Below are 66,561 nucleotides of genomic sequence, written 5' to 3'. Positions count from 1 at the left end.
CGATTCAGTCTTCTTTTTGACGTTGAGCTGTTCAAAGGATTCCTTCCTCGATGAGCTTTAGTGATTACTTTCTTTCAGGATTGAGCTTCATCTAAGTGTTTAATTTATTGGCCTACTATTTTAAAAAATTATTTTAATATCTGTATAATCTTTAGTATTGCCACTTCCTTCCTGACAGTGTTAATTGTATGTTTTTGTTTTCAACTAATGGGCTTAGCTAGAGATTTATCAATTTCATTTTTCTTCTCAAAAAAAGCTATTTGGTCAACAGAGACAAGATGGCCAAATAGACGCAGCCAGGAAGCACCACTCCGGTGACAGAAGGGAGGACTGGGAACCCTGTTCAGGTTCTGGAACACCAGGACCAGTTCCTGGCCCTGAACAACCCTGGCAAGGCAGCCCACCTCTTGCTGTGGACCTCAGGATCCCACCACAAGAGATCCTACACTCCCCATAAACATTTGAACTGGCTAGAGATACGCCCTACAAGCAGAGCAGAGGCAGAACTCCAGCCTGCATAGAGCCCGGTGTTTTGTTGTTTGTTGTTTTGCGGTGGGGACAGTTCCAGTGGAACGTGGCCATAACACCATCCCCCAAGGCTCCCCGTCTTCTTCCGAATAACTCTAACCCCACTGACTGCTGTGCAAAGAGAAAATCAGGGTCAACTTTCCCTTGGGACTGGGGGACTTCTGTTCCCAGGACCTCCTGCCCTCAGCCCCTCTCAAGTCCTCTGCCTGGCCGCTCTAGGGCGTGTGAACGGTGCAGCCTCCACTGCCCATCCTGGGTGCTTTGCAGGCCGACATGCTGAGGAATTCTTTCCCAGCGGCTTGGGAGCACTTCTAATCCCCGTCGCAGCCCGTGCTCGAACCTGGGGTGGCAGGATTGCCGATGTGCTGGCAGGGGCCAAAGCCCTGGGCTGCGGCCTGCAGCTCCGCGTGCAGAACCCAGATTCATGGCCTGCACTCCAGCGGGCGCGAGTCTCAGAAACCGGAGGAAGTGATACGCCAGGTTAGGGACAGGCGCGGGACGGAAGAAAGGTCTGCCAGCCATAGGTCTCCGCCTGAGGGAGCTGCCCAGCCCAGACAACCTAAAAAAGGAATGCAGGCACGACGATAGTGATGGAAGGGACTCTCCCAGGCTTAAGAGCTGACCTGGTGGGGTCAGACTCCCCTTGCTGGGCCACACCACGGGACATGCTGCGAACTCGCTGAAACGTAAAAGACCGCGCACGCTGGCCGTGACTTTATGCTCATCTGCTGGATGATAGCCCAAATTACACCAAAAATATTCTGGCAATATATTAATATTGGCCTGGAAACCAAGGGCAAGAATCCAGCCCAAAGATTTTGTACAGAGCCTTGGCCCTCTGACAGCACTCATAAATGAAGTAAATGGCTAGATTCAACTTGCACCACAGTTAAAGGAATACCCGCCCTCTCGATGGAAAGAATTTTACCAATTAAAAAGTAAGAGTGTCCCCTTACCTCCAAATGAGCACATTAGCTCCCCAGCAATGGCTCTTAACCCCAGTGAAATGAACTGAAGACACAGAAATTAGAATCGGGTGTGTAAGGAAGCTCACTGAGACTCAGGAGGCTGTTGAAACCCAATCCAAGTCCGTAAATGATCCAAGAGCTGAAGATAAAAAAAACTTTTTTTTTTTTTTTTTTTTTTTGAGCTGGAGTCTCACTCTGTCACTCAGGCTGGAGTACAGTGGCATGATCTCAGCTCACTACGACCTAACCTTCCAGTTAAGAGATTCTCTGCCCTCAGCCTCCCAAGTAGCTAGGATTAACAGGCGAACGTCACCATGCCTGGTTAATTGCTTGTATTTTTTTGGTAGAGACGAGTTTCGCCATTGGCCAGGCTGGTCTTGAACTCCTGACCTCAAGCAATCCACCTGCCTTGACCTTCCAAGTGCTGGAATTACAGGCGTGAACCACTACACCCAGCCTGAAAAAAAAAAAAAAAAAAACTTTTTTAGAAAGAACCATACTGAACTTCTGGAATTAACAAATTTACTACAAGAATTTCATATACATTTGGAAGCATTAATAGCAGAATAGACCAAGCTGTGAAAAATTTGAAGACTGGTTCTTTGATTACCTCCGTCAGACAAAAATGAAGAATTTTTACAAATGGACAATAGAAATATGGAATTATATAAAGAGACCAAATCTATAACTCATTGTATTCTTAAGAGAGGAGAGAGAGTAAGCTATTGGAAAATGATTTGAGGATATGATCCATGACAATCTCTCCACTCTCACTAGAGATGTTAACACAAACATTTAGAAACACAGGGCCTGGCATGGTGGCTCATGCCTGAATCCCAGCACCTTGGAAGTCAAGGCGGGAGGATCACTTGAGGTTAGGAGCTCAAGACCAGCCTGGCCCACATGGCAACCCCATCTCTACTAAAAATATAAAATTAGCTGGGCGTGGTGGTGCATGCCTGTAATCCCAGCTACTTGGGAGGCTGGGTAGGAGAACTGCCTTGAACCTAGGAAGCAGGTGTTGCAGTGAGCCCAAGATCCTGCCATTGCACTCCAGCCCAGGCAACAAGAGGAAACTCCATCTCAAAAAAAAAAGTGCAGATATCCCCCATGAGATACTAGATGCAACAGGCATTCCCAAGGCACATAGTTATCAGATTCATCAAGGTCAATGCAAAAGAAAAAATGTAAAGGCATTAGAGAGAAGGGTCAGGTCACTTACGAAAGGAACCATCAGGCTAGGAGCAGACCTCTAAGCAAAAACTTTACAAGCCAGGAGAGATTGGGGCCTATTTTCAGTGCTCTTAAAGAAAAAGCAATTCCAACCCAAAAATTTATGTCCTGATAAACTAAGCTTGACAGGTGAAGGGGAAATAAAAATCTCAGACAAGCAAATGCTGAGGGAATTTGTTACCACTAGACTAGCTTTACAAGACGTCTTTATGGAGTGCTAAAGATGGAAATGAAAGAATGATACCTGTATCACACAAATAAATTTAACCACATACCACCAATAACATAAAGCAACTATGCAATAGAAACTACAAAGTCATCAGCTGAGAACATGATGACAGGATCAATGTCACAACTATCAACACTAACTCTGGCCGGCGCACTGGCTCATGCCTACAATCACAGCACTTGGGAGGTCAAGGTGGGTGGATCACTTCAGGTCAGGAGTTTACACCAGCCTAGCCAATATGTGTGAAACCCTGTCTCTACTAAAAAATACAAAATTAGCGAGTGTGTGTGCTGTGTGCCTGTGGTCCCAGCTAGTCAGGAGGCTGAGGGCAGGAGAATCATTGAACCCAGGAGGTAGAGGTTGCAGTGAGCCGAGATCGTTGCCACTGCACTCCAGCCGGGCAACAGAACGAGATTCTGTCTCAAAAAAAAAAAAAAAAAAAAAAAAAAAAATCATTCTGGTTTGGTGATGCGTGCCTGTAATCCCAGCTACTTGGGAGGCTGAAGCATTAGAATCTCTTGAACCCAGGAGGTGGAGTTGCAGTGAGCTGAGATCGTGCCACTGCACTCCAGCCTGGGTGACACAGTGGGACTCTGTCTCAAAAATGAAATAAAATAAAATACAGGCCGGGCGCGGTGGCTCACAGCCTGTAATCCCCGCACTTTGGGAGGCCGAGACGGGCGGATCACGAGGTCAGGAGTCGAGACCATCCTGGCTAAACACGTGTGAAACCGTTCTACTAAAAAATACAAAAAGCTAGCCGGGCGAGGTGGCAGGCGCCTGTAGTCCCACTACTCGGGAGGGGCTGAGGCAGGAAATGGCGTGAACCTGGGAGGCAGAGTTTGCAGTGAGCGGAGATCCGGCCACTGCACTCCAGCCCGGGCGACAGAGCGAGACTCCGTCTCAAAAAAATAAAAATAAAAAAAAAATAAAAATAAAATACAATAAAAGAGGAAAACTGAATGATAATTGAGTTGCAAAACACCTATGAAAGACCAATGAAACCAGGAGCTGGTTCTTTGAACGAATAATAATGATTGATAGGCCATAAGGTAGGTTGTAAAAAAAAGAAAAGAGAAGATCTGAATAGCACAATCAGAAATTGCAAAGATGACATTACAACAATTCCTCAGAAATACAAAGGATCCTAAGAGACCATTATGAAAACCTCTAAGCCAATTAAAAATCTAGAGGAAATGGAAAATTCCTGGAAACATGTACCTTCCCAAATTGAACCAGGAAGAAAGCAAAAACCTGAACAGACCAGTAACAAATTCCAAAATTGAAACACTAATAAAAATCCACCAACCAATAACACTCTCAACCAGATGGCTTCACAGCTGAGTTATAGCAGATGGACCAAGAAGAAGTAGTATCAATTCTACTGAAATTATACAAAAAAATTGAAGGGGCTCCTCCCTAATTCATTCTATGAAGATTCGGACACAACAGAAAAAGAAAACTTGAGGCCACATCCTCAACAAACGTAGATGCAAAAATCCTCAGCAAAAAACCAGCAAACCAATCCAGAGTAGCACATCAAAAAGTTAATTCACCACAATCAGTTGGGTGCAGGGGTCATGCCTGTAATTCCAGCACTCTCGGAGTCTGAAGCAGGGGTGTTGTTGAGCTCAGGAGCTCGGACCAGCCTGGGCAACATAGCCAGACAGGTCTCTAAAAAGAATAAATTAATATACAAAAAAAAGTTATTAACCAAATGAAGTAGGCTATATCTAGGATTCAAGGTTGGTTTGACATATGCAAATCAATATATGTGACTCACCACATAAACAGAATTTAAAATAAAAATCATATGATCTCTCAATAGACATGGAAAAACCTTTCAATAAAAACCAACCTCTTCTTATGTGTAAAGAAGAAAAACCTCAAAAAACTAGGCATTGAAGAAAGATAACCTCAAATAATAAGCATCGTCTATGACAATCCACAGACAACATTATATTGAATGGGCGAAAGCTGGAAAAATTTCCTTGAAACTTAAACAGATAAGGATGTCCACTTTCACCACTCCTATTCAACGTAGTACCAAAAATCCTAGCCAGAGCAATCAGGCAAGAGAAAGCATAAAAGGTACCCATAGGAAAGAGTCAGACTATCTCCCTTCACTAACAACATGATTCTATACCTAGAAAACTCTAAAGACTTCACCAACATGCTCCTAAAACTATAAATGATGTTAGCAAATTTTAGGATACAATCAGTGTACACAAATTAGTAGCCTTTCTAAACACCAGTACATTCTAGCTGATGGCCAAATTAAGAACATAATCGCAGTTACAATAACCACAAATAAAATGATTATTGGGAGTACAACTTGGGAGTACAACTAAAGAGGAGGTGAAAGATTCTTGCAAGGAGAACCATAAAACACTGCTGGAAGAAATCAGAGACAGCACAAATAAATGGGAAAACATGCTATGCCCATGGATTGGAAGATCAACATATTAAAATGGCACACTGCCCAAGCAATGTACAGATTCAACGTTATTACCATCAAATTACAACCATCATTTTTCACAGAATTAGAAAAAACAAACTCTAAGATTCATATAGAACCAAAAAAGAGCCTGAATAGTCAAAACAATCCAAAGCAAAAAGAAACAAAAACGGAGGCATCATGTTACCCAACTTCAGACTATATTTTAAGGCTACAATAACCCAAAGAGCATGATAGTAGTACAAAAACAGACACATAGGCTGAGGGAAAAGAATAGAGAACCCAGAAATAAAGTTGCACACCTACAGTTATCTGATCTTTGACAAAATTGACAAAAACAACCAATAGGAAAGGACTCTCTGTTCAATAAAAGGGCTGGCTGGATATACTGGCTAGCCATATGCAGAAGATTGAAACTGGTGTGAAACCCTACCTTTCATCATCAAAAATTGATTCAAGATGGATTAAAGATTTAAGATCTCAAACTTAAAATTCTAGAAATAAATCGGGAAAAATACCCTATCACATCAGCTATGGCAAATAATTTATGGCTAAATCCTTAAAACCAACTGCAACAAAACAAAAAATCAACAAGGACCTAATTAAAAAAAAAGTTTCTTTGCATAGCAAAAGAAAACTATCAACAGAGAAATTAGTCTACAGAATAGGAGAAAATGTTAGTAAAGTATGCATCTGACAAAGGTGTAATAATCCAGAATCTTAACGAAATTTGTTCGGGTTTGGCTTAACCTATAATCCCGTCATTGGGAGGCCAAGTGGATGGATACCTGAGGTCAGGAGTTCGAGACCAACCTGGCTAACATGATGAAAACCCCATCTCTACTAAAAATACAAAAATTAGCCAGTGTGACGGCACGTGCCTGTAGTCCCAAGTACTCGGAGACTGAGGCGAGAAATCACTTAACCTGGGAGGTAGAGACTGCAGTGAGCCGCGATTATACACCATTGCACTCCAGCCTGGGAACAAGAGCGAAACTCCATCTCAAAAAAAAAAAAAAAAAAAGAAGAAGTTTAAAAAATCAGCAAGCAAGAAACCAATAATCCCATTAAAGAAGCAAAGGACATGAACAGACACTTCATGAAAGAGGACAAACAAAGCGGCCTTTAAACGTACGAGAAATGATCATCATCACTATCATTAGAGAAGTGCAAATTAAAACCACAATGAGACACCATCTCTACCAGTCAGAATGGCTATTATTAAATAGTCATAAACAGCAGATGGTGGCAAGGCTGCTGAGAAAAGAGAATGCTTATTCCCTGTTGGTGGGGATGTAAATTAGTTCAGCCACTATAAGAGCAGTTTGGAGATTTCTGAAAGAACTTAGAACTATGATTCCATCCCGCAATCTCATTACTGGGTGGTATATCCAAAGGAAATAAATCATTCTACCAAAAAGCACATGCACTCATATACTCATCACACCACTATTCACAATAGCAAAGACATGGATCAACCTAGGTGTCCATTGACAGTGGATTGTGTAAGGAAAATGTGGTACATATACACAATGGAATACTACACAGCCATAAAAAAGAATGAAATCATGTCTTTGTAACAACATGGAGGCGCTGTGGCCCTTATCCTAAGTGAATTATCATGGAACAGTGAACCAAATACTGCATGTACTCACTTATAAGTGGGAGCTAAGCACTGAGTATGCATGGACATAATAATGAGAAACAATAGATACTGGGGACTCTTAGAAGGGAGGGAGGGAGGAAGGGAAACTCAGCTGAAAAACTACCTATTGGGTACTATGCTCACTTCCTAGGTGACAGGATTCCTGAACTCCAAACCTCAGCATCATGAAATTTACCCATGTAACAAACCTGCACATGTACCACCTGAATCTAGAATAAAAGTTGAAATTGCTTTTTAAAAAAGTTCTGTTTCATTGACTTTATCTATACATTTTTGTTTCCTATTTCATTAATTTCTACTTTGATTGCTATTGTTTCTTTTTTCTACTTGTTGGGTTTTATTTCCTCTTCTTTTTCTTGTTTCTTAATATGAGCTGAGTTCATTGTTTGAGGCATTTCTTCTTTTTTATTAGTCATGCAGTGCTTGAAACTTTCCCTTAAATATTGCTTGGTGTTATACAACAAATTCTGATATGGTGATTTTTCATATTATCATTTCAAAACACTTTCTATTTCCTTCAAATTTCCTCTTTGATTCATTGATTATTTAGAATGTGTTGATTTCCAAATACTTGGCATTTTCCAGAAATCATTATACTATTAGTTTCACGTGGAAGAAACATATTTTTATGACTTAAATCCTTAAATTTTTTGAGACATTTTATGACCAAAAATATGATCTATCTGGCAAATTTTCCATGTACACTTACAAAGATAATAAATCTGTTGTTGTTGGATGGAATGTTGTTAAAATGTACATCAAATAAATGCAGACAATAATTTGATCCAAGTCTTTTTCTTTTCTTTACTTTTTTTTTTTTTTTTTGAGAAGGAGTCTTGGTCTCTGTCGGCCAGGCTGGAGTATAGTGGCCGGGGTGCAACCTCCGCCTCCCGGGTTCAAGCGTTCTCCTGTCTCAGCTCCTGCGAAGCTGGGATTACAGGCGTGTGCCACCATGCCTGGCTACATGTATGTTGTGTGTGTATATATATATGTGTGTGTGTATAGTTTTTTGAGACAGAGTTTCGCTTTTGTCCCCCAGGCTGGAGTGCAATGGCGCGATCTTGGTTCACTGCAACCTCCACCTCCCGGGTTCAAGTGATTCTCCTGCCTCAGCCTCCCAAGTAGCTGGGATTACAGTACACGCATGCAACACCACGCCCCTCTAATTTTTGTATTCTTGGTTTCGTCAGGTTGGCCAGGCTGGTCATGAACTCCAGACCTCTGGTGATCCACCCAACTCGCCTCCCAAAGTGCTCGAATGACAGATGTGCGACATCACCCCGGTCTGGTTCAAGTCTGTTATATCCTTGCTGATATGTTTTGTCTATTATCATATCAATTATTGAAAAGGAGTATCTACCTTTGATGATATTATGATTTTGTTACTTCTCCTGTAGTTCTATCAGTTTTTGCTTTGTATATTTTAAAGCTCTGGTAATCAGAATAAATACTATTGATTTTCATTTTTTCTTGATGAATTGACTTCTAATCAAGTATCTTTTATTCCTGTTGTAATGTTTGTTCTGAATTTATTAGTCTGAAAATGTACAGCAACTCCTGCTTTTCTTTGATAATATTGGCATGATGTTTTTTTTATCCTTTTACTTTTAACCTTTTTTTTGTCTTTAAACAGAGTATTTTTTTTTTAGCTGACATACATTTGGGCTTGCTATTTTACATCATTTAACAATTTCTTTGGGTGTGTAAAACATTTACATTTAATGCAATTTTGATATAATTATACTTAAGTCTGTCATCTTGATACTTGTTTTCAATTTGTCTCAACTCTCCTTTGATCTTTTTCCTGTTTTTTTTCTGCATTCTTTTGGATTAATTGAATTTTGTTTACTATCCTTTTATCCCCTGTTGGCTTACTAGCTATTACTCTGTTTTTTTTTCGTTGCACTCATGATTATATAAATATCAAACTTACTGCACTCTACATTAAAGTGGTATATACACCTTTAAGTTTAGGATAAGAATCTCACATTGGTAGACTTCTATTTCTCTTCTTCCAGTCTTCATGCTAATGTTGTTATATAATTTATTTTTATGTGTATTATAACACCAGAACTCTTTTATTATTTTTAAGTAGTAAATTGTTTTTAAGGCATTTAAATAATAAGAACAAAATCATATGTATTTACTTATGTAGTTACTATTTCCAAAGTAATCATTTCTTTTTCTAGTCCTGCTTTATCCTCATTTGACTTGTCATTTTCCTGAAGAATTTTTTTTTTTGAGACTGAGTCTCTGTCGCAAAAGCTGGAGTGTAGTGGTGCCATCTCCGCTCACTGCAGCTCCGCCTCCCGGGTTCACGCCATTCTCCTGCCTCCGCCTCCCGAGTAGCTGGGACTACAGCCGCCTGCCACCACACCCGGCTAATTTTTTGTGTTTTTGGTAGAGTCGGGGTTTCACTGTTTTAGCCAGGATGGTCTCGATCTCCTGACCTTGTGATCTTCCCACCTCGGCCTCCCAAAGTGCTGAAATTACAGGCGTGAGCCACCGCCCGGCCTCCTGAAGAATTTTTAAAATGTCTTCTGTGCTGAAATCTGTTTGTGATTAGTTCTAATTTAAGTGTCTGAAACTATTATTTCATCTGTACTTTTAAATGCTATTTCACTGGGTATAGAAAGCTAGGTTGACAGATTTTTTTGTATACTTCAAAAATGTTGTTCCAACAGTCTTCTTACTTACATTATTTTTGAGACAAATATTCTATCATTTTCTTTTTCTCATATTAATATATATAATGGTGATATTATATTAATAGCTTCCAAATCGTTAACATTTTAATCCACTATCAATTTTTACGAGTTTATTGTGATCTTAATATCGATTATTAGTATTAATATTTATTATATTTATAATATTAATATTAATAGACTTGCTTCTGTTATCCACCGGGGAGACGATGATATTACTTTAAACATCACACAAAGGTGTCACGCACCCAGTGATATTGCTTCATATTTCTGCCCGAGAGGGGAGGATGAGACAGGCAATATCGCTGGGAGGAGACACACACCTGGGATAATGTAATTATATTCAGGGGGAAGAGTTGATATGACTCCCAATACAGGCGTGGCGTGGCGGCGGCTGGCGGCCCCGGATCGCGGGCGGGGTGGGTCCCCCACCCTCCAGCGATGCGGGCGGCCAGCCGCCGGGGGCCGTGGCGTTAAGGGATATTGCCTGTCTCATCCTCCCCTCTCGGGCAGAAATTTGAAGCAATATCACTGGGTGCGTGCACACCTTTTGTGATGTTTAAAGTAATATCATCGTCTCCCCGGTGGATAACAGAAACAAGTCTATTAATTATTAATATTAGTAAATATGATAAATATTAATACTAATAATCGATATTAATGATCACAATAAACTTCGTAAAAATTGATAATGGATTAAAATGTTAACATTTGGAATGGTAATTAACATTAATATCACCATTAGTAATTAAATAATGATATCCGCAATGAATGTTACTTAAATCAATACAAAGTGATGCTGGTAAGAAAATAATGATTAGTATTAGGGAATAATAATATTGTTCAATGACATTAATACTAATAATTAATACTAAGCGTGCACAGTCAGGTACTTAAAATAATTCTCCAAAATTAACAATGGTATCCTATTATTAGTACCATTGATTATTATTAAAATCGATCATTGATGTGCAATAACCATATTATTACTCCTAATACCACAGGCAGTGTACACCTACCTGTGGGCCCCCAGCAGCAGCCACGCCACGCCCCCCGGTGGCTGACGGCCCCGGATCGCCGGGGGGCGAGGGACCCACCCCCTCCCGCGATCCGGGCCGCCCAGCCGCCGCCACGCCACGCCCCCCGGCGGCTGGCGGCCCCCGATCGCCGGGGTGTGGGGGACCCACCCCCCCGCGATCCGGGGCCGCCAGCCGCCTTCACGCCACGGCCCCCGGCGGCTGGCCGCCCCCGATCGCTGGGGGCTGGGGGACCCACCCCGCCCGCGATCCGGGGCCGCCAGCCGCCGCCACGCCACGCCTGTATTGGGAGTCATATCATACTCTTCCCCCTGAATATTAATTACATTATCCCAGGTGTGTGTCTCCTCCCAGCGATATTGCCTGTCTCATCCTCCCCTCTCGGGCAGAAATATGAAGCAATATCACTGGGTGCGTGTACACCTTTTGTGATGTTTAAAGTAATATCATCGTCTCCCCGGTGGATAACAGAAGCAAGTCTATTAATTATTAATATTAATAAATATAATAAATATTAATACTAATAATCGATATTAATGATCACAATAAACTTCGTAAAAATTGATAGTGGATTAAAATGTTAACGATTTGGAATGCTAATTAATATTAATATCACCATTATATATATATAATATAGAGAAAGAAAGAATGATAGAATATTTGTCATCAAAAATAATGTAAGTAAGAAGACTGTGGAACAACATTTTTGAAGTATACAAAAAAATCTGTCAACCTAGCTTTCTATACCCAGTGAAAATAGCATTTAAAAGTACAGATGAAATAATAATGTTTTCAGACATCTTAAATTAGAACTAATCACAAACAGACTTTCAGCACAGAAGACATTTTAAAAATTCTTCAGGAGGCCGGGCGCGGTGGCTCACGCCTGTAATTTCAGCACTTTGGGAGGCCGAGGTGGGAAGATCACAAGGTCAGGAGATCGAGACCATCCTGGCTAAAACAGTGAAACCCCGACTCTACCAAAAACACAAAAAATTAGCCGGGTGTGGTGGCAGGCGGCTGTAGTCCCAGCTACTCGGGAGGCTGAGGCAGGAGAATGGCGTGAACCCGGGAGGCGGAGCTTGCAGTGAGCGGAGATGGCACCACTACACTCCAGCTTTTGCGACAGAGACTCAGTCTCAAAAAAAAAAAATTCTTCAGGAAAATGACAATGTCAAATGATGATAAAGCAGGACTAGAAAAAGAAATGATTATCTTTGGAAATAGTAACTACATAAGTAAATACATATGATTTTGTTCTTATTATTTAAATGCCTTTAAACAATTTACTACTTAAAAATAATAAAAAGAGTTCTGGTGTTTATAATACACATAAAAATAAATTATATAACAACATTAGCATGAAGACTGGAAGAAGAGAAATAGAAGTCTACCAATGTGAGATTCTTATCCTAAACTTAAAGGTGTATTATACCACTTTAATGTAGAGTGCAGTAAGTTTGATATTTTATAAATCATGATGCAACGAAAAATAAAACAGAGTAATAGCTAGTAAGCCAACAGGGGATAAATAGGATAGTAAACAAAATTCAATTAATCCAAAAGAATGCAGAAAAAAAACAGGAAAAAGATCAAAGGAGAGTTGAGACAAATTGAAAACAAGTATCAAGATGACAGACTTAAGTATAATTATATCAAAATTGCATTAAATGTAAATGTTTTACACACCCAAAAGAAATTGTTAAATGATGTAAAATAGCAAGCCCAAATGTATGTCAGCTAAAAAAAAAATACTCTGTTTAAAGACAAAAAAAAGGTTAAAAGTAAAAGGATTAAAAAAATACATCATGCCAATATTAATCAAAGAAAAGCAGGAGTTGCTGTACTAATTTCAGACTAATAAATTTCAGAACAAACATTACTAACAGGAATAAAAGATTACTTGATTAGAAGTCAATTCATCAAGAAAAAATGAAAATCCATAGTATTTATGCCTTGATTACCAGAGCTTTAAAATATACAAAGCAAAAACTGATAGAACTACAGGAGAAGTAGACAAAATCATAATTATCATCAAAGGTTAGATACTCCTTTTTCAATAATTGATATGATAATAGACAAAACATATCAGCAAGGATATAACAGACTTGAACCAGACCGGGGATGATGACTCACATCTGTCATTCGAGCACTTTGGGAGGCGAGTTGGGTGGATCACCAGAGGTCTGGAGTTCATGACCAGCCTGGCCAACCTGACGAAACCAAGAATACAAAAATTAGAGGGGCGTGGTGTTGCATGCGTGTACTGTAATCCCAGCTACTTGGGAGGCTGAGGCAGGAGAATCACTTGAACCCGGGAGGTGGAGGTTGCAGTGAACCAAGATCGCGCCATTGCACTCCAGCCTGGGGGACAAAAGCGAAACTCTGTCTCAAAAAACTATACACACACACATATATATATACACACACATACATACATGTAGCCAGGCATGGTGGCACACGCCTGTAATCCCAGCTTCGCAGGAGGCTGAGACAGGAGAATCGCTTGAACCCGGGAGGCGGAGGTTGCACCCCGGCCACTATACTCCAGGCTGGCCGACAGAGACCAAGACTCCTTCTCAAAAAAAAAAAAAAAAAAGTAAAGAAAAGAAAAAAGACTTGGATCAAATTATTGTCTGCATTTATTTGATGTACATTTTAACAACATTCCATCCAACAACAACAGATTATATATTCTTTGTAAGTGTACATGGAAAATTTGCCAAGATAGATCATATTTTTGGTCATAAAATGTCTCAAAAAATTTAAGGATTTAAGTCATAAAAATATGTTTCTTCTCACTTGGAAACTAATAGTATAATGATTTCTGGAAAAATGCCAAGTATTTGGAAATCAACACATTCTAAATAATCAATGAATCAAAGAGGAAATTTGAAGGGAAATTAGAAAGTGTTTTGAAATAGATAAATATGAAAAATCACCATATCAGAATTTGTTGTATAACACCAAAGCAATATTTAAGGGAAAGTTTCAAGCACTGCATGACTATATAAAAAAGAAGAAATGCCTCAAATCAATGAACTCAGCTTCCATATTAAGAAACAAGAAAAAGAAGAGGAAATTAAAACCCAACTAAGTAGAAAAAAGAAACAATAGCAATCAAAGTAGAAATTAATGAAATAGGAAACAAAAATGTATAGATAAAGTCAATGAAACAGAACTTTTTTAAAAAGCAATTTCAACTTTTATTCTAGATTCAGTGGGTACATGTGCAGGTTTGTTACATGGGTAAATTTCATGATGCTGAGGTTTGGAGTTCAGAGGATCCTGTCACCTAGGAAGTGAGCATAGTACCCAATAGGTAGTTTTTCAGCTGACGTTTCCCTTCCTCCCTCCCTCCCCCTTCTAAGAGTCCCCAGTATCTATTGTTCTCATTATTATGTCCATGCATACTCAGTGCTTAGCTCCCACTTATAAGTGAGTACATGCAGTATTTGGTTCACTGTTCCTATGATAATTCACTTAGGATAATGGCCACCAGCTGCCTCCATGTTGTTACAAAAGACATGATTTCATTCTTTTTTATGGCTGTGTAGTATTCCATTGTGTATATGTACCACATTTTCCTTACACAATCCACTGTCAATGGACACCTAGGTTGATTCCATGTCTTTGCTATTGTGAATAGTGGTGTGATGAGTATATGAGTGCATGTGCTTTTTGGTAGAATGATTTATTTTCCTTTGGATATACACCCAGTAATGAGATTGCTGGATTGAATCATAGTTCTAAGTTCTTTCAGAAATCTCCAAACTGCTCTTTATAGTGGCTGAACTAATTTACATCCCCACCAACAGGGTATAAGCATTCTCTTTTCTCAGCAGCCTTGCCACCATCTGCTGTTTTATGACTATTTAATAATAGCCATTCTGACTGGTAGAGATGGTGTCTCATTGTGGTTTTAATTTGCACTTCTCTAATGATTAGTGATGATGATCATTTCTTCGTACGTTTAAAGGCCGCTTTGTTTGTCCTCTTTCATGAAGTGTCTGTTCATGTCCTTTGCTTCTTTTTAATGGGATTATTGGTTTCTTGCTTGCTGATTTTTTTAAACTTCTTCTTTTTTTTTTTTTTTTTTTTTGAGATGGAGTTTCGCTCTTGTTGCCCAGGCTGGAGTGCAATGGTGTATAATCGCGGCTCACTGCAGTCTCTACCTCCCAGGTTTAAGTGATTCTCCTGCCTCAGTCTCCCGAGTACTTGGGACTACAGGCACGTGCCGTCACACCTGGCTAATTTTTGTATTTTTAGTAGAGATGGGGTTTCATCATGTTAGCCAGGTTGGTCTCGAACTCCTGACCTCAGGTGATCCATCCACCTTGGCCTCCCAAAGTGACGGGATTATAGGTGTAAGCCACCAAGCCCAGACTAAATTTCGTATAGATTCTGGATTATTACACCTTTGTCAGATGCATACTTTACTAACATTTTCTCCTATTCTGTAGACTAATTTCTCTGTTGATAGTTTCTTTTGCTATGCAAAAGAAACTTTTTTTTTAATTAGGTCCTATTGTTGATTTTTGTTTTTGTTGCAGTTGGTTTTAAGGATTTAGCCATAAATTATTTGCCATAGCTGATGTTGAGTAGGGTATTTCCTCGATTTATTTCTAGAATTTTATAGTTTGAGATCTTAAATCTTTAATCCATCTTGAATCAATTTTTATGTATGATGAAAGGTAGGGTTTCACCAGTTTCAATCTTCTGCATATGGCTAGCCAGTATATTCCAGCACCTTTTATTGAACAGAGAGTCCTTTCCTATTGGTTGTTTTTGTCAATTTTGTCAAAGATCAGATAACTGTAGGTGTGCAACTTTATTTCTGGGTTCTCTATTCTGTTCCCTCAGTCTATGTGTCTGTTTTTGTACTACTATCATGCTCTTTGGGTTATTGTAGCCTTATAATATAGTCTGAAGTTGGGTAACATGATGCCTCCAGTTTTGTTCTTTTTGCTTTGGATTGTTTTGACTATTCAGGCTCTTTTTTGGTTCTATATGAATCTTAGGATTGTTTTTTCTAATTCTGTGAAAAATGATGGTTGTAATTTGATGGTAATAACGTTGAATCTGTACATTGCTTTGGGCAGTGTGCCATTTTAATAATGTTGATTCTTCCAATCCATGGGCATAGCATGTTTTCCCATTTATTTGTGCTGTCTCTGATTTCTTCCAGCAGTGTTTTATGGTTCTCCTTGCAGAGATCTTTCACCTCCTTCTTTAGTTGTACTCCCAAGTTGTACTCCCAATAATCATTTTATTTGTGGTTATTGTAACTGCGATTATGTTCTTAATTTGGCCATCAGCTAGAATGTTACTGGTGTTTAGAAATGCTACTAATTTGTGTACACTGATTTTGTATCCTAAAACTTTGCTAACATCATTTATCAGTTTTAGGAGCATGTTGGTGAAGTCTTTAGAGTTTTCTAGGTATAGAATCATGTTGTTAGTGAAGGGAGATAGTCTGACTTCTTTTCCTATTTGGGTACCTTTTATGTCTTTCTCTTGCCTGATTGCTCTGGCTAGGATTTTTGGTACTACGTTGAATAGGAGTGGTGAAAGTGGACATCCTTATCTTGTTTCAGTTTTCAAGGGAAATTTTTCCAGCTTTCGCCCATTCAATATAATGTTGTCTGTGGGATTGTCATAGACGATGCTTATTATTTTGAGGTTATCTTTCTTCAATGCCTAGTTTTTTGAGGTTTTTCTTCTTTAACCATAAGAAGAGGTTGGATTTTATTGAAAGGTTTTTCCATGTCTATTGAGATGATCATATGATTTTTATTTTAAATTCTGTTTATGTGGTGAGTCACATATATTGATTTGCATATGTCAAACCAACCTTGAATCCTAGATATAGCCTACTTCATTGTGGTTAATTAACTTTTTTTTGTATTATTAATTTTTATTCTTTTTAGAGACCTGTCTGGCTATGTTGCCCAGGCTGGTCTCGAGCTCCTGAGCTCAAGCAACACTCCTGCTTCAGACTCCGAGAGTGCTGGAATTACAGGCATGAGCCACTGCACCCAACTGATTGTGGTGAATTAACTTTTTGATGTGCTACTGGATTTGGTTTGCTGGTGTTTTGCTGAGGATTTTTGCATCTACGTTTGTTGAGGATGTTGGCCTCAAGTTTTCTTTTTCTGTTGTGTCCGAATCTTCATAGAATGAATTAGGGAGGAGCCCCTTCCTCAATTTTTTTGTAATAATTTCAGTAGAATTGATACTACTTCTTCTTTGTCCATCTGCTATAACTCAGCTGTGAAGCCATCTGGTTGAGGAGTGTTATTGGTTGGTGGATTTTTTATTATTGTTTCAATTTTGGAATTTGTTACTGGTCTGTTCAGGTTTTTGCTTTCTTCCTGGTTCAATCTTGGGAAGGTACATGTTTCCAGGAATTTATCCATTTCCTCTAGATTTTTAATTGGCTTAGAGGTTTTCATAATGGTCTCTTAGGATCCTTTGTATTTCTGAGGAATTTGTTGTAATGTCATCTTTGCAATTTCTGATTGTGCTTATTCAGATCTTCTCTTTTCTTTTTTTTATCAACCTACCTTATGGCCTATCAATCATTATTATTCGTTCAAAGAACCAGCTCCTGGTTTCATTGGTCTTTCATATGGTGTTTTGCAACTCAATTTCATTCAGTTCCTCTTTTATTGTATTTTTATTTTTATTTTTTTTATTTTTTATTTTTTTGAGACGGAGTCTCGCTCTGTCGCCCGGGCTGGAGTGCAGTGGCCGGATCTCCGCTCACTGCAAACTCTGCCTCCCAGGTTCACGCCATTCTCCTGCCTCAGCCTCCCGAGTAGCTGGGACTACAGGCGCCTGCCACCTCGCCCGGCTAGCTTTTTGTATTTTTTAGTAGAGACGGGGTTTCACCGTGTTAGCCAGGATGGTCTCGATCTCCTGACCTCGTGATCCGCCCGTCTCGGCCTCCCAAAGTGCTGGGATTACAGGCTTGAGCCACCGCGCCCGGCCTGTATTTTTATTTTATTTCATTTTTTGAGACAGAGTCCCACTGTGTCACCCAGGCTGGAGTGCAGTGGCACGATCTCAGCTCACTGCAACCTCCACCTCCTGGGTTCAAGAGATTCTAATGCTTCAGCCTCCCAAGTAGCTGGGATTACAGGCACGCATCACCAAACCAGAATGATTTTTTTTTTTTTTTTTTTTTTTTTTTGAGACAGAATCTCGTTCTGTTGCCCAGGCTGGAGTGCAGTGGCAACGATCTCGGCTCACTGCAACCTCTACCTCCTGGGTTCAAGTGATTCTCCTGCCTCAGCCTCCTGACTAGCTGGGACCACAGGCACACAGCACCACACTCAGCTAATTTTTGTATTTTTTAGTAGAGACAGGGTTTCACCATATTGGCTAGGCTGGTTGTAAACTCCTGACCTGAAGTGATCCACCCACCTTGACCTCCCAAAGTGCTGTGATTGTAGGCATGAGCCAGTGCGCCTGGCCTAGAGTTAGTGTTGATATGTGACATTGATCCTGTCATCATGTTCTCAGCTGATGACTTTGTAGTTTCTATTGCATAGTTGCTTTATGTTATTGGTGGGCTATGTGGTTAAATGTATTTTTGTGATAGCAGGTATCATTCTTTCATTTCCATCTTTAGCACTCCTATAAAGACGTCTTGTAAAGCTAGTCTAGTGGTAACAAATTCCCTCAGCATTTGCTTGTCTGAGATTTTTATTTCCCCTTCACCTGTCAAGCTTAGTTTATCAGGACATAAATTTTTTGGTTGGAATTGCTTTTCTTTAAGAGCACTGAAAATAGGCCCCAATCTCTCCTGGCTTGTAAAGTTTTTGCTTAGAGGTCTGCTCCTAGCCTGATGGTTCTCCTTTCGTAAGTGACCTGACCCTTCTCTCTAGATGCCTTTACATTTTTTCTTTTGCATTGACCTTGATGAATCTGATAACTATGTGCCTTGGGAATGCCTGTTGCATCTAGTATCTCATGGGGGATATCTGCACTTTTTTTTTTTGAGATGGAGTTTCGCTCTTGTTGCCTGGGCTGGAGTGCAATGGCAGGATCTTGGCTCACTGCAACCTCTGCTTCCTAGGTTCAAGCAGTTCTCCTACCTCAGCCTCCCAAGTAGCTGGGATTACAGGCATGCACCACCACGCCCAGCTAATTTTTATATTTTTAGTAGAGATGGGGTTTGCCATGTTGGCCAGGCTGGTCTTGAGCTCCTAACCTCAAGTGATCCTCCCGCCTTGACTTCCAAGGTGCTGGGATTCAGGCATGAGCCACCATGCCAGGCCCTGTGTTTCTTAAATGTTTGTGTTAACATCTCTAGTGAGAGTGGAGAGATTGTCATGGATCATATCCTCAAATTCATTTTCCAAATAGCTTACTCTCTCTCCTCTCTTAAGAATACCAATGAGTTATAGATTTGGTCTCTTTATATAATTCCATATTTCTATTGTCCATTTGTAAAAATTCTTCATTTTTGTCTGACTGAGGTAATTCAAAGAACCAGTCTTCAAATTTCTTCACAGCTTGGTCTATTCTGCTATTAATGCTTCCAAATGTATTATGAAATTCTTGTAGTAAATTTGTTAATTCCAGAAGTTCAGTATGGTTCTTTCTTAAAAAGTTTTTTTTTTTTTTTTTTTTTCAGGCTGGGTGTAGTGGTTCACGCCTGTAATTCCAGCACTTTGGAAGGTCAAGGCAGGTGGATTGCTTGAGGTCAGGAGTTCAAGACCAGCCTGGCCAACATGGCGAAACTCTGTCTCTACCAAAAAATACAAGCAATTAACCAGGCATGGTGACGTTCGCCTGTAATCCTAGCTACTTGGGAGGCTGAGGCAGGAGAATCTCTTTAACCTGGAAGGTGTAGGTCGTAGTGAGCTGAGATCATGCCACTGTACTCCAGCCTGAGTGACAGAGTGAGACTCCAGCTCAAAAAAAAAAAAAAAAAAAAAAAGTTTTTTTTATCTTTCAGCTCTTGGATCATTTTACTGGATTCCTTGGATTGGGTTTCAACAGCCTCCTGAGTCTCAGTGAGCTTCCTTACCAACCCGATTCTAATTTCTGTGTCTGTCATTTCACTGGGGTTAAGAGCCATTGCTGGGGAGCTAATGTGCTCATTTGGAGGTAAGGGGACACTCTTACTTTTTAATTGGTAAAATTCTTTCTCATCTGAGAGGGCTGGTATTCCTTTAACTGTGGTGCAAGTTGAATCTAGCCATTTACTTCATTTATGAGTGCTGTCAGAGGGCCAAGGCTCTGTACAAAATCTTTGGGCTGGATTCTTGCCCTTGGTTTCCCAGGCCAATATTTAATATATTGCCAGAATATTTTTGGTGTAATTTGGGCTATCATCCAGCAGATGGAGCATAAAGTCACGGCCAGCGTTGCGGGTCTTTTTTACGTTTCAGCGAGTTCGCAGCAATGTCCCGTGGTGTGGCCCAGCAAGGGGAGCTGACCCCACCAGGTCAGCTCTTAAGCCTTGGGAGAGTCCCTTCCAGTCACTATCGTCGTGCCTGCATTTCCTTTGTTAGGTTGTCTGGGCTGGGCAGCTCCCTCAGGCGGAGACCTATGGCTGGCAGACCTTTCTTCCGCGCCTGTCCCTAACCTGGGCGTATCACTTCCTCGGTTTTCTGAGACTCGCGCCCGCTGGAGTGCAGGCCATGAATCTGGGTTCTGCACTGCGGAGCTGCAGGCCGCAGCCCAGGGCTTTGGCCCCTGCCAGCACATCGGCCATCCTGCCACCCCAGGTTCGAGCACGGGCTGCGACGGGGGATTAGAAGTGCTCCCAAGCCGCTGGGAAAGAATTCCTCAAGCATGTCGGCCTGCAAAGCACCCAGGATGGGCAGTGGAGGCTGCACCGTTCACACGCTCCTAGAGCGGCCAGGCAGAGGACTTGAGAGGGGCTGGAGGGCAGGAGGTCCTGGGGAACAGAAGTGCCCCAGTCCCAAGGGAAAGTTGACCCTGATTTTCTCTTTGCACAGCAGTCAGTGGGGTTAGAGTTATTCGGAAGAAGACGGGGAGCCTTGGGGGATGGGTGTGTATGGCCACGTTCCACTGGAACTGTCCCCACCGCAAAACAAACAAACAACAAAACACCGGGCTCTATGCAGGCTGGAGTTCTGCCTCTGCCTGCTTGTAGGGCGTATCTCTATGCCAGTTCAAATGTTTATGGGGAGTGTAGGATCTCTTGTGGCTGGGATCCTAGAGGTCCACAGCAAGAGTGGGCTGCCTTGCCAAGGGTTGTTCAGGGCCAGGAACTGGTCCTGGTGTTCCAGAACCTGAACAGGGTTCCCAGTCTCCCTTTCTGTCACCGGGAGTGGTGCTTCCTGGCTGCGTCTATTTGGCCATCTTGTCTCTGTTGACCAAATAGCTTTTTTGAGAAGAAAAATGAAATTGATAAATCTCTAGCTAAGCCCATTAGTTGAAAACAAAAAACATACAATTAACACTGTCAGGAAGGAAGTGGCAATACTAAAGATTATACAGATATTAAAATAATTTTTTAAAATAGTAGGCCAATAAATTAAACAACTTAGATGAAGCTCATAAATTCCTTGAAAGAAAGTAATCACTAAAGCTCATCGAGGAAGGAATCCTTTGAACAGCTCAACGTCTAAAGAGACTGAATCTGGCCAGGTGCGGTGGTTCACGCCTGTAATCCCAGCACTTTGGGAGGCTGAGGCGGGCGGATCACAAGGTCAGGAGTTCGAGACCAGCCTGGCCAGCATGGTGAAACCCCATCTTTACTAAAATACAAAAATTAGACGGACATGGTGGCTCACGCCTGTAATCCCAGCTAGTCGGGGGGCTGAGGCAGGAAAATCGCTTGAACTCAGGAGGCGGAGGTTGCAGTGAGCTGAGATGGTGCCACTGCACTGCAGCCTGGGCAACAAAGCAAATCTTGGTCTCGAAAAAAAAAAAGAAAAAAAGAAACTGAATCTGTAGTTAAAAACCTTACAACAAAGAAAACCGTATGCCCAGATGACTTCAGGGGTAAATTGTATCAAACATTTAATGAAGAAATAGTACTAACTCTAAACCAAATCTTCCAGAAAAATTGACATTGAGAAATATCTATCTGATATTCAAACAAGGCAAAGCCATAAAAAGAAAAGAAAACTACGTTTAAAAATACTAGCCACAGCTGGGCACGGTGGCTCACACCTGTAATCCCAGCACTTTGGGGGCCTAGGCGGGCAGATCACCTGAGGTCAGGAGTTCGAGACCAGCCTGGCCAACATGGTGAAACCCCATCTCTACTAAAAATGCAAAAATTTGCTGGGTGTAGTGGCAGGCACCTGTAATCCCAGCTACTCGGGAGGCTGAGGTAGGAGAATCGTTTGAACCTGGGAGGCAGAGGTTGCAATGAGCCAAGATTGTGCCATTGCACTCCAGCCTGGGTGACAGAGCAAGACTCCACCCCCCCAAAAAAAAATAAATAAATAACTGGCCAGGCAAAGTGGGTCACACTTGTAATCCCAGCACTTTGAGAGGCTGAGGAGGATCACTTGAACCCAGGATTTCAAGGCCAGCCAGGGCAACATAGGAAGAGCCTGTCTCTCTCTCTCTAATTAAAATAATTAACTGGGGATGATGGTGCATGCCTGTGGTCACTGTTGTCCCAGCTACTTTGGAGGCTGAGGCAGGAGGATCACTTCAGCCTGGGAGGTCAAAGCTTCAGTGACCTATGGTCATGCCACTGCAGTCCAGCCTGGGCAACAGAGTAAGACTCTACCTCTAAAAGACCAAAACAAAATGAACCAAAACAAAAAACCCATAAATATAGTTGCAAACATTCTAAGCCAAATTTTAACAGAAATAACCGATAATATAATGCACATAACAGATATAATCCATTAATATAATGCAATCCTAAATTGTTTTAACCTTATATAATTAATGAGTGTAATTCACATTAAAAGACTAGAAATTTTTAACAAAAAAAGACTAGAATTTTTTTAAATAAAAATGTATATATAATCCTCTCAATAGATGTAGAAAAATATTAGACAAAATTAACACCTATTCCTGATCAATCCTCTAAGAATGCAAGGAATAAAAGGGAACTTCCTAAAACTGATTAAGGACGTCTATGAAACATATACAGTTTACACCGTACTTAGTGGTGCAATACTGAATGATCTCTTCTCAGGATCAAGTTCAAAATAAGGATATTGTTCTGACTACTTTTATTTCGCATTGAACGGGAGGTTCAGGCAAGGAAAAGAAATAAAAGCATTGGAAAGGAAAAATAAAAGTGCTTCTGCTGGCACACAGCATGATTATTTACATAGAAAATCTGATGAAGTCTACAAAAAAAGTTACTAGAAGAAAGAAATAAGTTTATCAAGGTTTCGGAATATAAGGTTAATATTTAAAAGTCTATTATATTTCTCCATACTAGCAACAAACATTTGGAAATTAAAATTACCAATGATAATTTCCATGTACAGTAGCATCAAAACTATGAAATATATATGGTAAGCTAACAAAATATGTATAATCTGTAAGAGAAAACTGCAAAACATTGCTCAGGGAAATTTTAAAATACCTAAATAAATGGAGAGACATACTCTATTCAAGAGTCAGAAAAATCAATATTTTTAAGGTTTCAATTCAGCCCAAATTGACTTGTAGCTTCAATGTAATCACAATCAGAATTCCAAAAGAGTATTTGTAGAAATGAATAAGCCAATTCAAAAATCAATACGGAAAAGATAGTGACATAGCTCAGCCAAAGTAACTTTGAAAAACAAAATTAAATTTGAAGGACTGTCACTGCATGATTTTAAGATTTACTATAGGCCAGGCGTGGTGGCTCAAGCCTGTAATCCCAGCGCTTTGGGAGAACAAGACGGGCGGATCACGAGATCAGGATATCAAGACCATCCTGGCTAACACGGTGAAACCCCGTCTCTATTAAAAAATACGAAAACTTAGCCGGGCGTGGTGGCGGGCGCCTGTAGTCCCAGCTACTCGGGAGGCTGAGGCAAGAGAATGGCATGAACCCGGAAGGCAGAGCTTGCAGTGAGCCGAGATCGCTCCACTGCACTCTAGCCTGGGCGACAGAGCGAGATTCCGTCTCCGTCTCAAAAAAAAAAAAAAAAAAAAAAAAGATCTATTATAAAACTATAGTGTTCAAAATAATGTGGTGGTGGTGTAAAAATACACAAATATAAAAATACAACAATGAACTAAAATAGAGAGTTTAGAAATAATCCCACGCATATACAGACAAGTGATTGGTGAGAAAGTGCAAAAGCAATTCAGTAAAGAAAAAGTCTTTTCAACAAACGTAACTCACAGTTAACCCCAAAGAAATCATAGACCTCAATGTAAAACCTGAAACTATAAAATGTCTAGAAAAAAAAAAAAAGGAGAAAATGTTTGTGACCTTGAGTTGGGGAATGAGTTCTTACAAATGGCAGCAGAAATATAAAAATGGACTTCATTAAAATAAAAAAAAACTTCCGTTTTATGAGTATATCATTCAAAGAATGAAAAGACAGGTTGGGCAGTGGCTCACGCCTGTAATCCTAGCACTTTGGGAGGCCAAGACGGGCAAATCACTCTTGAGGTCAGGAGTTCAAAACCAGCCTGGCCAACATGGTGAAACCCCATCTCTACTAAAAATACAAAAAAATTAGCCAGGCATGGTGGCGGGCACCTGTAATCCCAGCTACTTGGGAGGCTGAGGCAGGAGACTCACTTGAATCGGAGGTGGAGGTTGCAGTGAGCTGGGATTGCGCCACTCCAGCCTGGGCAACAGTGAGACTCCATCTCAAAAAAAAAAGAAAGAAAAGAAAAGACAGGAAAAACATTTCAAGATGCATGTCTGATAAAAAGGTTTTTATCCCGAATATATAGAACTCTCAAACTCAACAGTAAGTAAGAAAAATAAACTAAGTAAAAATTCTCAAAAGATTTGTAGAGTTGCTTTACCAAAGTTACCTAATACAGATGGTAAATAAGTTTCTAAAAATTTGCCTGGGCCGGTGGCTCACACCTGTAATCCCAGCACTTTGAGAGGCTGAGGTGGGAGGATCACTTGAGGTCAGGAGTTTGAGACCAGCCTGGCCAACATGGTAAAACCCCATCTCTGCTAAAAATACAAAAATTAGCTGGGAGTGATAGTGGGCGCCTGTAATCCCAGCTACTTGGGAGGCTGAGGCAGGAGAATTGCTTGAACCCAGGAGGCGGAGGTTGCAATGAGCTGAGATTGCACCACTGAACTCCAGCCCGGGCAACAAGATCGAAACTCTGTTTCAAAAACAAACAAACAAACAGAAATTTGTAGGACATACAAATTAAAATTATGCGGATATACCATTAAATATCTATTGGAATCATTAAAACTATAAGACGAACTATATCAAATTCTAGCATGGATGAGGTGGAACTGGAGCACTCATACACTGCTGGTAGGAATGTAAAATGGTACAACTTTGGAAAACAGTTTGGCAGTTTCCTAAATAGTTAATCATACACTTACTGTGTGATGCAAACATTATACTCCTAAGTATTTACCCAATACAAAAGAAATCCTATGTTCATACAGACTTGTACACAAATGTTCACAGCAGCTTTATTTGTAATATCCCAAAACTAAAACAACCCAAATGTCATCAACAAGTAAATGGGTAAACGAATTGTGGTATATCCATACAAGGGAATATTCAACAAATATTTAAAAGAATGAATTCATACGAGCAGCAAGATGGAGACATATGAATCTCAAAATAATTATGCAAAGTGAAAGAAGCCAGACAAAAAAAGGCATACTATATGATTCCATTCACATAAAACGCTATAAAATGTAGAATGAAAGCTCATTGGTGGTTTTCTGGGGAGGAGTCAGTGGGAGGGGCATTGTGACACTTTGAGGGATGATGGATATGTTAACTGTGGTATGCATGTTCTCCACAAGGTGTGAAAACTTATCAAATTGTACACTTTAAATATGTTCAGTTTACTTTACGTTAATTATATCTCAATAAAGCTTTTGACAAAAGCAAACATCTCGTACCTTCGTAAGGATTATACAGCTCTTAAAAAACAAAACAAAAAGATTCCTGCTAGATTATGTGCACCAAAATAAAAAGATTTCCTTTAAAGAAGAATAGGCTGTGAAGAATGGGTGTAAAGGAAATAGAAGCCTAAAAATAGAAGATCTATTTCTAATTCCATCTGTTTCTATTCAGCACTATTTGCATACCTGGCTCAGTTTGTTCTAGATTGAGTGTCTTCATTTTTTTCGTATTATATGCTTCGGAATTACAGCATAGCAAAACAGAGTTGAGAAGAGGTCATCTACAAAGGGTGTGTTCTTTAGTGAAAGAAATTCTATTCTTACCTCTGGGCCACACATCCCATGATTCTAACAAGAACTGTTGTGAAGGGTTAGAGCTGTTAGTCTGTTCTCTGGTAGAAAAAAGATGAAGAAATAATAACTGATTCAGGAAGTGGTAATAGGTTGTGGATTAGCTCACAGAAAACACCACTCATTTACTAAGTACTTTCTTGGACTCCCCACTTGTCCCAAAATGTGTGTGTGTCTGTCTGTCTGTCTGTAAATGGTAGAGTCTGGAGATGGACCACAGTTTAAAAACCAAGGAGTGGTATCTTTTACAGTTAGGAACATGAGTTTCTTCATTTCGGGATGGCTTCTGTCCTTCTTGGTTTCTTCATGTGCACTTTTTCCCAGATGTGTTTCACCTTTTTGCTCTCTGCCTGCACTTGAGTAAGTTCTCCATGTTCTGTCTTTTATGCAATTTTAGGAGGGTGAGGGGAAGGTGATAATGAGGTAAAGAAGACTCAGTGCAGAGGATTTTCAAGCTTCAAGAGGAGTCAAATTTTAAGATAAAAAGGGGAAAATGGACGTCAGGCTGGCAGGGAAGCTTGGGACAAGCTAGGTCAAATAATACAGATAGCTAGAATCAAAAATGTTGACATAAAGGTGCCAGGCACCTGCAGCCCCAGTTTCTGTGAAGGAGCCAGCTAAATGACAGTTCTCTGAGCTCTCATGCTTTGCACCCAAATGACAAAGAATAGCTTAAATTCCAGGATAAAACTCAAAGTCTTTTTTCTTTTCTTCCAGGGCCTTCAAATTCACTGTGCTCTTAGGTTTGCCTTCTTCTGACATATACTGAAGGCAGCTAAAATGCAGTTTTCCGCATAAACAGCTCCTCGTTGTATATATGCACATGTACCTGAAGGGTATGTCTGGGAAACAGCACCTCGGATTCTAAATCTGCAGGCAGGAAAACAAAACAAAACAAAAAAGAAAAACAAAACAAAACAACAACAACAAAATACTTAGGTTTACTGCCACCTTGTTTCAGAAACTTAGCTTTTGAAACTTTTTGTCTTAAAGCCTCCAATCAGTAATAAACGTGGGAAGGAAAACTCAAGAAAAGGTCTGAATGGTTAATGAGTAAATCTTTTTGTGAAAGAGCTAAGGAAGGAGACTTTGAGAAATTTCCCCCAAGCTTCTCTCTGGCAAGAAGAGAGCATTGGTGGAATGCAGGCAGTGACTTCACTAGCAGATTCAGCAAAGAATAGGAAACTGACAAGAGAGGCATCAAAAAGAATGGGAAACTTACAAGTGGGGCATCAAAGGAGAACCGTCCTCCCAGAGCCATGGATAGCTGGGGTTTCTCCGAGACAGCCCCATCCAGAATGGGAAACTGGAATAGGAAATTGCTTGCTGGATGAAGTCCTGTGGGGAGTAATGTTTCTGAGTTTGTGGAATCCACGTGGTGGTTTTAGAATCTGAAAGTCAGTTAGTGTTAGATCCACCAAACTAAAGAACCAAAAGGGATCTCTGATATCCCCTTGATTGTTTTATGCAGACAGTTACTGAAGCCTAGAGATACTACAGAGCCTGTCAGTCCAAGGTCATGCACAAAATTGGAGATCAGATTAAGCTAAAAAAACAGACATTTTGGCTCTCAAACAAGAATTCCTGCAGTGACAGTCTAAACCAGATTCATTTCCCTGTCAACCAATACTTCAGCCCAGCAAATACCCATAAACACTCACCAGATCAGCTGTACTATTAATTTTCAGCAACTGGGCATCCAAAGACAAGCACTTCTCTTGGCTCTTTTCCCAGTTAAATGAGCCCGAGGAAAATAGGTAACAGTTTTCTTCATGCCAGATCCAGTCTTGCGGACAAGGAGCTGGGAAGGGTAGTATATCTACTCAGTCAGTTATGTTTGTGTAAAAGCAGTTCTGCAGTTCTTAAATCAATTATCCCCTCAGTCCTCTCAGGTGCATACTATTTATTTTTGTTTTTGTATATTTAATAGAGATGGAGTTTCACCACGTAGGCCAGGCCTCCCAAAGTACAGGAATTATAGTCGTGAGACACCGCGCCCTGCCCAAACTACTTCTTAAGTAAAATTTTACCCAGGTTCTTCAAATACCTAAATAGCCCCAGAGTCCTTATTGCTCCATTTTTTGAAAAAAAAAAAGAAAAGGAAAGAAAGAAAGCATACTGATTTTAGCAACCTAAATGTACTTCCCATTTAGCATTTTTACTTCCCCTGATGAAAAGCAAGTTAAGCCAGCATGTAATTTTAGAAACTGTGTTTGAAACAAAGGAAGTGAGGGTTGGGGAAATAGATATTTAATAGTCATTCTGCTATTTTTAAAAAGTAATGCTATGGATTTTAAAACTTTATATCTTTGAATAATGAATTTAGGCTTAAATACTATGTGCCTTGCTTTTAGGCATGTGTGCTCTAATACAGTAGCCATATGTGATTTTTGAGTACTAGAAATATAGCTAGTTTGCATTTCTTAAAAAAAAAAATTTTAATTGAAACAAGGTCTTGCTATGTTGCCCAGGCTGGTCTTGAACTCCTGGCCTCAAGCAATCCTCTTGCTTCAGTTTCCCAAAGTGCTGGAATTATAGGCATGACCCACCACACCCGGCTAGTTTGCATTAAGATGTACTATAAGTGTAAAACACACAAATGATTTTGAAAACTTAGTTTGAAAAAAAAAAAAGAATGTAAAAAAGCCCATTAAAATTTTTATACTGATTAGTATTGAAATAATATTTCAAATATCTTGGATTAAACAAAATGTGTTTCTAAAATTAATTTTATCTGCTTCTTTTTCATTTTTATGTGGCTACTAGAAATTTTAATGATATATATGTAGCACATACTATATTTCTTTTGTACAGAGTTGTTGCATAGTATATTAATATAAAGCGAGGATCTCAATTTAAATAAGATTTTAGAAAATAAGGAGATTTTCAGTAGCAAAATTCACAGGGAATCCACCAAACCAAAATATACTAATGTCTACATGTTTATGGATGCTTTCAGGAACCCCCAAGTCATCACTATCATGACCATCATCATCATCATCATCATCATCTCTTCCATCTCCTCAAGGGGAAACAAAGTACTCTGGCCTACACTACAACCAAAAGGTGAAAAATTAAAATCTTTGAGAAAGGCAGCATTTTAATTTCATTCGCACTGTGGCGTAAGACCACTAAATAAGAGTAGGCTTTATCAGAGAGGAGGAAGTAGGAGGAACTGAAAAACAAAAGAAAAAAGTGAATGAGAAAGAGCATACAAAACACTAAGTTGGTTTTTCACCAAACTGATGTTTATAAAAAGAAAAAGAGATCAAGCTGAAAGCAATGAATGCAAGCTTCTTACTTCTTAGTTTGCCTAACCCCATCATATTACGTAAATATAAAAATATGTGCGTTTTTGGCTGGGGGTAGTGGCTCATGCCTATAATCCCACCATTTTGGGAGGCTGAGGTGGGTGGATCGCTTGAGGCCAGGAGTTCCAGAGCAGCCTGTGCAACATGGTGAAACCCCATTTCTACAAAAAACACAAAAATTCACCGGGCATGGTGGTGTGCGCCTGTCGCCTCAGCTACTCGGGAGACTGAGGTGGAAGGATCACTTGAACCTATGAAGCAGAGGTTGCAGTGAGCTGAGCTCATGCCACTGCGCTCTAACCTGGGTGACAGAGCAAGACTCTGTCTCAAAAAAATATATTTAGATATATATATAAGTTTTTGTGGACTAAAAAGACAGTCTGGGCAAGTTTTCCAAGTTATGACAAAGTAAGAAGGACACGTTACAAAATGTAGTGTTTAAACTAACTGCGTGTATGTGTGTGTGTGTGTGCACAAAAATAAACATAGTAAGTGATATTTGTATTTGTTCTATAATTTTTTTTTTTTTTTTTTTTTTTTGAGACGGAGTCTCGCTCTGTCACCCAGGCTGGAGTGCAGTGGCCAGATCTCAGCTCACTGCAAGCTCCGCCTCCCGGGTTTACGCCATTCTCCTGCCTCAGCCTCCTGAGTAGCTGGGACTACAGGCTCCCGCCACCTCGCCCGGCTAGTTTTTTGTATTTTTTAGTAGAGACGGGGTTTCACCGTGTTAGCCAGGATGGTCTCGATCTCCTGACCTCGTGATCCGCCCGTCTCGGCCTCCCAAAGTGCTGGGATTACAGGCTTGAGCCACCGCGCCCGGCCCATAGTATCTCTTTGAGATAGGTTCCAGTCATTTTCTTCATTTGACAAATAGAAGAGAATCTGGACCTAGACAACGTAACTCTAGAGTCTGGGTGTTTCACCATTTATAACATACTACCTTTCAAACTTCTAAGTTAGAACCATTTGAGGAAATGTTTCTCAGTGACACTCTCGAGACATTTTGATACAGAATCTTGAGGTAAATCTGTAATCTGCCACTTTTAACAATCTATTTACATATAGTAAAGTTTGAGAATCACCACACATTCCATTGCTAAATGTAAAGTCTATTCCTGCAAAGGCCCTGCATCTCACTAGCTTGTTGGCCTAAAGCAAACATGTAATAACCTCTCAGTATCTCTCCCCACTCATATATACATTGAAGACCACAGATTTTTAGTAAAAAAAAGATAAAACTTGCCTCAAACTGGGAAGACCTGGCTTTTTTTTTTTCTTAATGTGGGATTTTAGTATTACTTTTTAAAGACTTCTCAAAGCTCTTTGATGGGCCAGGCATGGTGGCGCACGCCTGTAATCCCAGCACTTTGGGAGGCCGAAGTGGGTGGATCACGAGGTCAGGGGTTCGAGACCAGCCTGACTAACATGGTGAAACCCCATCTCTACTAAAAATACAAAAATTAGCTTGGCATGGTGGCGGGCACCTGTAATCCCAGCTACTCGGGAGGCTGAGGCTGGAGAATTGCTTGAACCCAGGAGGCGGAGGTTGCAGTGAGCCGAGATCGCGCCACTGCACTCCAGCCTGGGCAAAAGAGCAAGACTCCATCTAAAAAAAAAAAGCCTTTTTAATGAAAGGCAGAAGTTTATTTGGTATCTCTACTAACTAGCCTTTATCTGACACTGTCAAGGAATGGAACACGTTACTTGGTATATCTGCCAGCATCAGACATATCACTTATTGTTTTTCATTAGTTGTTCATCCAGGGCATCTCTGGGAGATAGTTCTGATGGTCCTGTTATAGGTTTAATCTCATACAACTGATAAAGACAAAATTCTCTTAGGCTTTGCCTGTGACATAAATCATTGGTTAGTATGTGGTTATGTCCGCTTTTATAAACATTCCTATCCTTAATAGATAAACCTTCTCCCTTTAAGCCTTCTTGAAGGTGGTATATTCATTTCCTTGCAAGCTCCAACTTTAAAGAGATTAAATATGTTTGACACTTGCTAAAAATTAGTTTGTCTAAAAATTTCTGTTAACTTTGAAAATGTAAATGACCTCTAAATAGTGAAGGGATTAATAAACTGCAAAACATCACACAAAATTACTTTTTATTATCATTTCACTTTATCCGGGTCTCAATGTTTCACCTATCAAGGAAAAGCTTAGGTACCTGTGAACTGTTATTATATACTCTTTATTCAAAGAAATTATGTGGTTGAGATCAAGTAAATTGTGCAAGCAAGAAGCCAGAGAGATCTCTGTTTATTAGAGGAAGTTGTTTACTAATCCTGACAGTAGGGCACTAATTTATGCACCTCCAAGGAAATAAAGTACCTCTGAATGACTCTATCTCACACCTTTTCACTCTCCCTATGCCTAAAACCATATGCCTGATTTAATGACAGACTGCGCAGAAAGACCAAATAATACAGTAGCTTCTGTAACAATATCAGAGTTCACATCATAGTCTTCTTATAGATGCTACTATTTCTGCCTGCCTCTGGATTCTGAGTCCCTTTAGACAACTAAAATTCACTCATTTTTTCTTATATAAATAGAGTTCTTGGACTCCTCAGATTTTTGTCTAATCTGAAGTATCTGCGTAAGGCTTGCAAGCCAGTCTGCCTCCATTGGCTCTATTTAAATTGATGGGCCGGGCACAGTGGCTCACACCTGTAATCCCAGCACTTTGGGAGGCCGAGGCAGGCGGATCACCTGAGGTCAGGAGTTTAAAACCAGCCTGGCCAACATGGTGAAATACCATCTGTACTAAAAGTACAAAAATTAGCCAAGGGTGGTTGCGGGTGCCTGTAATCCCAACTACTCGGGAAACTGAGACAGGAGAATCACTTGAACCCGGGAGGTGGAGGTTGCAGTGAGCCGAGATTGTGCCACCGCCCTCCAACCTGGGGGACAGAGTGAGACTCCATCTTAAAAAAGAAAAAAAAAAAAAAAAAAGGCCGGGCGTGGTGATGGGTGCCGGTAATCCCAGCTGCTTAGGAATCTGAGACACGAGAATTGCTTGAACCCCTGGAGGCAGATGTGTCTGTGAGCTGAGATCAGGCCACTGCACTCCAGCCTGGGCGACAGAGCAAGACTCCATCTCCAAAAATTGAAATAAAATAAAATAAGTTGATGTAGTACACTTTAAGAAACAATGCCATAGAATGAGCTAATGTAGAGTTAGGGGTAGACAGTTGCAAGGACAAAAAGACCCCAAAGAAAAAGAAACACAATGACTAAAATGCATTGGAATGGAAAGAAATAAGGATCTATGGAAAGGGGTGGAGGTGGCAGAATTCTTAAAGAAAAATCTCAAAACTGCTACTCAGGAGGCTGAGGCAAGAGAATCGCTTGAACCTGGGAGGTGGAGGTTGCCTTGAGCTGAGATCACACCACTGCATTCCAGCCTGGGTGTGACACAGCAATCCTGTCTCAAAAAATAAAAAATAAATAAAAAATAAAAGGAAGAAAGACAAATCTCAAAACTAAAATTTTAAAAGGAAGAGGCTCTTATAAAGAAGGAAAACTTAAACCCACCAAAAGCTATGCTTAATTAAATCAGATTTCTCAAGGATTTGACATAGCATAGGGTTGTTATGATAAAAAATTTAGACCTTCTTGCCAGGCACAGTGGGTCACACCCATAATCCCAGCATTTTGGGAGGCTGAGGCAGGCGGATGACTTGAGGCCAGGAGTTTGAGACCAGCCTGTTCAATATGGGAAAACCCTGTGTCTACTAAAAGTACAAAAATTAGTTGGGTGTGGTGGTTCATGCTTGTCATCCCAGCACTTCAGGAGGCTGAGGCAGGAGAATCGCTTGAACCCAAGAGACAATGCCACTGCTTTCCAGCCTGAATGACAGAGCAAGACTCCGTTTAAAATTTAAAAAAATAATATAATAAAATTTAAAAAATTAAAAATTGACCGAGTGTGGTGGTTCATACCTGTAATCCTAGCATTTTGGGAGGCTGAGGTGGGTGAATCACCTGAGGTCAGGAGTTCGAGACCAGCCTAGCCAACATGGTGAAACCCCATCTCTACTAAAAATACAAAAATTAGCTGGGCGTGGTGGCGGGCCCCTGTAGTCCCAACTCCTTGGGAGGCTGAGGCAGGAGAATCGCTTGAACCCAGGGGGCAGAAGTTGCAGTGAGCAGAGATTACACCACTGCACTCCAGCCTGGCCAAAAGAGCAAAACTCCATCTAAAGAAAGAAAGAAAGAAAGAAAGAAAGAAAGAAAGAAAGAAAGAAAGAAAGAAAGAAAGAAAGAAAGAAAGAAAGAAAGAAAGAAAGAAAGAAAGAAAGAGAAAAAGAAATTGAGAACTTCTTATATAGAACATTACGAATGAATAATGATATGCATAACCATAGACCAATTTTGAGCCCAGAATTGTTTCCAAAAAACAGTTATGATTGCACAGAAAGCTTCCACTATGTCTCCTGACCCACTCTTCTCCCAATACCTGAACAATTTGCTACTCTCGTCAGTGTTTCTTGGAGATTCAGATTCTGGTGGTGAAGTTCCATTTGCTCTTTGGATTTCTCATTCAGCTTCCAAGCAAGGGTTTCTATCATTTCCTTGAGTTCGTTTTGTGACTCCTGTGAAGCTTCTTCTGCTTGTTGCCGGGCTGAGATCTGTCCCTCCAGTTTATTTTTCTGGTGAGTTAGGTTTGCTTGCTGTTGCTTTAGGAGGTGAGACACCTGGGACACTGAATCACAGTTGCGTTAAGACTGCAGTTCTAATCCAAATAAAAATCCCTCCAGGGACTTTTTGAGGAAATCAAAACAGAATTAAATCTATTTTGAAAATAAATAAGCTGCTGAAAAATGACCCACACTTACTCAGAAATTACAGATTGGGAGGTTCATGAATATTCCTGCAGTACTTTGTTTAATGTCAGGAACATTGCAACCACTTGTAATTTTTTAAAAAATTACCAAGATTTTGGCCAGGCACAGTGGCTCAGGTCTGTAATCCCAGAACTTAGGGAAGTCAAGGCAGGCAGATCATGAGGTCAAGAGATCGAGACCATCCTGGCCAACTTGGTAAAACCCCATCTCTACTAAAAATACAAAAGAAATTAGCTGGGGGTGGTGGCACGCGCCGGTAGTCCCAACTACTCAGGAGGCTGAGGCAGGGGAATCACAGTGCCGCTGCACTCCACCCTGGTGACAGAGGGAGACTCCGTCTAAAGAAAAAAAAAACCCAAGATTTTTTTTTATTGAGTTACAAATTAAAAGTAATCACAAGATAACCAGTACAGCGTTAGAATAAATAAAATAAGGAAAACCTAAAATAGACACCCACCAGACTCAGCGACCATTAGTAGGAATTGTCATTAGTGATTTACTCTATTTATGTCTTAATTCCTCTGCTATATCTCCTCCCATTCTGTCTAGTCTTCCAGACTTCCTAATTTTAAGAACTGTGACATACACCCCTTTTTTGAGACAGCCACACACACTGTGTCACAAGAGTCCCCAAAGCATTTTTTCTTTTCTCTTCTTTTTTTTTCCCCCTTGGCCACAGTACATTTTAGGAAGGGTGAAGATAAAGTGAAGGTTGTGAAATCAAGCAGGCAATAACATGTTAAGGGTCAAATGTCTCAGTTCCTGAATTTTGATGGTGCAATACAAAGCAGACCGCTTGGTTTGAAGGCAGCTTTGATCCTGTTATAAGGTGATCAAAGGCTCAGAAGATTTTTCTGACCACCACCACTGAGTCAAGGGCACTTCTCCTAGTCACTAGGAAAGGCCCTAAGTATTCACAAATTTAAAATAAAATAGTTTGTGAACTTGAACAGCAGTTAAGAAGCAAATAGCACTTCAGTGGCCATAATAACCTGGATCCTGGGTAGCCTAAACAACTCAGATCTACAACCTAAATTCACAGGCAGGTCAGGTGAATGTTGGGCACCATTTTGTTTCCTTCTTGGCCACTCCGGACCTTCTTTTCACTTCTTTTTTTTTTTCTAAATATCTTCTCTTTTCTAAATGCTCTTATTATAAATGTGAAACATATTTTATTTTAAATGTTTTATTTATTAAGATTGTGTTTCTGGTTCTTAACATTAAAATGGTATTTAACTATCTCTATCAAAACTCCGCAAGCTAAATAAAATTTCTTTTACTTTTGGGCCTCTCAGATGATCTCAGAGATTAGTAACTTTAAGTTATTATCTTATCCATCATTCTAGAATTTAAACAGGCTCTATCCGTGAGGTTTTTTTGTTGTTGTTTGTTTGTTTGTTTTGAAATGGAGTCTCGCTCTGTTGCCCAGGCTGGAGTACAATGGTGTGATCTCAGCTCACTGCAATTTCCACCTCCCCGGTTCAAGCGATTCTCCTGCTTCAGCCTCCTAAGTAGCTGGGATTAGAGGCTTGTGCCACCACACTCAGGTAATTTTTGTATTTTTAGTATGGATGGGGTTTCGCCATGTTGGCCAGGCTGGTCTTGAACTCCTGACCTCTGGTAATCCACCCACCTTGGCCTCCCAAAGTGCTGGGATTACAGGCATGAGCCATTGTACCCGGCCTATCCATGAAGTTATGAAAACAAAACAAAACAAAACAAACAAATAAAAAAATGCCTACCAATTGTAATTTTTATTTCATGGTTCTATCCATTTGAAGGTGAACAATATACCCATTTATTTTCACGGTCACTCTAAAAACATTTTGCCTAAAATGAATCTACGTCAAGGCTGTTGGTAGTTGTTATGAAAAGAACTTATAAACCATATTTATTAACTTCATTTCCGACACCCCGACCCCAATAAACATCAGTTCCTTATTTTGGCACTTACATTGCATGCCCAGCACCATAATGGTCACTACTAATCCCAGGCAGAGGACTGCTAGAGTCACAGCAACCAGACACCACCATGGAGAATAAAGAAACTGAAGGCCTAGAGTGACAGAGGATAGAATCAGAAAGACAAAAAAGAGGGAACAAGTAAGCGAACCATTCTTTGGAACCTGTCTGTACTTGGTGATTTACTCTGTTTATGTTTTAGTAAATAGACATAAATAGTTTGCATTCCATACCACTAGTCCTCCAAATGGCTCTGCAAATAATTCATCATACACATTTAGGAATGGAAAATAGGGAGAGTTAAGGAATTTAAGTGATTTACCCATGGTCACACAGCCAGTAAATTCAGAGCCAGGATTCAATACCAGATATTTGAATCTAAATATATGATTCTAAAGCTTACACTTTATCTACTTTCCCCACAATTACTCCTCAAGAAACTCACAGTCCAGCTTGACTGAATCAACTTCATCCACAGTGCAGAGAGCCTGAAGTTTTTAATATAGAACACGTGTACACATGTGCATGCACACACACACTCAGTGTGTTTTATAAGTAACATAAACAAATGTTAGACATAAAGCAAACAAGCTTTCTTCAGTTAATCAACTGAGACTACCTCAAATAACTTTACGAATAATTTTATGCCATTTAATTATGAGTCAACTCATAATTACAACTTGGAACTGGGGTTATTAATCAAAGAAAAGTAGGGATGAAACCTTGATATTAATTTAGCTTATATTAACAGCATATCCTACACTCACACCAAGTGTAGGCTTGATTTTACAAGAGAAATATTCACCATTTTGAAAAAAACATATCACATAGCTCACAGGTGTACGAATATCCAATTATGTGCTCCACCACTAAAAAAAAACAACACAGATATTACTGGCTTTGTAGGAACACATCCCATACAATGTATTTGGTTTCCTCACCTTGGGAGATAAACAAATAAGGTACTTATATCATTATCCTCTGTATGCAAATAAGGAGACTGAAAGGTTTATTGACTTGCTTAAGAACACACAAATGCTGGCCGGGCGCGGTGGCTCAAGCCTGTAATCCCAGCACTTTGGGAGGCCGAGACGGGCGGATCACGAGGTCAGGAGATCGAGACCATCCTGGCTAACACGGTGAAACCCCGTCTCTACTAAAAAATACAAAAACTAGCCGGGCGAGGTGGCGGGCGCCTGTAGTCCCAGCTACTCAGGAGGCTGAGGCAGGAGAATGGCGTAAACCCGGGAGGCGGAGCTTGCAGTGAGCTGAGATCCGGCCTCTGCACTCCAGTCCGGGCGACAGAGCGAGACTCCGCCTCAAAAAAAAAAAAAAAAAAGAACACACAAATGCTAAAACCCAAAAATAAGTCTTTAGTCTAATTGTCAGTAGCTACATGACTTGAAATATTATAATAATATAATTTCCAATGTGAATGAATAATGATCCAAGTCAAGCAGTAGTCAGAGATATTCAAAGTTCTCATATGTCAAAGGTACTGTGTTAGACTCCACAAATGATAACAAGAAGATAGAAACTTGACAGGGATAAATATGGTTCATCCTCTGATTCAATACTTATTGGCTTCTAGAGTGTGTGTGACAAGCTAGCAGAGAAGTTGTAGAAGATAGCTGTGTCTCTTCCAAATAATTGCCTAGTTCTAGCCTCAGGGGCAAATACCTCTATGTAAATCTTTCAACCAGTCTTTCAACTCTCTGGTCACCATTCATTCCACACTATAGAGCATCAGATACTCTTATCACTTTCTTTTTTTGGGGGGAGGGTGGAACCTTGCTGTGTTGCCCAGGCTGGAGTGCCATGGCACGATCTCGGCTCACTGCAACCTCCGCCTCCCGGGTTCAAGTGATTCTCCTGCTTCAGCCTCCTGAGTAGCTGGGATTGCAGGTGTGCACCACCACGCCAGGTTAATTTTTGTATTTTTAGTAGAGACGAGGTTTCACCGTGCTGGTCTCGAACTCCTGACCTCATGATCCGCCCACCTCAGCCTCCCAAAGTGTTGGGATTACAGGCGTGAGCCACTGTGCCTGGCTTCATCACTCTTAAATAATGAAAACCTGAATTTTTAGAGGAAAAAGAAAATCACAGGACTCTGTGAAGGAAGGTACGTGTTCCCTTTTTCTATAGATTCCCTTTTGACCTGTGTCCTTGGTAGGCAGAAATCATGAATCCAACTGCTGCCCCTACTAGTGATTTTCTAATCAGAAACCAATCCAATTCTTTGCAGTAGGTACCCGATCTAACCAAGATTCTGAAAGAAGAATCAATCTCATGATTATTGTAAATTCAGGCCCTCAATATTTACTACACAAATAATGAGTGAGTAAAGAAACAAATGACTATTGTTCACTTCTGGTTTTACCTATCAATGCCAGCACTGTTTTTATAGCAATTTAGTTCATTAGCTCAAATGTTAAATCACTCCATGCTCACATTTATGTTCTCTATTGAGAGAAATTTCTGGTTTGTTTTTGGAAATATAATTTGGAATTCCTTTATTCAAATTTCTGACGATACTTTTCTGTCTTTCTCTCCTTATATTCTGTTCATTTCCCTCAGAATGGATATAGAATAAAAGGCAACTTACCCAGATTGTCTGTGGAACTGGGATTATGAATTAATTTATACCTATGCAATTTAATTTACTGTATGTGTCAAACAGAACTTATAGTTTTTCAAAGCAGTAGTACACACCAAAATGTAACTTATGCTAAACTATACTGAATATCATTTACTTTGCCTACATAATTCATGAGGAACTTCAGGTTTTTGTAGTGCCTGAAGGACACTTACAGAAATTATCATTATATACACCAGAAAAATTTGGTTCCCGAGTCCTCCGATGTATTGACTTCTGGATAAATGGGAGTTTGTGGTATAGTCCTAGCTCTACCACTTATTAGCTCCATAAAACTGGATGATGTTGTCAGCCCTCCTGATGCCCAGTTAGCTCTCTGTAAAAGGGAGAGAGTAATAGTGCCAATCTCAAAATGTTGTGAAGATCCTGAGAAATAATACACTTAAAGTGAATAGCATATAGAATAACCTGTAGTAAATACTCAGTATAAATTGTTATAAATAAGTTGTCATCATCATCATCATTACAGCCTTCTTGTTTTTCTTTTAAGTAAATGGTATTAATTCTCTTTTCCCATACTTGGGTGTTTAGCTTTCTAATCCCATATTTCGGTGAATTTACATTTTGGGGCTAACACTGGGATTCTTTCCCTGTACACATTTTCCCATCCCTAGTACCTTTAGCTTTTTTTCCATTTGACTTCTCATCAGGCTGGTCCTTCATAGTGTGGATCTTTAGGTCATCAAAAGTCATTTCCAAATTCAAGCTAAGAATGAGAGAGTGAAGCAGTCACGAACTTCAACAAACTAAAAATATGTGAGCTTCTGCTGAAGTATTTAAATAGCTACTGTTATCTAATAGAAGAATGACTCAATCATTGGTAGGAGGAAGGAGAGGCTTTGCTTCATATTGGGAAGTTTGCTGACGCAAATTCTTGAGTTATGTGTATTGCAGGTGGAGAAAGTGGCGATTCTGAAGGTGTTTCAGGATATTTCGCTAAGCAATTTATGAAAGGGAGAACTATTTTTCATGAGCATTAGAGGAGAGATATTGTACCCACTCTTCAGATACAGAAACTGAAATTCAAAGAGAGTAAGTCCCACCACATTTGTGAAAAATGTGCTAGAATTTTGGGTCAAAATATTTTATTGCAATGCTTGTTTGCTAATTTCACTTAGCAGACTGTTTCTATATGGTGTCTTTTAGAAATCACATGTATTCTCTTTTAATTTTCACTGTTTTATTTGGCGATAGATCTAAGAATTTTGGGGTGAATCACATATGGTTCCTGTTTCCAGCAATGGTGTCCTGGGTAATTTTAGAATTTATCTGGGGCTACTATTTCATATAGTGCCAGTGTAACATAGCAGCAGAGAGCGCTTTGAAACCATAAAGAGCTAGTTTCAGTACTTTCCTTTAGTCTGCAGTCCTGGAAAATCTTAATACTTTGAATCTATGTCTTTGTCTGGAAATTAAGGATAATGTCTACCTGATAACGATGCTATAGGAATTGAAATGACATGCTGGGTAAAAATGATAAGCTTTTTCACACTACATTTGTGAAAAATGTCGCATTGCTATAGGAATTCAAATGACGAGCTGGGTAAAAATGACAAACTTTGTACTTGGAGCGTAATAAGAGCCCAATAGATAATAGCTATTTGTATAGTACTAATATTCAGCACAGTTGAATTACCCATCAAATAATATATTTCAGTAAAATCCGTGATTGACTCTCACATGTCACAAAGACTGTCACATGAGAGACCCGCAAGTATGTCTATATGTATTTACTGATAGAATACTTATCTATTTTCCCTTGACAACCTCCTCACTAGATATATGTCTATTGGAGATGTCTTCTGAAGTATTTATAAGCAAAATGATATGATATCCGGCATTTACTTTAAATTGCTCCAGGAAAAAAAAAAGTGAAAAGAAAAGGATAGACAAAGGAAGAATGGAAATAAAATAAATAAATAAAACATATAAGAAACTGTTAGGAAAAATTACCAATATTGACAGCCTAATGAGGATTCCATTTCTCTCCTCCTCCCTGTTTCCTGTATTCCTTTTATTATGTGCAGAGTATTTAAGACCAAATTGAAAAAGTTGGCCAGGCGCAGTGGCTCATGCCTGTAATCCCACCACTTTGAGAGGCCGAGGAGGGTGGATCACTTGAGGTCAGGATTTCGAGACCAGCCTGGCCAACATGGTAAAACCCTGTCACCACTAAAAATACAAAAGTTAGCTGGGCCTGGTTGCAAGCCTGTAATCCCAGCTACTTGGGAGGTGGAGGTTGCAGTAAGCTGAGACTATGCCACTGTACTCCAGCCTGGGCAACAGAGTGAGACTCCATTAAAAAAAAAAAAAAGAATTAAAAAACACTGAAACGATATCACACTGGAAAGGGCATATTATCATTTCTATACTGACTCAGTTATTTTGGATGCCATGAATATTATAGAACATAAAGTGTTTACCATTTTAACCATTTTTAGGTGTACTGTTCAGTGGCATTAAGTACATTTACTTTGTTGTGCAGCCATCACCACCATCCATCTCCAGAACTTTCCATCTTCCCCAACTGAAACTCTGTACCCCACAAGCAATAACTCCTGTGATGGTGAATTGAATTTTGTGTGTCTTTTTTTCTTTTTGAGATGGAGTTTACCCCCTTGTTACCCAGGCTGGATTGCAATGGCATGATCTTGGCTCACTGCAACCTCCGCCTCCTGGGTTCAAGCAATTCTCCTGCCTCAGTCTCCTAAGTAGCTGGGATTACAGGCATCTGCCACCACTCCCGGCTAATTGTTTTGTGCTTTCAGCAGAGACAGTGTTTCACCATGTTGGCCAGGCTGGTCTTGAACTCCTGTCCTGAAGTGATCCACCCGCCTCAGCCTCCCAAAGTGCTGGGATTACAAGCGTGAGCCACCGTGTTGCCCTTATGTGTCTTCTTGACTGGGCCATGGGGTTCCCAGACAGGATGCTTTTAAATGAGGTTAACATATTAATCAGCAGAGGAAAGCCGATTTCACTGCATAATGTGGGTGGGCCTCATCCAAAAGTTGAAGGCCTAAAAGACAAAATAACTTCTAACCTTCTCCCAAATAAGAAAGAATTCTCCAGCCATCTACGGACTGGAATTAAGCCATCAACTCTCCCAGTTCTCCACTTGCCAGCCGAGTCTGGCAGCCCACACTCCAGATTTTAACTTACCAGACTCTATAATCATAAAAGTCAATTCCTTTTAATAAATCTATTTCTATGTATGTACACATCCTATTGATCCTCTTTCTCTGCACAGACCTAATACAAATCCCAATTCCTTTCTCCTTTCTTGGGAACCACCATTCCATTTTTTTGTTTCTGTAAATTGGTTTATTTTAGGCACCTCATACTGGTGGAATCATACAATATTTGTCCTTCTGTATCTAACTTATTTTATTTAGCACTGTTTCTTTAACAATTATCAATGTGGTAGCATGTGCCAGAATTTTGTTCCTTTTTGAGTCTGTATAATATTCCTTTGTATATATAAACCACATTCTACATTTTATTTATCCATTGATGGACGTTTGGGTTTATCCTCTTTTTAAAGATCAGTGGGATAGTTTCTACAGTCCTTGTGAGGCAGATAACTGGACAGATTTGAAATTTTTTTTTTTTTTTTAAGACGGAGTCTCCCTCTGTCTCCCAGGCTGGAGTGCAGTGGTGCGATCTCGGCTCACTGCAAGCTCAGCCTGCCGGGTTCAGGCCATTCTCCTGCCTCAGCCTCCCGAGTAGCTGGGACTACAGGCGCCTGCCACCACGCCCGGCTAATTTTGTTGTGTATTTTTTAGTAGAGACGGGGTTTCACAGTGTTAGCCAGGATGGTCTCCATCTCCTGACCTCGTGATCCGCCCATCTAGGCCTCCCAAAATGCTGGGATTACAGGCGTGAGCCACCACACCCGGCCAGATTTGAAAAATTTAAGGGGGCTCTCATTATTCCTGCCTCCTGGTGTTCATGATCTTGTGTAATCCTTCGCCTTGAGTGTGAGTGAGACCTATGACTTGGAGTGTAGCAGAAGTGCGGGAATGTGTGTGATCATCTACATGTGCTTATATAAGGTATAGTGACTATTATGCTATAGTCACGCTCCCTCTCCTATTTCCATCTTTATCTCTCTGTCTAGATTTTTAAAAGCAAGCTTAAATGGATCCTGCAGCCATGGAGAAATAAATTCTGCCTGAGAGAGCTTACAAGTGAATCTTCCCAGGCTCACCTGGGAATGCATGATGAGAGCGCAGCCCAGCAACCACCGTGATTGCAGCCTTGTGAGATATCAAGCAGAGGACCCAACTAAGTTGTGCCCACACTTCTGATGCACAGATACTTTGAAATAATAAAAGTATGTTGTTTTATATTGCTGCTCACATAATTTGTGGCGATGTGTTACACAGCATATAAACCTAAAACATTCTACGATAAACTGAATCCTTCTGTCTTAACTTTTTTAACTCTAATCTTTTTACTGATTTCAGTGCCTTTGAGGCTGTCACTCAGTCCCTGTGCTGTGATCGTGGCTCATTAGATGGAAATACTTCCCAAGGGATCTCCCAAGCGTTGCAAAGATGAAACTTCTTCTGCTATATTATTTATTTTTGAAGTCAGGGCTGCGGCCCTGCCCACTGACTTATAGTTTGAGGTTGATACCTCAGAGTAGTAATAGTCCTGGTCTCTATTTTATTGAGGCACAGAGAGGAAAGATATCCATAGTTGGCCACCTGACTTACGCAAAGTCAAAAGGAGAATGATCAACGGAACCAGAAGTAAGCGATTTTTTTGGCTACACTTGTTACACCAGTTGTATAACTATTCCCTGAGGCATAGGTGTAAAAGTCTATGTACATGCACCGTCTGCTGGTTCCACTCCAAGTCCTTAACTACCTGGTTATAAGCTAATGATTCACAAGCTTAATGGAACTGCACAAGATTGTATAGGATTGTAATGAGACCATTTCCCTCTACCCCAGCTACCTGCCCTTCTGTACCTGTCCAATGTGTGCTTTGTTCAGTCTTGTTGCCTGAATTATCTTTCTTCTTTCATCATTCCCTATATGGAGGCTTGGTTAGGGACAGGATTCAGAGTTAAAGATGCCCCAAGGCGTAGTCTCATTCATTAGGATAAAAACAAACTTTTATTTTTCCAGGGACTAATCTGGTGAGAAAAAAAAAAAACGGTTAATAATAATTCTAAGAAAGGAAAGTCACAAGGTCATTAACAGAACCCATTTTGTTCAAACCTGTTTGGAAGCTGGAGGGCAAAAAGATGATGGCAATCACGTGTTAGAAAAGTGCAATGCGAGCGGGGAGTCATGTTAACCAGGAAACCTGTTTAGGCAGGTGAAGGCTGGCATGGTTGGGAGAAGAAGTGGCCAGACTAGCAAGGAAAAATATTCAAGAATTAGAATATCAGGAAACTAAAATGTGGTCTGGAGAGGGAATGGTATAAAAATATACAAGAGAAGCATAAAGGACAGTAATTATCCAGAATCTTGAAAGTAAAGGTCATTGGTAAAATTCAGTGAAAATCAAAATAATCTTAGCGAACACAAAAAATATCAGTTAGGACTATTATATTAATTTTACACACATTAACTTATTTAATCTGTATAAGCCTATCAAATAAATATTACTATTATTACCCCCATTTTATATAAAACGAAAGTGAACCAACAGAGATCTAATAACCTGCTCCAAGATCACACAGCTCCTAAGTGACAAAACCAAGTATTTAAACCCAGGTGTCCTGGCTAGGCTTTAAGCCTTGGTGCTCTATTGTCTTTCTGCCAAGAAAAAGAGAAGGAAAAGGTTCATGATGCATTCCCCATGTACAGGGCACTCATGATAGAAATATCCTATTCAAAATGTTTTCCTGTCTCTTATTTTTATTTGCTCTAGGAAATAACATCTAAAGCAGGTCAAGTGGGTATTCCGCTCCTGTTGTATGAATGGGAACACTAAGGACTGGAGAAATTACATAACAATTTAGCGGAAGGCCACCTAAAGCTCTGCTCTCCTTGTCCTACAAAATACCTTCCACCTTTGCCAAGTCTTCAACTGAAATCTGGAAATCACTCTTCATCCTAACCCCAGTTGCCTAATTTAAAAAAGTAAAAAAACAAAAGACTGTCAGTGCTCATTTTGTTTTGAAACTGACAGATTTTAAATCACCGGGATTGTACCAGGCCATTCTCTCATTATTTGTTTTCCTTAGCTGACAACAAAAACAGGTTATATCCTCCATTCTCATATCCCATCATCAAGCTGTGTGTGAGGACCCTTAGAGTATGATCAGCCCACTCAAGAGTCTCCCTTCCACAATCACTCAGTAGAATTAGATTTACTGAGCGAGCAAGGCCCTGAAAGGAGGTTTCATTCAATTCTTATGAGATTGAGATAGATATATCACTGTAAACTGACATCTCCTTTTCTTATCCCAGCCTGGCCAACACAGTGAAACTTTGTCTCTACTAAAAATAGAAAAGTTAGCTGGGTGTTGTGGTGGGTGTCTGTAATCCCAGCTACTCAGGAGGCTAAGGCAGGAGAATTGCTTGAACCCAGGAGGCAGAGGTTGCAGTGAGCCGAGATCGCACCACTGCACTCCAGCCTGGCGACAGAGAGACTCTGTCTCCAATAATAATAATAATAATATTTTTATTAAATATTTGGTATTAAGAAAAAGATCACCTACTTAAGTATAAATCATTCATACAGCATTCGTTTGTTTCTTTTATTATTTTGATTATTTGAGTCAGATTCTCGCTCTGTCGCCCAGGCTGGACTGTAGTGGTGTGATCTCCGCGCACTGCAACCTCTGCCTTCCGGATTCAAGCGACCTCCTGCCTCAACCTCCCAAGTAGCTGGGATTACAGGTGCCTGCCATGACACACAGCTAATTTTTGTATGTGTAGTAGAGACAGCGTTTCATCATGCTGTCCAGGCTGATCTCAAACTGCTGGCCTGAAGTTATCGGCACCCCTTGGCCTCCCAAAGTGCTGGGATTACAGGTGTGAGCCATGGCACCCGGCCGCATTTGTTTCTGTAGATTTGTTTCATTATAACTATTCTATGCTCTTGCGTGTGTGCTTGTTTTTATTCTGACCTTAGGTTTTATTTTCCTGAGTGGCAAGACTTATGTCTCAATCACATCACTACTTTACCAAAGAGACAGAGACAGAGAGAGAGAAAGAGAGAGAAAGAAGGCACAAAGAAAAAGATAAGAAAGAAAGAAATCTATACATTTGCTTTTTTAAAATTTGGTTTTAAATGACATTTTTAAAAATGTCTTTCTCAGTTATCCATTTCAATGGGAAGTGAAGTCAGGGTGGAGGAAGATGTCACTGATAACACATGAAAATTCTAATCTTCCAACTTGATTTCTCATCTTCGAGTCTGTTTTCTCCAAAGATGAGATTGCTTTCCTGTTCATTTTCTGTTCATTTGGCAACCTCTCAGTCTTACCCCAGTGGTTAGGGATAAATGACCCAGAACCAGGAGAGTTGATTATCAACACAGTGAAGGGGAGGGTTTCAAAGAGCAAGAAAGGGTTGTTAATCACATGGAGAGAGAAGAAAGGAGAGTAGCAGGGTGACTTTCACCCTGCAACAGTCACGCCGGAGTACTCTGGTGAAGGATCAAGAATATTATCAGTTTTCTGATGAAGAAAAGAATATATTTGGTCACCAGTAATCTGCCTTTGACCATCCTCTAAGCCAAGTTTTTCATCACTGTCTAGAAAAATACTTCATTCAGAGGACACATATGTCCTCTTTACATGTCTCCTTTTTGGGAGCAATAGGAGAAAGAAACTTCAAGATGTAGAAAGAATTAATAGTATAACAGAAAGAAAGAAGGCAAAAGGAAGTAAATGTGGAGGCCAGAGAAATAGTAATAAGAATAAAGAAGAAAACCAGGAAAAAAGAGGAGGGAAAGGCCATAGAAAATAATAGCCAGAGAGAGTAGGAGGAGACAGAGAGAGAGAAAAGCTGATAAATTCCTGAGAAAAGTTTCTCTCCTTACGAATTCTAGGTCAAGAAGTCAAATATGGCACAGAGCATTGAAAGGAGGCAATGGATGCCCAGTGCAAGATTCTGAAGAAACAGGAATTCAGCCCGATGGGAGTCCAAGTTCATGTCGCGACGGCCTCTGCCCTGGTGCATTTCATCCTGGTGAGTTCAGTAGTGAAAAAGCAGAAAGACAATATTTTTCCCCAGATTAATCAACTCAGAAGAATCTGAGAGGAAATGAACTGCGGGGTGGGGAGACATATACAGAACTCAGGGAGTCGTAGGGAAATGAATAAACTACAAAGTTTCCTTAGTATTACGAGATTGCATAGATGCATGTGTGACTGACGGCAATGACAATGAAAAGCGGGACAGAAATTAGAGTGAGCATGGAAACAAGCAGGATTGCTGTGGCACTTTAAAAGTGTCACTGAAGTATATTTCTCTCTTTTAGCATCTTATCACCCATCCCTCAAAATTCCAAACAGATTAGGAAAACTACGTATGTGATTCCCCTAAATGGAATTTCCCATCCAGGAATTTCTAACCGTCTGCTAGCAGTTTAGGTGTGTCTAGTCTAGAAATAAGAAAGGGAGGGCTCTTTTAAAATATTTTGGGCCTACAATGAATCAGAAGTCTCTGAGTAATTCATTAGTGGAGAAAAGGGTCATTGGACTGAGGGATTCTAAGCAATTGTCATGGGGAAATGTATAGAGCTATGCCATCTAGCAAGAAGGAGAGCAAATGAAGAAAACTGGATAGTCTCAGATTCCAGTATGGCCCCTGTACAGAGTGGGCTGAGGGTTTTTTTTTTTTTTTTGCTAATAGACCAGCTAAAGTGGTATCTGAAAATCCATTTTTTCTTATATTTTCTTTTTGCTTCCTCTTCACTTCCTTTGCCTTCTCTTTCCTTCATTTTTCCTTTCTTTTCTCTTTGCAACAAGCCTGAAAAGTGGCATTTTCTCTGCTGAGCACTTTAGGCTTCTCTTACTTTTAGTGAAGAAAGTGAAAGAAAGTACCATGGTTGGGTGGAAGAAACACACGCTTTGTCATCCTTAGTGGCCATTTCTTTCCCATGAAAACACAAACAGGGGTTTCTCAAATGTTATCTGCAAAGCCTGGCTATTAATCCTTTTACAAATCCTTTTCAACTGATAGGTTTTGAGTATGTGTGTCTCCTTACCCCTTCACTGCCCACCATAAACTCCCAATAGTTACAAATCTGTTTCTTTTCTAAGGGCCTTTGTGGTTGCTTTCCTGAAATATCAGAGCACTCAAGTGATTAGAAGACAGAAGCAGCTTCTAGAATTGAATTAATGGTGTTGGTGGTGGTGTTGTTAAATGGAGTTTTGCTCTTGTCGCCCAGGCTAGAGTGCAATAGGACGATCTTGGCTCACTGCAACCTTTGCCTCCAGGGTCCAAGTGATTTTCTTGCCTCAGCCTCCCAAGTAGCTGAGATTAAAGGCATGCACCACCATGCCTGGCTCATTTTGTAATTTTTTAGTAGAGACAGGGTTTCACTATGTTGGTCAGGCTGATCTCAAACTCCTGACCTCAAGTGATCCACCCACCTCGGCCTTCCAAAGTGGCGGGATTACAGGTGTGAGCCACTGCGCCCAGCCTTGAATGGGTTTTTGAAAGAGGAAGTCAACTAAAAAAATCAGGTAGAAGAAAGAGTGGACAATTTTGTTTTTTTGTTTTTGTTTTTTGTTTTTTGTAGAAGGAGTAGAAGGGACTTGATAGCAATATCGAGGAATTGTTAGAGCAAACTTGTCCCCAGTGTTACTGATTCTCTCAACACATATCTATGATAGAGTTTGATTTGAGTTCTGTCTACGTCAATAGGTGTGTACATTTGGTCACATTTCTTTCTTGCTTTTTTTTTTTTTTTTTTTTTTCCAAGATGGAGTCTTGCTCTCCCAGGCTGGAGTGCAGTGGCATGATCTCGGCTCACTGCAACCTCCACTTCCCAGGTTTAAGCAATTCTCCTGCCTCATCCTCCAGAGTAGCTGGGATTACAGGTGCACACCACCACACCTGGCTAATTTTTGTATTTTTAGTAGAGACGGGATTTCACCATGTTGGCCAGACTGGTCTCGAACTCCTGACCTTGCAATCCACCCACCTTGGCCTCCCAAAGTGCTGGGATTACAGGCGTGAGCCATCGTGCCTGGCCTGGTCACATTACTTAAAACCCTGCGCCTTAGTCCCTTAACCTTTCAAGATAAGGTTAAATATACGCACCAAGAGGGTTATTGTGATAAAATGTTATGAAATATTAAGAGTTCATGGCCGGGCACGGTGGCTCACGCCTGTAATCCCAGCAGCATTTTGGGAGGCGGAGGCGGTTGGATCACTTGAGGTCAGGCGTTCGAGACTAGCCTGGCCAACATGGTGAAACCCCATCTCAACTAAAAATACAAAAATTAACCAGGTGTGGTGGCACGTGCCTGTAGTCCCAGCTACTCGGGAGGCTGAGGCAGGAGAATTGCTTGAACCTGGGGGGTGGAGGTTGCAGTGAGCCACGATCATGCCACTGCACTCCAGCCTGGGTGACAGAGCAAGACTCAAAAAACAAACAAAAAACAAATAAACAAACAAACAGAGTTGTTAGCAGTCTGACTGGCATCTAGTAGCTATCCAATAAAGAAGACCTTCTGTCCCACTGGCCCCCTTGCTTTTCCCCTTCTTCCTTTGTATAGTCATTGTCACACTAAGAGGATAAAAATGAGCAGTGGTGTAGAATTCAACGGGGCAGGAATTAGGAGGACAATAGCAATATCCCAAGGGACAGAGAGATCAGGAATTTTCTACTACAGACAAATAAATGTAAATGGCTACCTCTCATTCACAAAGGGTGTTGCTCACCCACCACCAAAACAACAGACAAGATATTTGTTCTTCACGGTTCCCTTACCTCAAGTACAAAAGCCAGCAAGTATGGGAGAGATGAAAATGGCAGTCCTAAATAGACCGCCCCTAAGACTGTGACTTTCTTACTGGTTGATCTAACACAGCATAACCCTGAGAAATGAACACAGCGGACAAGACAATTTCCCTGTATAAGACAATTTCTCTTTCTACAGCTTTCTGGGACGAGATGTGAGGAAAACTGTGGTAATCCTGAACAGTAAGTATAGAGTTCAAGCTGGGAGGAAGGAGCAACAGACAAAAACATCATCACTACCCTAAAAGACAGTCAAGATGTCATTAGACATCTATGACTTCCTTTTATGTATTTTTACTTAAGTAATAGATCTCATAGATGAGTTATCACAAAATAAAGACGTGTTTGTATCATCTTAAAGCGCTCAAAATAACACTGCTGACAGCATGTTTTTACCCAAAGCCTATCTTCCCATCAAAGCAGCACGATTAATCTCAACTTATACAGTCATAGAGACTTGCAAAAGACTTCCTTAGCCCTGCTTCTCAGTGACTCACCAGGACAGACTGGGTTTAGTATCTAGTCACTGGCATACATATTTGGGTGATTTCCAAAGTAACATTATCACTTTAAATTTGAAAGTATTTTCTAGTTTTTAGGGCATGTTAACATTTATTGCAGACTTCATTTAGCTATCACTTTGATGTAGTTATCAACTAATCCAAACCTATCACACTTAGGTCTTATGTAGACACAGAGGACGTGAAGATAAATATGCAAGAGTCATTCCACTTAAAGGAACTATAAAATAAAAATTTAAAAAAGTAGAGGCACTTTGAATAAAAACTTGTTTAGGATGAAGAAAAATACATATTTAGCCATGGGAAGAGTTTCCCAATAGCCAGGTCTGTTAAACCCAGGGAAATGGTGATGGCCTTGATTACCTTCACATGCACGTCGGGTGTTGACTACTTGATAACTGCTTTTTGAGGTTTTACACCTCTGCCACCATAGGAAGAGTCCTTCCCTATAAACCAGAATCTAATTAGAACCAGAGGAATTTTCAACAAGTAAGAAATGTGGGAAAACTAAGAGGGGTCATTGTTCAGTGAAAAAACAAAAAAAAAACTATATTTTCTATAAATGTGTGACCAGAGAATAAAAATAGATTCACTAGAGGCCGGGCGCGGTGGCTCAAGCCTGTAATCCCAGCACTTTGGGAGGCCGAGACGGGCGGATCACGAGGTCAGGAGATCGAGACCATCCTGGCTAACACTGTGAAACCCCATCTCTACTAAAAATACAAAAAAAAAAAAAACTAGCCGGGCGAGGTGGCGGGCGCCTGTAGTCCCAGCTACTCCGGAGGCTGAGGCAGGAGAATGGTGTAAACCCGGGAGGCGGAGCTTGCAGTGAGCTGAGATCCGGCCACTGCACTCCAGCCTGGGAGACAGAGCCAGACTCCGTCTCAAAAAAAAAAAAAAAAAAAAAAAAATAGATTCACTAGATTTCAGTAGATTCATGTATCAGAAAGAACTGTTAAATAACGAAATTTACTACTCTTCAAACATACACAAATACTTTGCCTCACCTCATTCTCCAGTTCCTTCTACTCCTTCTCCCATACAATCCTTTTTTTTTTTTTTTCATTCTTACAGAGAAAATTTACAGTTGCCATAGTGAACACAGAACATTTATTTAGCTTTCATCATGGTAAAGTTGGCTTCTACTTTTTTCCCTCTTCCTGTTTGGTCTCAGCAGATATACATATTAGTTTTGATCCAGGATGTGAAAAATTAGGGTACTCTTTACGGTGGGTGTGATATTGTGAAATATATATTTGATTTGGTCCCTATCTCCTAGCATACAATTTCTAAAGTCCCCAAAGTAAGTAGTATCATTTTGCATGCTAATGAGTTGACTGGTGGCTGGCAGCCCCTAGGTAGATTCAGGATGGGGCTGGTCATTGGAAGGACCAAGGCAGAATGCTTAAAGCCACATCCCTCAACATCCAAGGAAAATAGAGGGGCTGAAGTTGATCATCAATGGCCAATGATTTAATCAATCATGCCTACATAATGAAGCTTTCATAAAAATCCCAAAGGATGGATTTGAAGAGTTTCTGTACAGCTGAACAGGTGGTGGTTTCTGAAGGGTGGTGCACTTAGAAGACATGCAAGCTCTGTGTCCCTTCCCACATGCTTTGCTCTATGCATCTCTTCATCCACATCCTCGGTAATATTCTTTGTGATAAACTGTAGATATAAGTGAGTGTTTCCCTGAGTTCTGTGAGCTGCTCTAACAAATTAATGCAACCCCAAGAGGGAGTCAGGGAACCCCCAATTTGTAACCAGTAGGTCAGAAGCACAGGCAAAACAACTTGTGATTGGCATCAGAATTCTGGGGAGCAGTCTAGGGGACTGAGCCCTCACCCTATGGGATCGGATCCTGTCTCCAGGCAGGTAGTGTTGGAATTGAATTGAATTAGAGGACACTCAGCTGTTGTCTGTTGCTGGAAGATTGCTTGCTTGGTGTGTGGGGAAATCCCCACCCACCCACATCTGGTGTCAGAGGGCTGGGAGACTATAGCAGGAAGAAACTAAGTTTTTTTTTTCCCTACATTCTCAGTGGGAGTGTTGCAACAGCTTGCAAAAGATAAATTACAAATGTGATTGTATGACTTTCATACTCATAACTGAAATTTTCTTTATGTTTACATTTTATTAACCTCAAATATACACAAGTCCTAACTTTTACATCCATTTTCAAAGTTACTCTTTGTAAACTTGCATTCCAAGTTCTTTCTTGGTATTTTTTTTTTTTTCTTTTTGAGATGGAGTCACCACGGCTGGCTAATTTTTGTATTTTTAGTAGAGACGGGGTTTCACTATGTTGGCCAGGCTGGTCTCCAACTCCTGACCTCGTGATCTGCCCGCCTCGGCCTCGCAAAGTGCTGGGATTACAAGCATGAGGCACCGAGCCTGGCCCTTTCTTGGTAATTTTTATCATAAATGTTTACAATAGGCACATACATGTTTTCTATGAACACTTCTAATAATCACTAGTTTGTTTTATAATGATTTACAAAATGACTTGGACAGTGCCATCTATAGTATAAAGTACTATTTAAAGCACATCATTTGGCAAAAGATTCAACTAGCTACATTGAATTTAAAAAACATAACCCATAGTGCTTTTATTATAACAAGGTATCACATCACATTGTAACTCATATTTCTGAGTCTGGAGTTATAACAGGGATTGACTATATTTTTAATGTAGAAAACTTTACTCTTTCTTTATAGTTGCCTGACCACAGACTGGGTACATCTCTGGTATATATGGTAAGTTTCACTTATAATACCCAGAAAGACACTGTATTTCTCAGGGCCATTACAAATGACAGCCTGCCTACTTACTTAGCATCTCATGGAGTAAGATTTCATTACTTCATCACTACCTATGTGACAATATGTCAGGATTTCCTTTTTCAATACCATCTCCTCCACAAACATCAAACCATTATTGTGTCCTTCCCTCGTAGTCTGTTCTAGAAATATCTCCACAAAGGAGATTACTTTAGTGAATTAAAAAGCAGAGCCTGGCCGGGCGCAGTGGCTCACACCTGTAATCCCAACACTTCGGGAGGCCGAGGCAGGCGGATCACTTTGAGGCCAGGAGTTTGAGACCAGCCTGAGCAATATAAAGAAACCCTATCTCTATTAAAAATACAAAAAAAGGGCCGGGCGCGGTGGCTCAAGCTTGTAATCCCAGCACTTTGGGAGGCCGAGACGGGTGGATCACGAGATAAGGAGATCAAGACCATCCTGGCTTGATGGTGAGGTGAAACCCCGTCTCTACTAAAAAAATACAAAAAACTAGCTGGGCGAAGTGGCGGGCGCCTGTAGTCCTAGCTACTCGGGAGGCTGAGGCAGGAGAATGGCGTAAACCCGGGAGGCGGAGCTTGCAGTGAGCTGAGATCTGGCCACTGTACTCCAGCCTGGGCGACAGAGCGAGACCCCGTCTAAAAAAAAAAAAAAAAAAAAATACAAAAAAAGCTGGGCGTGGTGGCTCATGCCTGTAATCCCAGCACTTTGGGAGGCTGAGGCAGTGGATCACCTGAGGTCAGGAGTTCGAGACCCGCCTGACCAACCTGGAGAAACCCCATATCTTCTAAAAATACAAAATTAGCCAGGCGTGGTGGCACATGCCTGTAATCCCAGCTACTCAGGAGGCTGAGGCAGAAGAATCGCTTGAATCCAGGAGGAAGAGGTTGCGGTGAACTGAGATCGCGCCATTACACTCCAGCCTGAGCAATGAGAGCGAAACTCCGTCTCAAAAAAAAAAAAAATTAGTCGAGTGTGGTGGCATGTGCTTATAGTACTGGCTACTCAGGAGGCTGAGATCATGCCACTTCACTCCAGCCTGGGCAACAGAGCAAGACTCTGTTTCAGGAAAGAAAAAAAAAAAGCAGCCCCTCAAATTACCTTCAATGTCTTATTTGTTCTAATGAATTGACTTACTCCAGCTGACAAAATAAGAAGGTTATCTATAAAGCAAAAGCCTTGAAATTAAAATTATAAATTAAAATATTTATAATTATTCTATAAAATATTTAAACAAGAATCAAAACTCAGACATTAAAGGCTGGTTACAGCAGAGCTGGGAAAAAAGCCAGATCCCAGTCCCACTTGCCCCACGGGCTTTTGCAGGTTGCTGGTGGTAATTGGCGTGCTGCTTCTGCTATGTGGCCTGTCTTCCCTGTGCTTCCGCTGCTGCTGTCTGAGCCGCCAGCAAAATGGGGAAGATGGGGGCCCACCGCCCTATGAAGTGACTGTCATTGCTTTCGATCACGACAGCACTCTCCAGAGCACTATCACATGTGAGTACATTGAACTTTTAACTTGGGAGAAGGACCCAATTTAAATGAATAACGAAAAGGGTGCAAAGGTGTAGAACCACTGATCGAGTAATATTAAAGATTCCAGGACTCAGAATTCCCAGAAGCCTGATGCTGCGGTGACCTGGGCTGTCACTGAAGCTGTGTTCTCCAGGGTCTGTCTGTATGACGATAAAGAAGGAAGTGAAATATTGGAGGCTGTTGGAAGTATTGAATAGGAAGAATTAGCCAGTTTATAACTAGTTACTTTGCTAAAAACTATTTTGAACTCCAAACAGATGCCTTTTTCAAAATGTCTTGGATTTTGTGAAATCTACTTTTTCTATTTTCTATACTATTTTATATTTTTAAAGAAATTAATGGCATGTATTTTCAGCTCTTTAATCTTCAAGTCTTGATACACTAACTTTTAGCCTTAACATTTTCTCAGTGATTACAAGACACTTTCCCTTTCTTCTGCGGTTCCATTCTTTCCATTACGTTCCTTTTTTTTTTTTTTTTTTTTTTTTGGAGACAGAATCTCATTCTGTTACCCAGACCGGTGTGCACTGGCGCAATCTCAGGTTCACTGCAACCTCCACCTTCCGGGTTCAAGTAATTCTCTCCCTTAGCCTCCAGAGTAGCTGAGATTACAGGCGCCCACCACTATGCCTGGCTAATTTTTGTATTTTTAGTAGACACGGGGTTTCACCATCTTGGCCAGGCTGGTCTCAAAACTCCTGACCTTGTGATCCACCCGTCTCCGCCTCACAAAGTGCTGGGATTACAGGCGTGAGTCACCACACCCGGTCAAAATTGATTACTTTCTTTTTCTGAGATGGAGTCTCCCACTGTTGCCCAGGCTGGAGTGCAGTGATGGGATCTCAGCTCACTGCAACCTACGCCTCTCAGGTTCAAGAGATTCTCATGCCTCAGCCTCCTGAGTAGCTGGGATTACAAGCAGCCACCACCACAACAGGCTAATTTTTTTTATTTTAATTAATTAATTAATTAATTTATTTATTTTTATTCTTGGTGGAAACAATTTACCATGTTGACCAGGCTGATCTCAAACTCCTGACCTCATGATCCACCTGCCTCTGTCTCCCAAAATGCTGAGATTACAAGCATGAGCCACTGTGCCTGGACTATGTTCTTTCCTAAAATTGAAGAGCCAGTACCAGTCAGAACACCAGCTGGCAAAATGTGGATATTTATTTTGAAAAGAGAATGGCTGGGCGCAGTGGCTCCTGCCTGTAATTCCAGCACTTTGGGAGGCTGAGGCGGGTGGCTTACTTGAAGTCAGGAGTTTGAGACCAACCTGGCCAACATGGTGAAACCTCATCTCTAGTAAAAATCCAAAAACTAGCCGGGCGTGGTGGCACGCACCTGCAATCCCAGCTACTCGGGAAGCTGAGGAGTGACACTCACTTGAACCTGGGAGGCAAAGGTTGAAGTGAGCCAAGATCATGCCACTGCACTCCAGCCTGGGTGAGTGACAGAGCAAGACCCTGTCTCAAAACAACAGCAACAACAACAACAACAAAAATAGAATGATATGATGTGTTGCTCTTCACCGTTCCTACCTCCCCTTTTTCACTGTCATCTTAGGAAAAAAAGATAACCAAGGCTGGGCACCATGGCTCAGGCCAAGGTGGGCAGATCGCCTGAGCTTAGGCGTTTGAGACCCCCCTGGGCAAAATGGTGAAACTCCGTCCCTATTAAAATACAAAATTTAGCAGAGCGTGGTGGCACGGGCTTGTAGTCCCAGCTACTCGGGAGGCTGAGGCACAAGAATCATTTGAGCCCAGGAGGCGGAGGTTTCAGTGAGCCGAGATGGCACCACTTCACTCCAGCTTGGGCTACAGGGTGAGACACCGTCTAAGAAAGAAAGAAAAAAGGAAAAGAAGAAGAAAAAGAAAAATTAAAAAGATAGCTGAGCATGGTGGCTCATGCTTGTAATCCCAGAACTTTGGGAGACCGAGACAGGTGAATCATTTGAGGCCAGGAGATCGAGACCAGACTGGCCAACATGGTGAAACCCTACCTCTAATAAAAATACAAAAATTAGCCAGGCATGTTGGCACATGCCTGTAATCCCAGCTACTCGGGAGACTGAGGAAGGAGAGAATTGTTTGAACCTGGGAGGCGGAGATTGCAGTGAGCCGAGATTGTGCCACTGCACTCCAACCTGGGTGACAGAGTGAGACCCTGTCTTAAAAAAAAAAAAAAAGAAAAGAGATGAGGTAAAAATAAATAATCCTAAGGAGTCTATAGTATCGGGGGTTGGGGGAAAGGGATCTAAGTCTGAAAGGGGAAAGGGCAGGGTTGAGATGCAGAAGCATTCTTGGCCGGGCGCGGTGGCTCACTCCTATAATCCCAGTACTTTGGGAGGCCGAGGCGGGTGGATCACCTGAGGTCGGGAGTTTGAGACCAGCCTGGCCAACATAGTGAAACCCCCTCTCCACTAAAAATACAAAAATTAGCTGGGTATGGTGGTGCGTGCCTGTAATCCCAGTTACTTGGGAGGCTGAGGGAGAAGAATCGCTTGAACCCAGGAGGCGGAGGTTGCAATGAGCTGAGATCCGCCGTTGCACTCCAGCCTGGGCAACAAGAGCGAAACTCCGTCTCAAAAAAAAGAGAGAGAGATGCAGAAACATTCTTTAGATTATTTGAGGATACCAGAGAAAACAGGTCCTTCTAGCAGAGCAGGAAGCCAGGGTGTAAACATGCTTCAAAGGATATTCATAAAATATGGGACAAGGAGTGACAATGAGTTTGGACACTTGTTAAAAATGAAGCGACAGTTAAGTGTGAAGTAAGTCTGTGCTGTTTGAGGGTGTCCCATTTCCCTTAGTTCCTTAGCTCTGTTCCTTCTTTCTTCACAGCTATGCAGTCAGTGTTTGGCCCTGCAGCTCGGAGGATCCTGGCTGTGGCGCACTCCCACAGCTCCCTGGGCCAACTGCCCTCCTCTTTGGACACCCTCCCAGGGTATGAAGAAGCTCTTCATATGAGTCGCTTCACAGTAGCCAGGTGTGGCCAGAAAGCACCTGATCTACCCCCAGTGCCTGAAGAAAAGCAGCTGCCTCCAATAGAGAAGGAGTCAACTTGAATAGTTGACTCTTGGAACTGATGAGAGCTGCCATTTTATAAATAGGGGTGGAGATATGTCCAGAGTCTGTGGGAAAATGGCACACATTCTTTTCTAACCCTCAGAAGTTTTAGGATGGGCCGGGCGCGGTGGCTCAAGCCTGTAATCCCAGCACTTTGGGAGGCCGAGATGGGCGGATCACGAGGTCAGGAGATCAAGACCATCCTGGCTAACATGGTGAAACCCCGTCTCTACTAAAATATACAAAAAAAAAAAAACTAGCCGGGCGAGGTGGCGGGCGCCTGTAGTCCCAGCTACTCAGGAGGCTGAGGCAGGAGAATGGCGTGAACCCGGGAGGCGGAGCTTGCAGTGAGCTGAGATCCAGCCACTGCACTCCAGCCTGGGCAACAGAGTGAGACTCCGTCTCAAAAAAAAAAAAAAAAAAAAAAAAAAAAAAAAAAAAAAAAAGAAGTTTTAGGATGGCATCTAACACCATCATTCCAGGGAAAGATGGTTCTTACTCTTCATTCACAGGCCTTTACATCTTCTGATACAGAATGCTCTAACTGGGAACTCTTAATTTTTTTATCCAATAGTCAAAATCTGCAAGTAATCTCTAGCCAAACTGATTACCACTAAACCAGGAAAACATGAAGTTGTCTTGAATTCCTTCAACTATTGAGTGCATATAAAATTCCTATATCCACATGATACTGCCAGTTGCGTCTCTCTGTGTCAGCTAATCCATTGCGATAAACTGGAAAAGAAAGACAGCAGTGTTAGCACAGCCATCAACATTAATGCACTGAATGCATGCATCTTTCCTTCTGAGACAGCAATCAATTTTACATCAAATGACAATGATCATCTTAGACAGCACAACATACCCACCTGGATATCTAAAAGCTAGGGATGGGATTGCTGATAGGGGCTAAAAGAACACAGTATAGTATTTAAGTGCCAAATACCAGTCTTTCTTTCCTCTGGTCCTGCCAGAGTATGAAAAACCATACTCACAGAACCATACTGTGCAGTAACAGTTGGATTAATTCTTCAGTTCCTCCGCACCGCAAACACATACGTGTGCACACATGCATGTACACATGCACCCTGTTTTAACTCTAAAGGTTTAAATAGTGTTGCTTTGCTTCTTTCCTGTTTTGCCTGGACCACTTAAAGTCACACCACCTCTGTAGTGACTCACGCTAGTCTCTAGTGGTGGCCCTCACTGCCACCTAGTGGAGCCATGGTAGAAAATATGCTCTCTCCTTTGAACCTGTCTGCACATCTCTCCAGTTCTTGGAGCAAAAACTAAATGCTGAGCTAAGCCTGGATGGAATGCTTTCCAGGAACCATGCCACAGTGTAGTGCTAATCTATCCACATATCATACCACCTCCCAAAGTATTATTGGAAAATCGAGGAAGTGATGCATATTTGGGGGAAAAACTACTCACCTTAGATAAGAAATCCTTTTTTTCTTTTCTTTTTTTTTTTTGAGATGGAGTTTTGCTCTCATAGCTCAGGCTGGGATGCAATGGCATGATCTCAGCTCACTGCAACCTCCTCCACCTCCCAGATTCAAGCGATTCTTCTACCTCAGCTTCCCGAGTAGCTGGGATTATAGGTGCCCGCCAACATGCCCAGTTAATTTTTGTATTTTTAGTGAAGAGGGGGTTTCACCATGTTGGCCAGACTGGTCTAGAACTCCTGACATCAGGTGATCCACCCCCCTCGGCCCCTCGAAGTGCTAGAATCACAGGCCTGACCCACCGCTCCTGGGCTGAAATCTTTAAAGCAGTTTTCTCACCTAGAAAACAGGGAATAATAACACCTCAGAAGATTGTTGTGAAGATCAAAGAAGCTAAATATATGCGGCATGATTTGTAAAGTGTTATGCATATGAATGTTATTCTTCCTACTGTCATCTAACCTTCCCTTGTCTGCTATGATTTTTCCGAGAGCTACGTTCCCATTTTTGCCAGCTATGTTACTGTTGTCACACCTGAAGTGGCTTTATGTTTATCGATAAACACTTGTTGATTGAGGTAAACAGCAACAGATATAAGTGATTCCTCTTAATATGTTATGGGTAGAGGTAAGGAATATTTGAGAAATCTAACTGTTTATTAGCCAATTAATTAGCTCCAGTACTCATGGAGGCAACACAGAGCCAGGGATTGGCTAATTAGTGCAGCTCCTTGTTAACTACATTCTTGGAATGCTCACTTAGCCCAGAGGGGAAAATGTTCTGAGTATAACCTGCTGTTGATCTGAAATTATCCTGAGTCATTTAACAAATTGGCTCTGGGAATTATTGAAATGCAAGCATTGCTAATAGCGCCTGTAGTGACTTTGTTTTACTGCTGCCAGATGAGTCATTCAGTCCTCAAAGACACATTCCAGAAGACATTCTAGGCTCTTCTATTCAGGCACCAGGACACCACAGACTTGACAAAGGTAAAACGTTCATTGGCATTAGAAAATCTTGGGGAAATCTTGCCTATAAGGTCTTATTCTAAAGGAATCTCTCTGCCCCACACCCACTTCCTAGCCCCTACCACCTTATTTGAAATATAGAATCAATTCTAACCATGACATGCTACTCTGTCCCCTGTCTCCATCCCATAGTGTACCTTTTCCTAATCTGCTTCACATGTGCTGCTCCTCAGTCACGTGGAGTCTCTCCCGTAACCCTCCCATTTGGTCACGAGTTATTTGCACCCCTTTGGCCTCAATTATTTCTATACTGAATCTAATACATCTGTTAATCACCTCCATCACCATCATTATTGTTCTCAATTTTTTAAAATCCTTTTTAACTTTCTTCATATCTACTCTTTAAACACTGGCTCGGCTGGGCACAGTGGCTCACGCCTGTAATCCCAGCACTTTGGGAGGCCGAGGTGGGATCACTTGAAGTCAGGAGTTCCAGACCATGCTGGCCAACATGGTGTAACCCCGTCTTTACTAAAAACACAAAAATTAGCCAGGTGTGGTGGCGCGGGCCTGTAGTCCCAGCTACTTAGGAGGCTGAGGCAGGAGAATCTCTTGAACCTGGGAGGTGGAGGTTGCAATGAACCGAGATCATGCCACTGCACTCCAGCCTGGGTCAATAAGAGCAAAACTCCGTCTCAAAAAACATAAAATAAATAAATAAATAAATAAATAAATAAATAAATAATCTTACCTGTGCTTGCATTACAATCATTTAACAGGTTTTGTGTGTGTTCAGCAAATATGATTTAAGAAATTATGTACTGGCTGGGCGCGGTGGCTCACGACTGTAATCCCAGCACTTTGGGAGGCCGAAGAGGGCAGATTACAATGTCAGGAGTTCAAGACCAGCCTGACCAACATGGTGAAACCCTGTCTCCACTAAAAATACAAAAAGTAGCTGGGCGTGGTGGCACATGCCTGTAATCCCAGCGACTCCGGAGACTGAGGCAGAAGAATCGCTTGAACCCGGGAGGCAGAGGTTGCAGTGAGCTGAGATTGCGCCACTGCACTCCAGTCTGGGCAACAGAGCGAGACTTTGTCTCTTAAAAAAGAAAAAAGAAAGAAAGAAATTATGTACCAATAGTAGTATAGAGCATACAGAACAAACCAACAGGGCCTCTGCCTTTCAGTCTTCACAGAGTTACATCTTCATTTTCAGGAATATTAGAAAAACCAAGATAAAATAATAGCAGATTTATAAATACAAAGAGCTAAACAAAGACTGAGAGGGGACAACAAATAGGAGAGGGTAGAGGATACTTGGAAGAAGCAAAATAAGGGTAAAGCACTTTTGAAGATAAGAAAAGCCTTGGTAAATCTGAGAAACTTAAAAAAAAAAATAGACAGAAAAAACAGTAGAGGCTGGGTGCGGTGGCCCACGCCTATAATCTCAGCACTTTGGGAGGCTGAGGAGCGTGGATTACTTGAGGTCAGGCATTCATGACCAGCCTGGCCAATATGGTAAAACCCCATATCTACTAAAAATACAAAAATTAGCGGGGCGTGGTGGCTCGTGCCTGTAGTCCCAGCTACTCTGGAGGCGAGGCAGGAGAATTGCTTGAACCCAGGAGGCAGAGATTGCAGTGAACCAAGATAGTGCCACCGCATTCCAGCCTGGGCAACGAAGCGAGACTCTGTCAACAACAACAAAAAATCATGTATTGAGAAGCGGTGGAAGGATCTTTTTTTTTTTTTTTTTTTTTTTTAGACAGTTTCCCTCCTGTCTCTCAGGCTGGAGTGCAGTGGCGCGATCTCTGCTCACTGCAACCTCTGCTTCCTGGATTCAAGTGGTTCTCCTGCCTCAGCCTCCCAAGTAGCTGGAGCTACAGGCATGAGTCACCACACCCAGCTAATTTTTGTATTTTTTGTAGAGACGGAGTTTCACTATGTTGGACAGACTGGTCTCCAACTCCTGACCTCAGGTGATTCATCTGCCTCGATCTCCCAAAGTGCTGGGATTACAGGCATAAGCCACCATGCCTGACCTTTGGAAGGATCTTAAATAAGTCACTTGATGCAATTTGAATTTTAAGACAATGACTCTCAATGCTACAGGAGAATGGAGTGGAGTGGGAAAGTCAGAAGGTCAGAAGTCAAAGGTCAGATCTTCAGAGGGAAAAGTCTTCAGAGGTACTGAAGAATGGTGGATAAAAGATGATTGTGGATAGGATGAGTGTGATGAGAATAAAGGGAGAGAGAGAGATAAATGTAGGAATTTGAGAGATATATTGGAGATAGGATCATCAAGACTTGCTGCTGAATTGGAGAGGAAAATGTATTAAGGAAAGGAAGTGAAGAACGACTTCTAGATCATTTAGCTGAGCTGATGCATGGAAAGTACAGGTATTTATTAGTATGGAGAAGACTGGAGAAAGACCAGATTCAGGAGAAAACGTAAACAATGCTTTCTAAAAGTGAGGAATAAGGCATTCACTGGTGAAATATGTACCAAGTTAATCTAAGACAAGTCCTACTGCACTAAACAGTAAAAGAAGCTCAAACGTGCTAATGGATTAAGTCAAAGTTTTCTTTGGAATTGAATGAGAAAAGCCTCAATTCGTGAAAAACAAAAGAAAAAGGAATTTTACATTAGTCATTTAGCTTTGTAATGTTTTTAAGATAATTCACGGGAGACTGCATGGAAACTGTTGGTTATGCCTCTTTCAGACTCTGGGGTTTGGACAGGAGGATATAAGTTTGGAAACTATCAAGTTAAAATATATATTCATATATATGGACATAAATGAGATCATCTCTCCCCATCCTCACCCTCTTAATTTTTTTCCCCTCACTCCTTTAATTTTTCTCTTTCCACCAGTTTCTTCCCTTTAGCATACAGTAGTTTAGTATGAATTGTATACTATAAAGGGAGGGCAGTGCATGAAGTTGAAGTGGCACACTGCTCAGCCTTGCACCAAGCAATTCGGTAACTGAACTTGAAGACAATGAGCGGTGACTTAACGTTTGATTTGCAGGAAAGCTCCATTATGTAAAGAAAGATATCCTGATGAAAGTTTGAGGTCTTAGCTGAAATGTAAGGAAGGCAGACCTTAATCCTGACTAGGAGAATATTCTAAAAATCCTAGTTAAAAATGGGGAGCTTGCTGGATGCAGTAGCTCATGCCTGTAATCCCAGCACTTTGGGATGCCGAGGCGGGCGGATCACCTGAGGTCAGGAGTTCGAGACCAGAGTGGCCAACATAGTGAAACCCTGTCTCTACCAAAAATACAAAAATTAGCCAGGCATGGTGGCACATGCCTGTAATCCCAGATACTCAGAAGGCTGAGGCAGGAGAATCCCTTGAATCCAGTAGATAGAGGTTGATGTGAGCTGAGCTCACACCACTGCACTCCAGCCTGGGTGGCAGAGCAAGACTCTGTCTCAAAAAAAAAAAAAAAAAAAGACGATGATGGGCATGAAAAGGAACATTGAGGTGGTGGTAAAATGATGTTCTTTTTTTTTTTTTCAACAGAATTCTAAGCTGTGCTCAATTGAAAAAACAAAAGTAACAAAGTGGTTAAAAACATGATTTTTAACACAATTGTTCTCTAGGTCTCTCCTATAATTTTAAGCAGAGGAAAAGCACTGGCCTCTCTTCCTCAGTTCAAATAACATAAATATGCACAAACCCTCTGAGCCAGGCAGCTCCAATCTGCGGTCTTTTCAACTTACTGTCAAGGGTGATTACACTGGACAAAAAACCACATCCTCTATTACTTTTTTTTTTTCTTTTTCTGAGACAGAGTCTCGCTCTGTCGCCCAGGCCGAAGTACAGTGGCATGATCTTCGCTCACTGCAGCCTCCGCCTACTGGGTTCAAGTGATTCTCCTGCCTCAACCTCCCAAGTAGCTGGGACTACAGGCGTGCACCACCACACCCTGCTAATTTTGTGTGTGTGTGTTTTCAGTAGAGATGGGTTTTGTCATGTTGGCCAGGCTGCTATCAAACTCCTGGCCTCAAGCAATCCACCCAACTCAGCCTCCCAAAGTGCTGGGATTACAGGCATAAGCCACCATGCCCAGCCTTCCTATCACATTTTACTTGTGAGGACTAAGCTCTGATTTTTTAATCTTACCCTAATTCCTGTCTAAGGGGTCTGGGGAGTCATGCCCTACTAACCATAAATTCTCATCAGATGGATTTTATTTAACCCTGCATATCATGACTTACTTTCCCATCTGACTCTGGCATAACATGTGACAAAGAAGAAAGTCAAAATATTTTACCCCAAAACATGGTTCTTTGCCATATTTTGAAATGGCCCTGCAAAGCTGTCCTTTGTGGGGGGAATATTTGCATCCATAAAGAATCTCAGCTGGCTGCAGTGGCTCATGTTTGTAATCTCAGCACTTTGGGAGGCTGAGGCGGGCAGATCAACTGAGGTCAGGAGTTCGAGACCAGCCTGGCCTACATGGTTAAATCTGTCTCTACCAAAAATACAAAAATTAGCCCGGAGTGGTAGCATGCACCTGTAATCCCAGCTACTTGGGAGGCTGAGGCAGGAGAATTGCTTGAACCCAGGAGGCAGAGGTTTCAGTGCACCGAGATTGTGCCATTGCACTCCAGCTTGGGCAAAAAGATAGAAATTCCGTCTCAAAAATAATAATAATCATCATCATCATCATCTCTATTAACATAGCTAGATCTTTTCTTCCTGGCCCTCCCAATCCTAAAGAGATTAACTAAGAGTCTGGCTCCTTTTAAATATCTGAATAGGAAATCATTGTCATCTATTGTCTCTAAGGACAGCCACTATAAGACTTCAAAAGAAGCTTGGTCTCTACAATCTTTTATTTTTATCTGAACACTTCCCTTCTATGGATCCCAGGTCTTTAGACAAACTCAACAAATTGCCAACCAGAAAATGTTTAAATGTAAAATGTTTAAATTTGCCTGGAAGCCCCCTCGCCTGGAAGCCTGCACCCCACCCGCTTTGAGTTGCCCCACCTTTCTGGACCAAACCAATATATTACTTAAATGTATTTGATGGATGTCTCATGGCTCCCTAAAATCTATAAAACCAAGCTGCACCCTGACAGCCTTGGGAACGTGTTCTCAGGACCTCCTGAGGGCTGTGTCATGGCCATGGTCACTCACATTTGTCTCAGAATAAATATCTTCAAATATTTTACAGAGTTTGACTCTTTTCGTCAACTCTTACTAAAACCAAAACTCTTGGAGTCAGGGCTGTGTCCAGTGTGTTGTCAATTTCTGAGAGAAGGTGTTGATACGTGCGTAGGCAGGAGGAAGTGACCCTGACAGCACAAAACTCCTAATCTGTGCGGGAAACCTGAAAGATGAACCCATATTAAATTCACACAAGGACAAATAAACTGTTCTTCAGTGGGGAGCCTGGGTCTGACACAATCTGTGGCTGTGATGGCTAGTTGTCGGTGGTTTACAGGCAAATACAACAGTATAGAGTGCTTTGCAGTAGCCTGTTTTCCCTCCAGGTCTAGCTCAGGAACTGCAGCATCAGTTCTAATTGAGTTGGCCTTGTAGGTATGGCTATAAGACCTTTATTTTATTTTATTTATTTATTTATTTATTTTTTTGAAATAGAGTTTCGCTCTTGTTGCCTAGGCTGGAGTGCAATGGCGCAATATTGGCTCACTGCAACCTCTGCCTCCCAGGTTCAAGCGATTCTCTTGCCTCAGCCTCCCAAGTAGCTGGGATTACAGGCATGTGCCACCACGCCCAGCTAATTTTGTATTTTTAGCAGAGATGGGGTTTCTCCATGTTGGTCAGGCTGGTCTCGAACTCCCGACCTCAGGTAATCCGCCTGCCTCGGCCTCCCAAAGTGCTGGGATTATAGGCGTGAGCCACCGCGACCGCCCAGCTTTGCGATCTTTATCAGTCTTTATCAGTTAATTAGCATTTGCTTGCATTTACTTGCATATGAGAGTACAGAAATAAAGCAGAAACAGGAATTGTTTAACAAATTTAAGTGGCAGGAGATTGAAATGGCAAACTCTGGCGAAGGTATGTTTTGTTTTCTTTTCCTTGGGTAAAGTAGCTTGGCTGGAAGGTAACAAAGAGGTCAGGGCAGGATATTTGCCCTTAAGCAAGCCAACTGGGAAAATGATTTCAGTGATGATTTCAGTGATTTATGGATTGTGTAAGATACATGGAGAGTTCAACTGTGGAAAATATGTGACATGCTGTCACTGAGTAGTGGTGGCCAATGTCCTTCCACTGGCATCTCCACCTTGGTTAACCCAGAATTG

General features: G+C 41.1%; 2 protein-coding genes across 3 annotated transcripts; one reads left to right on the top strand and one right to left on the bottom strand.

Annotated features, from left to right (window-relative positions):
* Positions 1-25,379: 25,379 nt before the first annotated feature.
* On the bottom strand, positions 25,380-39,794 carry OLR1 (oxidized low density lipoprotein receptor 1). 2 transcript variants are annotated; one of them, XM_010371364.2, is made up of 6 exons: positions 39,605-39,743; positions 36,324-36,425; positions 33,982-34,227; positions 27,862-28,001; positions 27,423-27,538; positions 25,380-27,070 (listed from the first exon to the last, which is right to left on the bottom strand). In XM_010371364.2, the coding sequence occupies exons 1-6, from the start codon at positions 39,678-39,680 to the stop codon at positions 26,929-26,931; spliced, it is 822 nt and encodes a 273-aa protein (XP_010369666.1). In that variant the 5' UTR covers positions 39,681-39,743; the 3' UTR covers positions 25,380-26,928. The 2 variants fall into 2 exon arrangements, with proteins under 2 accessions (XP_010369666.1, XP_010369668.1); XM_010371366.1 differs by lacking the exon at positions 27,862-28,001 and having other exon boundaries at positions 39,605-39,794.
* Positions 39,795-46,483: 6,689 nt separating this feature from the next.
* Positions 46,484-58,537, top strand: TMEM52B (transmembrane protein 52B). The gene is made up of 6 exons (XM_030938558.1): positions 46,484-47,143; positions 50,068-50,111; positions 53,171-53,209; positions 54,578-54,747; positions 57,633-57,969; positions 58,314-58,537. Exons 1-5 carry the CDS (start codon positions 47,045-47,047, stop codon positions 57,854-57,856), a joined length of 576 nt encoding a protein of 191 aa, XP_030794418.1. The 5' UTR covers positions 46,484-47,044; the 3' UTR covers positions 57,857-57,969; positions 58,314-58,537.
* Positions 58,538-66,561: the final 8,024 nt, after the last annotated feature.

Source organism: Rhinopithecus roxellana, chromosome 10, assembly GCF_007565055.1.
Source record: "Rhinopithecus roxellana isolate Shanxi Qingling chromosome 10, ASM756505v1, whole genome shotgun sequence".
NCBI lineage: Eukaryota > Metazoa > Chordata > Mammalia > Primates > Cercopithecidae > Rhinopithecus > Rhinopithecus roxellana.
This window is presented reverse-complemented; position numbering and strand designations above follow the sequence as displayed.

Excerpts from the sequence above, each read along its gene's own strand:
- OLR1 (XM_010371364.2), bottom strand. The coding sequence starts at position 39,680 with ATGACTTTTGATGACCTAAAGATCCACACTATGAAGGACCAGCCTGAT. Across the intron at positions 28,002-33,981 it reads GAGAGTAGCAAATTGTTCAG|CTCCTTGTCCGCAAGACTGG; the intron begins GTATTGGGAGAA and ends TACCCTTCCCAG. Across the intron at positions 27,539-27,861 it reads TTAATAGTACAGCTGATCTG|GACTTCATCCAGCAAGCAAT; the intron begins GTGAGTGTTTAT and ends TACTCCCCACAG.
- TMEM52B (XM_030938558.1), top strand. The coding sequence starts at position 47,045 with ATGGATGCCCAGTGCAAGATTCTGAAGAAACAGGAATTCAGCCCGATG. Across the intron at positions 47,144-50,067 it reads CCCTGGTGCATTTCATCCTG|CTTTCTGGGACGAGATGTGA; the intron begins GTGAGTTCAGTA and ends CTCTTTCTACAG. Across the intron at positions 53,210-54,577 it reads GTACATCTCTGGTATATATG|GTTGCTGGTGGTAATTGGCG; the intron begins GTAAGTTTCACT and ends GGGCTTTTGCAG.